The following is a 70269-nucleotide window of genomic DNA, read 5'->3' as shown; positions in this document are numbered from 1 at the left end:
TGCAGTCCCCATTCTGCCTGCACCAAGAGGGGCTGACCTTCAACACCCATGGCCACGAGAGCCAAGGGCCTCGTGACCCTCCACAAGGACAAGTCTGTTTCCTGACCCGTGTGCTTGGGAGCCATGTTTGCTAGAAGGGCTCCTGGAAGGGCTGTCTTGAGGTTAACAAAAACCTCTAGCCCGCTGCCCTGTTTCTGAGGCCGACTTTCTCAGCAAATCACCACTTTGAAATTCCCGAGTGGGTGAGTCACCCACTAGCCGCAGCTGGTGCACACTCCTGTGAGGTGCGGTGTGGAGCCGGGGCCCGATGGGCTTCCACTGCACGCTGAGGTTCAGATGGAGCTGAGCACTGCTGAAGTGACGAACAAAAGCAAGTGTGTTGGCACATACCCAGGCCGGCTGCCTGCGCTACCACTGTCACTCCCTGTGCCGTGTCACAGGAGGCAGGGGGAACACAGGCTGTGGGACTACATACCTGCGGCCAGCAGCATGGCCAGGGGAATAGAAAGCTGGGGGCAAAGGGGTGGGTGCTGACAGGCAAGGGTGTCAGAGGGGAGGAGCCAGGAGACCACTCAAAGTGTTCCTGGGACACAGACAGCAAAGGTGAGGGGTCTGCAAGTGCCTCCAGGCCAGCGGTACCCAAGCAGCAAGGGAAGTGGGTGAGAAGGCAGACGCAGCTTGTACCGCAGACTTGCCCCATGATCTGCCTCTCTGGGGATCAGCTGTCTACTCAAACTTACAACAACAGGAAGGGGCTGCCTGAACCCTAAGATAGAAGCCAGTTCAAGTAGCCTGGTGCAGGTCTGAAGGGCAGGGATAGTGGCGTGTGAGAACACGGTCTCTTGTCCACTATTAAAAGGTACAAGATGGGGCTGGCACTGCGGCACAGCGAGTTAAAACCCTGGCCTGAGCATCGGCATCCTATATGGGTGCTGGTTCTTGTCCCAGCTGCTCCTCTTCCTATCCAGCTCTCTGCTATGGCCTAGGGAAGCAGTAGAAGATGGCCCAAGTCCTTGGGCCTCTGTACCCACGTGGGAGACCTGGAAGAAGCTCCTGGCTCCTGGCTTCAGCTCAGCGAAGCTCCGGCCGTTGCGGCCACCTGGTGAGTGAACCAGTGGATGCAAGACCTCTCTCTGTAACTCTTTCAAATAAGTAAAATGAATCTTTAAAAAATAAAAAAGGTACAAAATGAGAATCTAGAAACACAGAACTCCCTGTATTTTCAAAAATTAAATTTTCCTGAATGGTTTTGTCACCATATCTCACCACCCAGCATTGCACACTTTTGAAGAGAGAGCAGTTTCTATTCTTACCTTCACAGCACATGGTGGCCGTGGCACTGACACTCACCTTTCAGGAAACGTTGGTTCAGGCCCTCACAAGTCCCTGCAGGCCACAAGGACTGCAACCCAAGGCGCGAAGCAGGGGCTCCTCTGCACGCCATAGGCAAGCTCCCCCCGCCCCTCCATTCCTTGGTGAGTGTGCTAAGGGCAGGCACCGCCACCCACGAGAGAGCAGGGTCTTCTCTACAGTCAGTTAACAATCAGACACAAGACTCTGTCCAGCACACCTGGCTCACTCGGCATTCTGGGGTCTTGCTCAAGAATCAGCCAGAATCCTAAGACTACAGGGGAGCCTCTTCGTTCTACACCCCCAGTGTTCAGAGAGCAGGATAAGCTATCCTCATGGACCTCTACAGTTTTTCAAGTGAAAACTTAAATCAAACACCCAGTCAACAAGCCCAGCAGTCACCACGCAAGCTCCTTTCCCACTTCCTGAGCAGCAGGGATGGGATGGGGTGGGGTCCCTCAGCTTCCCCCAGCCTTTCCACCCAGGTGCCCACAGGGCCATGTGGAATAGTACAAAGAGGTCTCACTCTGCTCCCTGAGAGCACCCAGGCTGACTGGTCCAGAGAGTCTCACGGGAGCTGGCGTTGTGGCACAGCAGGTTAAGCTACTGCCTGGGGCACCCGAATCCCTGCTGGAGTACCGGGACTGAGTTCTGACTCTCCTTCCCATCCAGCTTCCTGCTGCCGTGCACCCTGGGAAGCGCGAGGTTATGGCTCAAGTACTTGGGACCCTGTCACCCATGCCAGAAGACCTGGATGGGGGTCCTGGCTCCTGGGTTCAGCCTGTCCCAATCCGGCCAGCTGTTGGGGGCATTCGGGGAGTGAACCAAGGGTGGAAGAGCCTTTCTTTATGCTTTCCAAATAAATTAAATAGATAAAATTTAAAAATGATATCTAGATATGCAACACCTTCCAAAGAGTTACAGAATTTACAAGAACGACTTCATCAAGGAAGGCAGAAAGTGATTAATTCCACTTCTACAAAGTCCAAAAAGTGGGCACCATGGCCTCTCAGCCCACCCCCTCAACACTCCTGTGGCTGCACTGCTGCTCTGTGCAAGCGTCTTCTTTTGGTTGAAACTAGAAATCCGGATAAACTGAACTGAGAACCAGTCCTTAAAATTACCCTATCCCAAACCATCAACGTGCTCAAGAACATAAAGTATTTCCAAACACACTGCTCATTCCAGGACTTAAGAACCTGTTTGCAAGAGCCAAAGTAACAGGGTATCTTTAAGTGTTGCCTGTGTAACCTCCTTTCTGTGTAGTTTACGAGGGTTATGATAAGCTTATCTGACAGTATGCGTAGGTACACAAATACACACCACGTGGTGATTTAACAGCATGTGTTGGAGGAGTGTGTGCTCAGGAGAGATGCGTGCATCTGAGAGTTCGGAATCGCAGTCCTGCCTGAGCCACCTGCACCTCCAGGAGACGCTTGAGTGAGTCAGACATGTCTCCTCTCCGGGACCCTTCCCCAGCACTCCTGCCCCAGCACCCGTGGACTTGTCCACCTCCACACAACACTGCCCGCTCCCTCCCTCCCTCCCTCCCTCCCTCCGTCCTCAGTGCTCTCACTCCTCTGCACAGGACTGGCCACATCTGCTCTGACCACACTGAGCACCTTCTGCAAACTGTGCCTGGTAGCAACAGCTGCGGCCTGTTCTGTGGACTCCTGAGCAGTGAGCGGTAGATGGATTTTCTCAGGATGCTCTTCCATGGTTCCACATATGCCACATTGAGAAGCAAATCCCCAGTCACCTCATCCTAGCTCGATACCTGTGTCCCTCACCATCAAGACACAGTTTAATCAGTTTTTCTTTTTCAAAACAAAATTTAAAAATTGATTTACGTCCCAGAGCCAGCATTTCTGAGCAGGTTTCTTACAGCACCACCATCCAGGTTAAACCTGTGCCTGTGAGCTCTGGGATCCTGGTGCCTCCCACAGCCTCGACGCACCTCTACTTCCGCATCAGGTGACAGAGGGGTGTGATCACAGTGTACCTGGTGTGGCGGGTGGAAAAGCTCCATGCACACTGATGTCATCCAAGCTCGTGAAACGGCCGGGTACAACTGAGTGACAGGGCCACACACACCAGGCGCTCATGGCTGTCGGCTGGCTGCTTTCGGCACTCTGCCCGCCCTGGTTCACGGGGCGGCTGCTGCCACAGCAGGATGCAGGGAAACCACAGGGATCCCTGAGCGGGGGAAGGGAGGGGGAGGGCAGCTCCGGGGTCGGAGGCTGCAGTGACTCAGGGGCAGTGATTCACAGCACGGTGTTTCCGCACAGGTACAGGACGCACCCTCTTTGGGAGCCGAGGAAGGCTCACCGGAGGCTGGCAGAGTCTGACTTCAAACAGAAACTTCAAAAACCAGATCAGCTCTGTCCTGGGAGTAACTAACACAAGCAGAAGGAGTAGTGAGTCTCGTAAATGATGGCTTTACAGGGTGGTCCTGGGGACTCCAAAGCTGGCTGCAGAAAAGCCCGGCTCTGTCTACCTGGCCTGACCCTGGCCTGTCCCACCAGCTCTTGGCCTTCTGCCACAGCAGGAGGTGGAGGAGACTGGCAGCCCCCATCAACTGCAGGCAGAGGGCAACAGTCACAGGGGAAAGCCAGGGACAGGGCAGGGGCTATCACCACACCTCAGGGAAACCCAGGCAGCATTCCCCTCGCGCAGGGCTCCCCAGCGGGCTATCCCGGGCCACAGGTTTGCAACTGACCTTTTGTCATAAGCGTGTTGCCAGTTCCTACATGGGCTGCACAAGTTTAAGCATCTAACATTTAATGAAGTATTATGCAATAATCTACCCATCATTTCCTTAATGATTAATATTTATGGAATTTCCACATATTGCTACACTGTAAATACACAATAATTATTCCCTTTTTTTATTTGAAAGGTGGAGAGACAGAGAGGGAGACACAGGCAGAGAGAGAGAAACAGAGAGATCTTCCATAAGTCTCCTAAACGCCCAAAACTCCAGGGCTGGGCCAGGCTGAAGCCAGGAGCCAGGAGCTCCATTCTGGTCTCCCACGTGTGTGGCAGGAGCCCAAGTACTTAAGCCATCATCCGCTGCTCCCCACGAGGTGCATCAACAGGGAGATGGGCTGGAGGCAGAACTGGGACTTGAACCACGTGCTCCAAAGTGCAGCAACGTTAACACTGTGTCAAACACCTACCCATGTAACATATTACTTCTAAAAAAGCATTTTCTTAAGATGACTCTCAGAATGGAACTCATGAGTGAAGTCCTAAGAACGCTGCACATTCCAGGTTCTGAAGCACTGGATCACCACGTCTCATGGGCATGCGTGCAACACCTTCCACGGTACCCTCCCCAGCTCGCAGCCTCTCAGCTGACCCTGCTGCATGGGTGGCAGGAGACCATCCAGCACAGACCCTGGCTCACACAAGACACCAGACACCAGGTCCACCCGAACACCCAGTGTTCCCATTCGAGCGCCTTCTATCTCACGGAGAGTGGGCTGCAGAGCAGCGGGAGACGTGGCTCCAAGGTCAAGTCCACGAGGACCCAATGCGGAGGGGAAAGACTGACCTGCGCACTCCCTACAGCTCCTCTTATCTCTGTGTTGGCCACAGGACAAGTAAACCTGAGGGGATTTCTTCACACACAACTGCAACCCAGTCGCCGCTGGTCTTTGTCAGTGCAAAGAATGTTTAAAGATTACCCAAGCCCTCATTGCTTCATCAACAAGTGGATCAAATCCTCACCGCCCGCCAGCATGACCTAGGGAAGGTGCTAAAAGCAAGCATCTGGACCCTTTCCCAGGTCCTTCCACAGGGATTTGTGGGGTTCCCACCAACAGCCAGGACGGAGGCCCAAACAAGGCAACAGGAATGCGGGTCAGTTCTGAGGTTAGCTCTTCTGAACCCTCAATTTCAGCTGAAACAAACCTGGTTGGAGTTTTCCTCCTCCCTTCCCTCCTTCCACTTCGATGTGGAGAAGGCCCTGGGACGGAGCCCAGTCTGTACTGTGGCATGGTCCCTCACTGCCCTTGGGGCCAGCGTCCATTGTAGTCCCCCCAGGAAGCCCAGGGCCCTTCAGGTCATGAACCGCAGCAAGGCCCCTGGCTACAGAATCACCACAAGCTGCCAAGTCCTCCAGTGGAACCCAGGCCCCTCTCCATCCCTCAGTCCCTTTCCTGGCCTCCCTCACCCCCTCCACAAGCAGTCACCTTTTCCTCTCCCTCCCTGGAGCAGGTGCTGTGCAGAACAGGTGCACCTCCCCTGGGGCTGGCAGGGCACAGAGCCTACACCTACAGACATCAGCAGGCACCGCACACACAGCTCATCCCCTCCACTCTGCACCCCACACTGAGTGACGCCTTCTCCAGGAGTCATGCCCCCCGGGGGCACACCTGGAGTGGGACCCCACATTCCCCATGTGTAGGCAAGGGCAGAAGTGATTGCCAATGGCGTTCACTCCCTCAGATGCTCAGACAGGAGCATAAGAATAAGCAGGGACCCCCTTCTGCCTGCACACCCAGTTCTATACGATTGTTCCTATAAGCCCACAGCAGAGACGGTGGATCCTTCACCCAGCACACCTGTGGCATTGAGTGCTGGGGAAAGGACAGAACCGGGGAGATCTGATCCAGGTGGGAGCCCCTCCTCTTTCGCATTGCTTGCAAGAGTGAGATCTCAGGGTTTCAAACAGGATCACTGTGCCACTTAGGCTGGGCACTTAAGATTTCCCTAAAGCCCACGGCTGAAAAATCTCCAGGTTATCAGTGTTCCTGTCCAAGGAGAGAGGCCTCGGATTCGCTCTGTACCTGAGCCATGGAGCTGTTGCAGTGCCTGGTGCTGGCCCTTTCAGAACCTCACAAATCCAACTGGGACCTGAATGGAACCACAGCGGAAGTTGCTCCCAAATGGTTTTGCCTCCTGCACCACCCTGCATTCCACCACGCCCACCCAGACAGCTTCAGGACAGAGAGGGCACATTCCCTGGAGCCATCCTGCACAGCCTGGACATCACCGCGAGCCCCTCCTCTGAAGACCATGGATCCCAACCTGCTGGCCAACGCAGAGCGGGGGGTCCTGCCCCCCTCACGAGGCCCGACCTCAGCTGCCTGAGAAGCACTTCCAGGAAGTAGCCCAAGTTGCCCCGAGCCCCTCTCATCTGAAGCCACAAAACATTGACACAGGGCCTTTCCATGTCTCCCAGGAAGAAGACAGAGATGGGGACACCTGCAGGCACAGCGCCTAGCACAGAACAGCGGCTGAAGGTGGAGCTCCACAACTGACAGTGTTGTCTGTTCATCAAAGAATACAGGAAGAGGACCCGTCACCCGCAGGGAGCACAGCGGAGGCTCTGCAGAGGGGCGGACAGAATGCATTCCTGCTGCTCACAGGAGGGCACCTGGCTCGAGGAGAGCCAGGAGTCAGAGCTGCAAGTCCACACCTCACCCCTGAGTGCCCCAGGAAGTCAGCTGAGGCTGCAGACATCCTTTTCTGACCAGCAGAACAAAATGCTCGCAGAGTGATTATGAGAACGACACGACACGATAGACCCTGCCCACTATGAGCGTCTCCTGTCTGCCTCTGCCCACCAGGAGCCAAGCTCCACTTTGCCTCTTCGCCCCCTGTTATGAGCACAAGGCCTGACCTGCTGTGACAGCCAAAGCACTGGGAGACGATGTGAAAGAATCAAAAACTTCACAGGGAGGAAGACTACAACTGCTTTCCCCTACCGCTATCTTTTTACAAAAGAATGTTTTACTGATTCTTCGACACTAAACCCGTGCTATGTGTAGCCTAGGGTTTTGTGTCTGTTCTGAGTTGCATGTGTATGCGCATATGTAACCAACACAGGGTCTGCTGATTCAGTAAGTTACATACTTAACGACTGTTCAGGCATCAAAATCCAGCATAATCCTGTGTGAGACTTTGGCTGCCACTGAGGAAGAGGTGAGGGACAGGGACCTAGATGCTCAGTGTCAGTGTGCCAGTGTCCTGGTTTTTAATATTAGAAAAGACAGCACCAAAACCACAGAAGCCGACTGAATCAAGAGAACCGAGGGAGAGAGGCGCTGACGGGAATGAAACAGGCAGGGGCCTGCATTGTGGTGCAAGACAAGTGCCCAGTCCTTGCAGCTGCCCGCTCCCTTCCCCACTGCGAGGCCAGTGGGAGAGGCCTCACCGCAGCCTTTGGACCCCTGAGGCCTGCCCGAGTGGGAAGCTCGCATCACTTGGATCTGCCCCCAGACTCACTCTTTATCTCCCATGCAATACAGAGAATCCCTGATACCGGAAGTCTCCAGCTCCTGCCAGAGACAGGTGCAAACCATCACAGCCCCCAGGGAAAAGAAGAGCTCCCACAGCAGGTCCCAGACAGCACCCCAGGAGCCTGCAACAGCCCCAGTACACAGCAGGGAGTGACTACGAAAGTCAGCCTCAACTGAGGAGACCTGCACCCCCTCTACACTCTCATCTGGGACAAAAATAAACCAGAGCATGTGCCACTTGTGTTTAAAACCTTCTGGGCAGTTAACACTAAATGGGGAGAAACTGCCACAGTTTAGCCTTGCTTGGATGGCTGCATGCATCATGGAAAAGTGCCCAGGCTTGGAGTCCAAATGCCTGGAGTCCAGGTCCGGTGGCCACTTACAGGCTGTGTGATCCTGAGCCATTCACTGACCTCTCTGAGCCAGTCTCCTTGTTGGTTTTTAAAGGCTGTGTTTTGTTGTTTTTTACTTATTTGAAAGGCAGAGTGACAAAGAGAGAGAGGTGGGGGAGAGAGAGAGAGAGAAATCTTCCATCACTGCTTCATTCCCCAAATGGCCACAACAGCCAGGGCCAGTACAGGCCGAAGCAAGGACCCTGGAACTCTATCCAGGTCTCCCACGTGGATGCAGGGCCCCAAGCCCTTGGGCTATCGTCTGCTGCGTCCCAGGTGCATTAGCAGGGCGCTGGATCACAAGCGGAAAGGCTGGTACTCCATACAGGATGTCTATGTCGCAAGTGGTGGCTTAACCTGCTGCACCACAGCGCAAGCTCACAGCTCGTCACTCTGCAGTGTGAATGACAGCCCCAGACTCTGTGAGACAGGAAGGGGAGGAGCTGCCTGCAGTGACGAGCCCAGACCTGACCAGGGCGGCCACCATGTGCTCCCGCAGTTCTGTTCCCACTGGCTCCTGGCCTGCTGCCCGGCCCTCAGTTCTGTCCTCCGTGCTGTGTTTCCCTCCTTCCCTTCCCCCTCTGTTACCTCTGCTTACAGATTCAGTTAGTTCCCAGTCCACAGTGGTCAATCCAACATCTCTGGAAAGCAGCACGCTCAAGCCTTGAGCTTCTGGGGACAGACTCCCTCAGTCACAGGGAACTCCGCGTGTTCTGGAAACAGATGAGGACACACACGTCAGGGACACCCTCCCGATGCCCTTGACTTAGCCAGAGAGAAGAGGCACTCAGAAGGAGCCACTGAAAACTGCATGACAAGAGGCACCCCTTGGACTCGCTCCCACGCCAGTCAGCTGAAGACCCCACAGAAGGAAGATCTGATGAGAGAAACGAAATTCAATTGTAAAGCCATAAAACAATCCATCTTCAAACACACACATCAAAGCATTACTGTGATGTTTAATTGCTCACAACTCCACTAATAATTCAGGGAGAAAAATTCCTTCATACATTAATTGCCAGGCCCCTGTCTTGACGAAAATAGCCAGAGTGATCAAAATCTTGACTGCAAGCAGCGCTGTGCAGATACAGTGAGTGGGGTCACATGTACCACCACCAGGATGTCCTGCAAGTGAAGCTTAAATGCCACTGATGACATTGACTGAGTACCTTCTCTGCGTGCACTGCAGGGACATGGAGACAAGACCATAAGGGGTCCAAAGACTTTTAAAACTTATTTATTTGAGGCCGGCGCCGCGGCTCAACAGGCTAATCCTCCGCCTTGCGGCGCCGGCACCCCGGGTTCTAGTCCCGGTCGGGGCACCGATCCTGTCCCGGTTGCCCCTCTTCCAGGCCAGCTCTCTGCTGTGGCCTGGGAGTGCAGTGGAGTATGGTCCAAGTGCTTGGGCCCTGCATCCCATGGGAGACCAGGAGAAGCACCTGGCTCCTGCCATCGGAACAGCGCGGTGCGCCGGCAGCAGCGCGCCTACTGCAGCGGCCATTGGAGGGTGAACCAACGGCAAAGGAAGACCTTTCTCTCTGTCCCTCTCTCTCAATGTCCACTCTGCCTGTCAAAAAAAAAAAAAAAAAAACTTATTTATTTGAAAGACAGAGTGACATGCACACACACACAGGGAGAGACAGACAGACAGAGGTCTCCCATCCACTGGTTCACTCCCTAAATGGTCACAGTGCTGGGGCTGGGCCAGGCCGAAGCCTGCAGTCTGCAGCTCCATTCAGGTCTCCCACATGGGTGGCAGGAATCCAACAACTTGAGCCACCACCGCTGTCACTCAGGGTGTGCGCTGGCAGGAAGCTAGAGTCAGGAGCCAGAGCCAGGAAAGGAACCAGGGACCTGGAAGTGGGGCATGGAGTGCCCCCGACCTGCTCCCAGCCAAACACTTTTATACTCAATTCTGCAAAGTGCAAGCTCTGACAAGCAGAGGGAACATCTGATGCAGAGCTGGATTTAAAGTCAGAAGAGCAGGGCTTGAATTCTAGCACACACCCTTTGGGGAGAGAGACCTTGAACCAATCTTTCTCTCTCAGCCCTTAATTTTCCCAGCTATTGAAACTGAAATAAATATCATAGCACTAGTTGCTTCCAGAGGTTGGAATGCTTGAAGGGAAGGGCTGGCACTATGGTATAGGTTAAGCCTCCACCTGCAGCATCTACATCCCACATGGGCACTGGTTCATGTCCCAGCTGCTCTTCTTCCAATCCAGCTCTCTGCTTATGGCCTGGAAGAGCAGCAGAAGATGGCCCAAGTACTTGGGCCGCTGCACCCATGTGGAAGACCTAGAAGCAGCTCCAGGAACCTGGCTTCTGATCTGCTCAGCTTTGGCTGTTGCAGCTATTTGGGCAGTTAACCAGCAGATGGAAGATCTGTCTCTCAAATAAATAAATAAATCTTAAAAAGAAAGGAAGGGAGTGAGAGAGGCAAGGAGGTAGGAAGGAAGGAAGAAGGGAGGAGGGAGAGTGAGCACAGGAAAGAGTTTTAGAAAACCTCCTTATACAAACACAAAATCTTGGTGGGAGGTGTTGGGCTCCTGTGTCACTGGCAGACGGTATGCAAGGGCATTACCCTGCGGCCCATGTCATGTCCAATACTAGGTGCAGAAACACGTGGGTGTCTTCGGAATACAGAGGATGCTCTCAGCGGAAGCCACAGCTTCTGTGAGAGTCTCCAAAGGACCTCTGGCTCCTGTCTCCTTCCTCCTTCCCCAAGGGTGGAGCTCGGTCATTAGAAAACAGCTCGGTATCTTAGCTGAACTGCATATCACATCCACTTAGAATGTACAAGAGTTCAATTTCCACTTGGGGACGTTTTCATAAAGGCCTCGTGTGCACTGGTAAAATTTCAAGGCTAGAAAGAATCCTTGACTCTACACTGGTCGGCTGCAAGATGTCCAGGCAAACAGGAGTGGGATCAAGATTCTTTTTTTTTTTTTTTTTTTTTTTTTTTTTTGGACAGGAAGAGTTAGACAGTGAGAGAGAGAGACAGAGAGAAAGGTCTTCCTTCCCTTGGTTCACCTCTCAAATGGCCACCATGGCCGGCGCGCTGTGCCGATCCGAAGTCAGGAGCCAGGTACTTCCTCCTGGTCTCCCATGGGGTGCAGGGCCTGGGCCATCCTTCACTGCACTCCCGGGCCACAGAAGAGAGCTGGACTGGAAGAGTAGCAACCGGGACAGAATCCGGCATCCCAACCGGGACTAGAACCCGGGTGCCGGCGCCGCAGGCAGAGGATTAGCCAAGTGAGCAGCGGCACCAGCCAAAGGGATCAAGATTCTCTCTTTTTTTAAATTAATTTATTTATTTTTTAAATTTTTGACAGGCAGAGTGGACAGTGAGAGAGAGGGACAGAGAGAAAGGTCTTCCTTTGCCGTTGGTTCACCCTCCAATGGCCGCCGCGGCCGGCGCATCGTGCTGATCCGAAGCCAGGAGCCAGGTGCTTCTCCTGGTCTCCCATGGGGTGCAGGGCCCAAGCACTTGGGCCATCCTCCACTGCACTCCCAGGCCATAGCAGAGAGCTGGCCTGGAAGAGGGGCAACTGGGACAGAATCTGGCACCCCAACCAGGACTAGAACCCGGTGTGCCGGCGCCACAGGCGGAGGATTAGCCAAGTGAGCAGCGGCACCAGCCAAAGGGATCAAGATTCTTAAAGCCACTTCCCACTGTGAAGACATGGCAACCCACCCATGTTGTCACTCTAGAAGGGATCCTTGCAAACCCTTTAGAACTTTCTTGACCTTGATGAGGATATAATAAATGTTCTTTACTTAAGACTCACCACAGTATTGTCTACAACATCAAGATACTTGAAAAAACTCCAAGCATTCAACAATGACACTGCATCCTAGGATGGAATACTCTGACGCCTTCACAATACAAGAACATATCAGGGGGCTGGCGCTGTGGCTCACTAGGCTAATCCTCCGCCTGCGGCGCCGGCACACCAGGTTCTAGTTACGGTCGGGGCGCCGGATTCTGTCCCGGTGCTTCTCTTCCAGGCCAGCTCTCTGTTGTGGCCCGGGAAGGCAGTGGAGGATGGCCCAAGTGCTTCGGCCTTGCACCCCATGGGAGACCAGGAGAAGCACCTGGCTCCTGGCTTCAGATCAATGCGGTGCACCGGCCGCAGAGCACTGGCCGCAGCAGCCATTGGAGGGTGAACCAATGGCAAAGGAAGACCTTTCTCTCTGTCTCTCTCTCTCTCACTGTCCACTCTGCCTGTCAAAAAAAAAAAAAAAAAAAAAGAACATATCAGGGGTGGCAAAGCAAACTACTTATGAAACCATACATAAAGTATGATTGTCCTGCAAAATTACATGTAATGTATCCCTGTGTACAGACATACAGAGACTGTGGATTACATGTAGTGTACTTGTGTGTACATACAGAGACTGTGGATCACATGTAGTGTATCTGTGTGTACAGACGTACAGAGACTGTGGATTACATATAGTGTATCTGTGTGCATTGACGTAGAGACTGTGGATCACATGTAGTATATCTGTGTGTACAAACATACAGGAACTGTGGATTACATACAGTATATCTTTGTGTACAGAGACACAGAGACTGTGGATTACATATAGTGTATCTGTGTGCATTGACGTACAGAGACTGTGGATCACATGTAGTGTATCTGTGTGTACCAACACACAGGAACTGTGGATTGCATACAGGGTATCTTTGTGTACAGACATATAGAGGCTATGGATTACATGTACAGACATATAAACATTACATGTACAGACATACATGTAGTGTATCTGTGTGTAGATACATATAGAGACTTGGATTATATGTAGTGTATCTGTGTGTACATACAGAGACTGTGGATTACATGTAGTATATCTGTATACAGACACATAGAGACTGTGGATTACATGTATGTAGCTGTGTGTACAGACATATAGAGACTGCGGTATGTATTTCACATATTACATATTCTATTGGAAGTGGCCTGAAAGGATGTATGCCAAAATGTTAACAGTAGCTATCTCTAGAATTATCTATTTTTACTTCTATTATTGGTTTTCTCTTTTTCAGTTGTTGCTGTCATGTTTTTATTTTTGAAAAGAAAATGCATTTTTATCTCTGGTTATAAAAACTATAAAATATCTAGACAGTACAAAAAGATACCAACTAATAATACCACAGGGCCAGCGTTATGACATAAGCACATAAGGCTGCCACCTACATCAGCATCCCATATGGGCACAGGGTCATGTCCTGGCTGCTGTACTTAAAATACAGCTCCCCCCGGTTGCCCCTCTTCCAGGCCAGCTCTCTGCTGTGGCTAGGGAGTGCAGTGGAGGATGGCCCAAGTGCTTGGGTCCTGCACCCCATGGGAGACCAGGAGAAGCACCTGGCTCCTGCCATCGGATCAGCGCGGTGCGCCGGCCGCAGCGCGCCAACCGCGGCAGCCATTGGAGGGTGAACCAACGGCAAAAGGAAGACCTTTCTCTCTGTCTCTCTCTCACTGTCCACTCTGCCTGTCCAAAAAAAAAAAAAAAAAAAATACAGCTCCCTGTTACAGGCCTTAGCAAAGCAGAGGAAGACGACCCAAGTGTTTGGCCCTTGCCACCTGTATGGGAGACCCCAGTGAAGCTCCTGGCTTTGGCCTAGTGCTGCACTGGCCACTGCAGCCAACGGGGAGCGAACCAGCAGATAGGAGATCCCTCCCTCTAGCTCTCTAACTCTTTCAAAATTAATAAATCTTTATTTTTTTTTAACTTGTAAGGGTTTAGTTTAATAAATAATGCACAGCCATACCATGGAATGCTACATGGCGCTTTATAAAACTGTTTATGATTCATAAAATATCAATGATATATTAAGTTTAGGAAGTTTATATATATATATTCACCAAACAGTACATACCCACATACACAGGGTATTCCAAAGTTTGTGGAAAATGTGTATTATAAGGTAACTATGCACAGATTTCATAAAAATTTCGCAACAAAATTAATTACTCTTAATTCCATTATTCCACAAACTTTTTGAAGTACCCCGTATACCATTGTACAATATGTTGTTACGGTCCTAATTTTGTGTAATAAATAAATCTTTGGGTACAGCACTGTGGCACAACAGATAAAGTCGTCACCTGCAGCCAGCGTCCCATATGGGCTCCAGTTCGAGTCCCAGCTGTACCACTTCTGATCCAACTTTCTGCTATAGCCTGGGAAAGCATTGGAAGAGGACCCAAGTCATTGGGCCCCTGTACCAGCGTGGGAGACCCAGAGGAAGCTCCTAGTTCCTGGCTTCAGATTGGCACAGCTCTGGCCATTACAGCCACTGGGGAGTGAACCAACTGACAGAAGACACCTCTCTCTTTTGCGCTCTTGCGTGCTTGCTCGCGCTCTCTCTCTCTCTCTCTCTCTCTCCCCGCCTCTCTGTAACTCTGCCTTTCAAATAAATAATCTTTTTAAAAAACAAATAAATAGGGGCCAGTGCTGTGGCACAGCAGTTTAAAACCCCAGCCTACACCGCCACCATCCCATATGGGTGCTGGTTCTAGTCCCGGCTGCTCCACTTCTGATCCAACTCTCTGCTATGGCCTGGGAAAGCAGTAGAAGGTGGCCCAAGTCCTTGGGCTCCTAAACCCACATGGGAGACCCAGAGGAAGTTCCTGGCTCCTGGTGCTTTGGATCAGCTCAGCTCTGGCCATTGTGGTTATTTAGGGAGTGAACCATCAGAATGGAAGACCTCTCTCTGGCTCTACCCCCTCTCTAACTCTTTCAAATAAAAATAATTCTTTAAAAAAATAATAAATAAATCTTTAACTACACATACACACACATACATATTTCACAATCCCTTAATGGAAGACAATACTGTTAGCATTTTTACATAATCCTGCCAAATTTATTTCTACACTTTTCCTACACACACACACACACACACACTACAAAAAGAGGTTCAGAGATATTCTAGATAGTCTGTTTCCATAGAAACACTGGACAGACCTACAGAGACTTCCCACATACTGCTCTTTGCCCACTCCCTGTTTGTCCTACGACTGACATCCTGCTTTGGTGTAGTGTGCCTGTTACAGTGGAGGAACCCATACTGACACGTTTTTAGCAACTAAAATTTACTTTGGGATGCAACCTTCTATGGGTTTTGCCAAACGTGCAGTTGTGAGTCCACCTCGCATCACGCTGAGTAGTTTCACTATCTAACGGTCCAGGGAGTCTGCTGACTTATCCCTCCTTCCTCTCCCACCAACCCTAGCAGCCCCTGGTCCTTGCGCCATATGCACGAGTGTGCGTTCCAGGGCAGTCACACCAGGGGCACCTGCGCACTGTGCCCTGTCCTCCTTCCACTCAGGAGAAGCCCTGAGGCCCTCCAAGCCTTTTCTCTCTACTGCTAAGTAATGGCCTGCTGTGAGCATGCACAACAGTGTTCTTACCACTTGCCTGCTGAAGGACATCTTGGCTGCTTCCCGTTTCTGTCCATTACAAATAAAGCTTCCATAAGTATTGTGGGCTGGTTTTTGTGCAGACATAAGTTTCAGCTCATCTGGGGAAACATTAGCAGTGTAATTGCTGGGTCACATGCTCAGCTTGCTAAGAAACGGTCAGACCGTCTCCAAAAGGGCAGTGGCCATGAGCCTTCCAGTTCACACCCACACACGTCACCGCATGGCACTCTGTGGTCTGCAGACACCAAAGCTTACTTAACCATGCCCTTCGCACAGACAGCAAGGTCATTTCCAATTATTTGCTACTGCAAACAACACTCATATAGCCATAGTTGATTACTTTCGGTTACATAATTTTGGAGAAAAAGTTTTAAAAAGTAAAAGGTCCGAATATTATGAATTGTAACAAAGGTCATGGGAAGCCACGCTCCCCTCGGCAGTAAAGGAGGGTGCTACAGGCCCCTAGCCTCTCATAAGGCTCCACACCAAGTCTCTCAGCCAACTGGTCAACACTGCATCCAGTGTTGCCTCCAGGCACCTTCCCTTATCACCACCAAGTTCAGCGTCTGTTCATGGTGAGATACCTGCATTCCTTTCCTTGGGAACCATGTTGATATTCTGTTCCCTCTGCTATAGGAGTAGGCAAAAGAAATGTCTTTGCTTTCTTTTTTTAAGATTTTATCTTATTTATTAGAAAGGCAGACTGATAGAGGGAGAGACAGAGCAATCTTCCCTCCATCAGTTCACTCCCCAGATGGCCACAAAGGCCAGGGCTGAGCCAGGCAGAAGCCAGGAGCATGGAAACCCATCTGTATTTCCCAAGCGGGTGGCAGGGGCCCAAGTCTTTGGGCTGTCTTCCACTGTCTTCCCAGGCATAGTACCAGGGAGCTGGATCAGCAGCAGGGCCCCAGTGCTCAGCTGGAATGCCAGCAACACGGGCAGCACCTTAACCTGATGTGCCATAACACCTCCCCTGTTCCCGCGTTCCAAAGGTCCTTGTCAACCTTATCGTGCTGTCCAGCAGCAGTGAGTTAGACCACAGACAAGCAATACAGCAACTCTGATGAGCCAGGGGACAGAGACATTACCACACACAATGTGTATCCTCACTTCCTAAGGGACAAAAACGAGAGAAAACAAAGAGTATTCCTGTCACATATAGGGTTTCTTTCTCAAAAAAAAAAAAAAAAATTATGGGTGATGATTTTGACTTTCGATTTTGCTTATCTGTGCCATGTAAACATTAATGTGGTTGGGGCCAGTCCTGTGGCGTAGTAGGTTAAACCTACTTAACCTGTGATGCTGGCATCCTATATGGGCACCGGTTCTAGTCCCAGCTGCTCCTCTTTGGATACAGCTCTCTGTTACTGGCCTAAGAAAGCAGCAGGAGATGACCCAAGTGCCCAGGCCCCTGCACCCACATGGGAGATCCAGGAGAAGCTCCTGGCTCCTGGCTCTGGATCAGCCCAGCTCCAGCTGTTGTGGCCATTTGGGGAGTGAATCAGCAGATGGAAGACCTCTCTGTCTCTCTCTCTGTCTGTAACTCCGCCTCTCAAATAAATAAGTCTTAAACACACACACGTTAATGTGGTCAGATCAACATCATTGATTTTCCAGCTTTGTCTCATGCAGACAAAGGCCTTCTCTAATCAACAAATGTAAGTAAAAGTTACTTAAGTATTCTAGCAGTTTGATGTGTATTTCTAACGTGGAAATCCTCTGTGCATTGGTAATTTTTTTGTGTACAAGGTAAGATCCTAACTTACCATTTTTTCCCCCAACAGCTGGCAAGTTCTGTCAGCACCATTTATAAACAGCCCATTCGCTTCATCACAAGCTACATTTTCATATGTATTTAGGGCAATTTCTGAATTCAATGTCTTGTTCTATTTTCCTGTCTGGAGCTAAGACCACACTGTTTTAATTACTGTGGCTTTTAATATCCCCGATAAGCTCCTGACTCTCCCTGTGCTGGCCCCTGCTCAACTGTCACCTCCCCAGTTTCCTCCCCTGCACCCTCTGCACCGCCTCTGCCCCCATGTGCCCTGCGCCCCACCCCCCGAGCACATAGACCATCTGGCACCCTTTAGATCTTACTCGTCTATTTGTATGTCCTCCTTGACTCCAAACTAGATAGTAAGTCCCATGAGAAGAGGGATTGGGGAGGGCGTTTACCGACTTTCACCTCCCCAGTGCCTGGAACATGGCCAAGCACAGGTTTGTGAAGTGAATAATCGTGCAGTGGAGAAAAGTGTCCCCCACATGACCCCATCCTCCTTCTGGAACAGTCACAGCTCTTTCGACACAACCGCGCCTCCGTGGAGCTTAAATTCATCTGACAAGTTCAGAAAGCGTTCCGTGGGCGATGGCCAGGTGAACAGGAGAGTGTGCCAACGAGGGCAGAGGTGGGAGGGCGCCAGGTGGAAGGCTTGCACAGTCTCACTCCTCACGCTCAGGGCTTCCCAGTGCAGCACTGTTCCTCATACAGCACCTATGCGTTCCACTTATGGTGATCCCCAGACATCCTGTGGTGGCTGTTAGCGTGTGTTCATTCACTCAGCCACTGTTACCTGCTCCAGGGGCTGGCAATGCGAGCCCAGCGGTGCTGAGCACAAACGTGCTCTGCTCACCTGCAGGCTCCTTCTGCAGAGAGCTCAGCTTCCTTCTGTGTTTCTGAAAATGCCTCTGATCAACTGGCCCCAACTTTTGGATTTTTTAGAAATGTTTATTGATTTATTTGAAAGGCAGAATGAGAGCAAACTCCTATATGCCAGTACGCTCCCCAAATGCCCACGACAGCTGCGAATGCACAGGTCAGGCCACTCCAGGAGCCGGGAACTCCACCAGTGTCTCCCACATGAGCAGCAGAGGCTCAAGCATGGGGCGATCCTCTGCCACCTTCCCAGGCAGATTAGCAGGGAGCTGGATTCTAACTGGAGCAGCCAGGACTCGATATGGGCACTCTGATTTGGGATGCGGGCATGCCCAGCACTGGTTAACCCTGCACCCTAACATCCAGTCCCAGAAATGTGAATCTCACTGAATGGAAACATCTGATGGGGATACTACTGACAATAATCGCATGCAACTGGCACAAACGTCATTTTGAGAAAACAATTTTTTCTTTCTGGCCAGATTTTTGTATGTAAAAATTGTCAAAGAATTATACATGAACTTCAGGTTATGTCTAGGTTGCTGAGTGATTCACTGAATCAGTTATATCTGAACCTAAGGGAAAAAACAGAATAATGATTCTCACTGAAAGAAAATATTCATCTACTTTTTGATCACTTTCTAAATGCTGGTTTCCTGCTATACAGAAGGGTCTTTTCCAAGTGAATTTTTTGCCCAGAAAACGTCCTCAGTTGCTACCTTGGCATATAATGGGACTTCAAAAAGCTTGTGAAAAAATGGAATAAATATACAGGGTTATTAGGGACAGTACGGTGGCACAGTGGTTTAAGCTGCTGCCTACAACATCAGCATCCCATACGGTAAACAGTTGAAGTCCCAGCTGCTCTACTTCCAATCCAGCTCTCTGCTAATGCTCCTGGGAAAGCAGCAGAAGATGGCCCAAGTACCTGAGCTCTTGCCAGCCATGTGGGAGACTGGATGGAATTCCAGGTTCTTGGCTTCAGCCTGGCCCACCTTGGCCAGTACAGCCATTTGGGGAGTGAACCAGCAGACGGAAGGTGACTGTCTCTGTCTCTCCTTCTCCCTTTCCCTTTCTCTCTCTCTCTCTCTCTCTCTCTCTCTCTGCAACTTTGCCTTTCAAACAAATAAACAAACCTTTTTTTTTTTTTCCCAAAAAACTCATTAAGGTAATTTTGGTGCCAAAAATGTTTTAAATCCATGCATAGTTTCTTCATAATACACATTTTTTGTGACCTTTTTAAAGACCCCCTCAAATAGTTTTTGTAGGAAATTTCTTCCTGTAAAAATCACGGGTAGTTTTTGATTGCACAGTCCCTTGTACCTATAGGTTCAAATAACCAGGTTGAGGTAGAAAAGAGTAAATTCTCACAGCAGTCCTACATGTGAGCAGGTATAAGTGAGGAGCCTTCCATGATACAAATCAGCATGCAATTCACTTAAAAATAGGTGTTCCCATTCACAAGCACCCACAGCTCCAACTGAGCAGGAAGGAGTCTCTGAGTGGACGCGATAACAGCCGCGCCTGAACAGGAAGCGCCACAGCCCCTTTCAAGCTATTGAAAAGTCCCATGGAAAAACTGGGTAGACAGCAGGAAATTCCTGAGCGGCGGCGTCACCCTTCCTAAATGTGTTGGCAGACAAATGGTTTATGATTTTGCTTACGCCTGCTGCTTACTGCCCCTTAGATATGTCCCCGTGTAAAAACAACTGTTACAACTTCAACTTCACTCCACTTGTGATCTGACTGACGGACTGCAGGGTCACTCTCCTCAATACACTCCTGGCTTTTTGCCCAAGAGCGGGGCAAGGACAGGGACTGGAACACGAAAAGAATAGTGAGTGATGAAACCCCAGGAGAAGGGTTACACAAGTCCAGGACTCAGTGCAGTAATATCCTGACTGGTCCCTCGGGTACGTAAGGAGTTGAGCAGCGGCAATGTTAACGGGCATGGCACCACCACAGCTGCAGGACTGCAACCCCGGCACCAAGGATCGGAGCTGAAAATGAAAGGAAAGAGAGGCACTGATCGCCACAGTATGAAAATACTAACCCAATGTTTTATTGATACAATCTCACTTCATTTTGATAACAATTCTGTATAGCAAGTATTATGCTCATTCTGCAGATCAGAAGGCTGAGTCTCTACAAGATGAAGTCACAAAGCCCAGGCCCTCCCATTTCCTGGCTTCCCACTCTTTGCCAGAGCAGATCCAGGCATGTCCCTGGGCCTCTGCGAGCTCTCAGCTCCTGTGACAAAATGATGACACCTCACTCCTTGCAGTCATTACCTCACTGCCTGGAGTGCACTTAACAATGCAAACCACCAGAGCGAGAGTGTATATGGGATCATTAACACAACAGACAGCACCACTCAGAGAGAAAGTGACAGGGACAGATTTCCAGGTTGCTTCCTCAGACGCTGTTTCCAAACACTTGATGGTGCACCGGCAGCTCAGGCAAGGTCTTTGGAGTTCACTGTCAATGAATCATTTCCTTCTTACTCACACAAAACACAGGCCTGGGGAGTCAGGCTCCCCGTCACTTGACTGAAACGGTCTGTACATCGCAGGGAGCCAACAGTCCGTGCTGTTCCCCAGGACGCTGAGCCTCTCTGTCTGCAAATATCTCCAGCACAGACAGGGGTCTACGGACGGCAAGTGTAAGACAAGAGGCATGAAACATGACCCCGAGGCTTCCTGCTTTTCTTGTTAACTAAATTCAGTTTCCAAAGGGAATCTCACATTAATCTGCAACAATAAAAACCAGAGCAATATTCTATGAGAATATTTTGTCAGTTCCAATCTGTAATGTGTATTTATTAAAAGACTGATAACTGAGAACAATGTCCTCCACTCCAGGAAAGCAAATGCCTAAAACAGAAATTCAAGAAAAACAAGCTCAAATGTGCAAGACCATACTGGATGTCAATCTTCGTATTTGAATTCAGAACTCAGCTTAGTGGTGACAGGACAAATACCACTGCTGTGATTTACGATTCTGTGCATTGTGCAAAGAAAAGGGAACCCAGACACAGACTTGCAAGACATGGACTATGGAGAGGAGAAAGACCTCAAGATGCAGCGAAGGATGCTGGCAGGAAGTGAGCTGGAAATTGAACAGCGGAAGGAGTGAAGATTCTACAGCGGGGCCGACGCCAGGGCACAGCAGGTAAAGACTCCATCCGTGGTGCCAGCATCCCATATGGGTGCCAGTTCATGTCCTGGCTTCTCCTCTTCGGATCCAGCTCCCTGCTAATGTGCCTAGGAAAGCAGTGTAAGATGGCCCAAGTACTTGTGCCCCTGCACACATGTGGGAGACCCAGAAAAAGCTCCTGTCTTCTGGCTTCAGATCAGCCCTGTTCCAGCCATTGCTGCCATTTGGAGGAGTGAACCAAAGAATGGAAGATCTTTCTCTGTCTCTCCCTCCCTCTCTCTCCCTGTAACTCTAACTCTCAAATAAATGAAAAGAAAAAAAGATTCTGCAGTTATCTATGGTGATCGTGCAAAACATGGAGATTAGTAAACCATAAAAACTGTTTTAATAGTAAGTGTTGGTTGGCCGGCACCGCAGCTCACTAGACTAATCCTCTGCCTGCGGGGCTGGCACCCCAGGTTCTAGTCCCAGTTGGGGCGCCAGATTCTGTCCCAGTTGTTCCTCTTCCAGTCCAGCTCTCTGCTGTGGCCCGGGAGTGCAGTGGAGGATGGCCCAGGTCCTTGGGCTCTGCACCCACATGGGAAACCAGGAGGAAGCACCTGGCTCCTGGCTTCGGATCAGCACAGTGCACTGGCCGCAATGCGTCAGCCGTAGCAGCCACTTGGGAGGTGAACCAACGGAAAAAGGAAGACCTTTCTCTCTGTCTCTCTCTCTCTCTCACTGTCTAGCTCTGCCTGTCAAAAAAAAAAAAAAAAAAAAAAAAAGAAAAAGTAAGTGTTGGGGCCAGCGCTGTGATACAGTGGGTCAATGCCCTGGCTTCAAGTGCTGGCATCCCATTGGGCGGCGCCAGTTCGAAAGCTGGCTGCTCCACTTCTGATCCAGCTCTCTGCTATGGCCTGGGAAAGCAGTAGGAGATGGCCCAAGTGCTTGGGCCCCTGCACCCATGTGAGAGACTTGGAAGAAGCTCCTGGTTCTCGGCTTCAGATCGGCGCAGCTCCGGCCATTGCAGCCAACTGGGGAGTGAACCATTGGATGGAAGACCTCTCTCTCTCTCTCTCTCTGCCTCTCCTCTCTCTGTGTAACTCTTCCAAATAAATAAATAAATAAATCTTTAAAAAAGTGTTAAATAAACAATACCTAATGAAGTCACTTGCTTGAGTTAGCTTTTGGGGTCCTGATTTCATTAAATGACATAATTTTGTCACTTGTTTTATTTGAGAGACAGAAACAGAGCTCCTATCCACTGCTTCACACCTCAAACGCTGGCAATGGTGTCAGAGTTGAGCCAGGCCTAAGTCAATAGCCCAGAACTCGGGGCTGGCACTGTGGCATTGCAGGTAAAGCCACTACCTGTGACACTGGCATCCCATACGGGCACTGGTTCAAGTTCTGGCTCCTCTAATTCCGATCCAGCCCACAGCTAATGTGTCTCAAAAAGCAGCAGAAGATGGCCCAAGTGCTTGGGCCCTTGAACCCATGTGCAGGGAAGAAGCTCCTAGCTCCTGGCTTCAGATCGGCCCAGTTCTGGCTATTACAGCCATTTGGGGAGTAAAGCAGCAAATGGAAGATGTCTCTGTCTCTCCCTCTCTAACTCTACCTTTCAAATTATGAATAAATCTTAAAAAAAAAAAAAAAAAAAGGAACCCAGAATTCAATCCAGGTCTCCCAAGTGGGCAGCACGGATCCAACTACGTGAACCACCGCCTGCTGCCTCCCAAGGTCTGCTTTAGCAGGAAGCTGGAGTCAGCAGTGGAGCAGGGCATCAGACCTCGGCACTGTGATGTGGAATGGGGCATCTCAGCCACAGCTCCACCACTAGGTAGGAAGGTAGAGTAGACAAATTAGACTATTGTGTGACAGTAGCCAGAGGGAAAAAACGTGACTCTGACGTGTCTGGCATTTACACACCCCAGCCTCCCCACCAGACACCCCTGGGCAATCTTCCCAGGCCAGTGTGAATGGGACTACCGGGTCCAGTAACACTGAGCTCTTAAGATAAAGTCCCTGGAAGAATTCCACAGCCAGAAAGCCCTCCCAGCAATGTCACAGAAGGAGAAGAGGAGAGGGCAGGAGAAACAGTAGGAATAGGTGCCCTCCCCTCACACACACCCATAAAAGCCACAGTCTGAGTGCACACTGGGTGCCCATGGCCTGTCTGGTGCTCTCACAACATTGAAGCTTCCACACTTCCTCACTGCAGATCTCTGTCTCACAGCTGACATTCTCAAAGAAAGGGGAGAACCCCTGTTCCAGCGTGTTCAGTAACATACTCACTAAGCCAAATGCTTAAACTAAGCAGATAAACACAGTGCTCATACTAGGTTTTTAAAGGTTAATTTATATTATGCTTATACTCAATTTTGAAAAGTTGAAATACTGGCCGGCGCCGTGGCTCAACAGGCTAATCATCCGCCTTGCGGCGCCGGCACACCGGGTTCTAGTCCCGGTCGGGGCGCTGGATTCTATCCCAGTTGCCCCTCTTCCAGGCCAGCTCTCTGCTATGGCCCGGGAAGGCAGTGGAGGATGGTCCAAGTGCTTGGGCCCTGCACCCGCATGGGAGACCAGGAGAAACACCTGGCTCCTGACTTCAGATCAGCACGATGCGCCGGCCGCAGCGGCCATTGGAGGGTGAACCAACGGCAAAAAGGAAGACCTTTCTCTCTCTCTCTCACTATCCACTCTGTCCAAAAAAAAAAAAAAGTTGAAATATTAAAAGTTAGGACTGGGGCAGGCGCTGTGGTGTAGCGGGTAAAGCCACCACCTGCAGTGCTGGCATCCCATATAGGCGCCAGTTAGAGTCCCAGCTACTCCACTTCTGATCCAGCTCTCTGCTGTGGCCTGGGAAAGCAGAACAAGATGGCCCAAGTCCTTGGGCTCCTGCACCCATGTGGGAGACCTAGAAGAACATCCTGGCTCCTGGCTTTGCATCAGCACAGCTCTGGCCATTGCAGCCAGTTGGGGAGTGACCTGGCGGATGAAGACCTCTCTCTTTTTCTCTTTTTCTGCCTCTCCTTCTCTGTGTAACTCTTTCAAATAAATAAATAAGTCTTTAAAAAAAAAAAGGACCAAAACATTTTCACTACTTGTGCAGAACAGCTGTCCACGGGAACAAAGATCTCTAGGAGAAAGCAGACCTTGGAATGCTGAGCAAGCAGGAACAGCATGGACCTGGCCCAGGAGCGGTGGGCCGACCTCACACAGGGTTCTGGGTCCACGTGTGAGTCTGGAGCAGCCTACAGCGACCCCAAGGACCCTGGAGGCGTGCCCAAGTGGAGACTCACACACCCTCTGTTGGTAGACGGTGCTCGGAGCCAGGGTTCCCCTGGTGCTGAAAGGCATCTCCAGCTCTTCAGTGGCAAGTCAGATTAAGTCAGCACCCAGGCCGTGTTTGTGATACAGTCTTTAAAAAATAAAAAAAGATTTTATTTATTTGAGAGGTAGAGTTACATATAGTGAGACAGAGAGACAGAGAGAGAGACAGAGAGAGAGAGGTCCTCCATCCACTGGTTCACTCCCTAAATGGCTGCAATGGACAGAGCTGAGCCAATCTGAAGCCAGAAGCCAGGAGTTTCTTCCAGGTCTCCCGCTGGTATAGAGGCCCAAGGACTTGGGTTATCTTCTACTGCTTTCCCAGGCCATAGCAGACAGCTGGATCAGAAGTGCAGCAGCCAGGACTAGAGCTGGCACCCATATGGGATGCTGGCGTCACAGGTGGAGGATTAACCTACTGCACCACAGCACCAGGCCCTAAATCCAGTCTTAACAGCTACCTCTGGTCAGCCTCAAAAAAGAAGAACACTTTCCCATTTGCTACAACACAGGTGAACCAGGAGAACATCATGGTAAGTGCAAGAAGGCAGACACAGCGGGCCAAACAGTATATGAGGGGGTTGTCAGGGGCTGGGGGAGGCAAGGTCCATCATACAACACCACCCTGCTCTCAGTGGAACCACACTGTGCACTGAAAAACCAAGAGAGAGTTCATGTGAGACGTTCTGATCACAACAAAATTATTTTCAGAAGTCAAGGTCCCCCTCGGGTCCAGAATGTGAGTCTGGCTGCAGGAGAGAAGGCACAAGGGTACCCGGTGTAGGCTGTCTCCTGCTCTCCTTTGATTTTTCACTATTTTTGTTTTGTTAGGCAGTTGACTTCATATACACGAAATGCAATTATGCCACATCCCCACTGTATAAAATAAACAGGTGCAGTATCACATCCTCATAAACACTGACCTGCACTAGAACATATGGAGAGAGCCTCAAGAAACCAGCAGTGCCAGCCACTGCAGCCAAGAGGGACATGACCTGAAGAACTGGAGTGGATGGGTACTGCTGACTTTCACATCTTTGCGTGGTTAGGATCTTACCTTGTATAAGCATTACCTTGGGGGGGTGGGGGCACTGCAATGCGGCAGGCTAAGCCACCACTTGGGATGCCCACATGCTGTAGCAGAGTGCCTGGGATTAAGTCCCAACTCTGCTCCAATCCAGGTTCTTGCTAATGCACACCCTGGGAGGCAGCAGGTGACAGCTCAAGTACTCGGGTTCCTGCCACCCACATGGGAAACCCAAACTGAGTTCCTGGCCCCTGGCTTCAGCCTAACCAGATCTCTGTCTCTTTCTCATCAGTCTGCTTTTTAAGTAAATTGGAAAATAAATACAAAAATGCACAGGGGTAGCATTCAGTGGTTAGGATGGCTGTCTGCATCCTACAATGGAGAGCCTGGGATACACACCCAGCTCAGCATCCTGACTCCAGCTTTCCACTAATGCAGAGCAGGTGATGGCTCAAGAAATTCGGTTCCTGTCAACCACTCAGAGATCTGGAATGAATTCCAAGCTCCCAGCTGTAGTGGAAATTTGGTAAGTGAACCAACAGAGGGGAGTTTCCTCCCTCCCCCTCCCTCCCTCCCTCTCTCTCTCTTTTTCTCTCCCCCTCCCTCCCTCCCTCCCTCTCTCCTTCTTCCTCCCTCCCTCTCAAATTATTTTCAAGAGCCTTTATCATCTAAGAAGTCCAAATGCTCATGAAATCTAATGGCTTAAGAAAATTGAATTTTAAGTGTAGACTGAACACTTATTTGTCTCCTGCTAATATCAGCATCTTTTACCTTGGCTCCAATTCTTAACCTCCGGGACTTTGGAATTTTAGAAGCCTTTGAAAATTCGATAAAAACAAAAACCTGCTCCCTAACAAGAAATATAAAGAAACACATGCAGACCCATGAGACCCAGGAGCCCTAGGTTTGGAATCACTGGGCTACAACCTCTATCTGTAGGATACTTGCCACAAACGTTTAACCCAATTCATGAAGATGCAGTTGGCCGGGTACTACATCTGGGGTGTTCTTTAATACAACCTAAACTCTTCAAATCTGCAATGTCACGAAACAAAGCAAAACAAAAACTCAAATCCAAAGATGTTGAGAGACCCAATAAACCATACAATCCACGAACCTCGGTCAAATCATGAATCACACAGAGAAAAAAATCTATGAAAGGCACATTTGGGACAACTGAGAAAATCTGAATCAAGTTCTATATCAGATGACACTACAGAATTGATTATTTCATGGGTGTGAATGCAACTGCTCAAGTGTGAAAGGCCATGATGTCTGCCACACCTCTGTACAGTTCACAAAGTATATACAAAGGCAGAACACTGACAAGCACTGAAGCCACGCAGAGCAGGGATGCGTGTCACTGTGCTATTTTCTAACTTATCTGTAAGTCTGAAATGTTTCCAACCAAGAAGCAGAATCATCATCTTGCCTCTCGTGCAACTCTAACTCAGTGCCCACCACCAGCTCCCCTCCCTCCATTTCTCTCAGAGCCCCAACTCCCTCTTTCTCACCAAGACGGATTGCTGGCACTGCCCAGGACATCTCCTTTCTGAACTGTGAGGAAGTGAGGAACAAGGTCTCCAACGAAGTGAGGTTTCCTTTGTCTCGCTTGGCTCAGCTCCAAGCTTGGTAAGGTCAGGAACAGGTGTTCAGTCTCAGTAAGCAACAAACGTGGGTTGACCTCAAAGTGTTGGCCAAGTCGCCGTTCTTTGCTACCAAACCACCGAGCGAAGTCCTGGAGCTGCCGTGTTCCTGGCCTCAGAGCCTTGCTTGGGCCCAGTGCACCTGAGCCGGCGAGGGTGGTCGGGCACCGCGCCTGTGCAGCCTGCTGGCTCTGTCCCAGTCTCCTGCAGCGACAGCTTTCTCTCCGCAACACACGGCCGCCGCCGCCGGCCTGGGCAGTCAGTGGCATTGGGGCAGGCGGCCTGGAAACCAAGCTACACCAAGTGCCACAGACGGAACTCACCAGGGGTCCTGCTGCTGGCAGTGGGCAAGAGGACCGGCACAGCTCGCGGCGCACAGCCCCGGGGCTGCCTTTGGGGCTGGCATTCGCACCCAGCGCTGTGCACTCAACAAAGCGCAGGCTGCCCAGCCTGCCTGCTCAGGGCCCTTCTCTTCTGCTGGGAGGGGCCGGCGGGGTCGCACTCCCGAGGGACGGGACCCGAGGCGGCCTCTCCACTGCCGTCACGACGACTGCACGGGCAGCACTGCCCTCGGAGGACGCCGGGCAGGAGGCGGCCCCGGCCCCGGCCGCCTTCCTCGTCCTCCCACCCGTCAGAGGGGGAAGCCGTGTCTCCACACTCCTCACACTCGAGCTCGGCTGCCCGGCCCGGAGGCCGACGAACCGCCCAAGCAGCGAGCCCCCAGCCCACGACGCTTCCCCAGCTGACCGCGGCCCCAGCGCTGGGCCCGGCAGCTCCGAGGTGGGCCTTCGCGACTGCGCCGACGCGGGAAGTCCACGCGGCCGCCATGCTGACGCCGGAAGTGCGTGCGACGCCGGAAGTGCGTGTGACGCCGGAAGTGCGTGCTGCGAGATGGAGACTTTCTCGATGTCGTGTAAAGGAGTCTTCACCTTCGGACGGCGTCTCGTCGAGTCGGGGAGCGAGGGCCAGACAGCCAGCAGGGATTTGGGGTCAGGCTCCTCCCACTGCCTTCCCCTTCTCAGCTGCTCGAATCCCTGTGCGTCTTCATCCAGAAAACAGGGACAAAAGGAGGCGTGGAGAGCGGGCAAGCCCTCTGTGGGTGCTCTGCCTGCGCGGTCAGCAGACACTCCAGGCATCATCTAGAAGAAACTGCCGTTGGTTTTGGTTTTTGTAAGATTTATTTATCTGAAAGGCAGAGTTTACAGACTGCAACTGCCGGAACTAGACCAGTCCGCTGCTTTCTTGTGTGCGGGGGCCCAAGCACCTGGGTATTCCTCCACTGCTTTCCCAGGCACATTCGCAGGGAGCTGGCTAGGAAGTGGAACAGCAGGGACTTGAACCAGCAACTACCTGGGATGCAGGCACCACAAGCGAACGCTCTACCCTTCACCACAAGGCCGGTGCTGAAACTGCAGCTCTGCAAGGAGTTAGTAACTTCCCGAGGGTCTGAGAGGAGTTAGCCGATTAACCCAGGGCCTGGCCTCAGTGCTGGGCTTGTGGCCCTGATGCTCACGCCACCTGCACCTTCAATGTTGAGAAGGATGCTGCTTTTTGTTGCTTTTTCCGTCTTCCTGGGTGTTAGCGTTCTGGGTTCTGATACACACAGATTACCAACCTAGACCAGTGCCTGGTGCAATTTTGAGCTCCAAATAAATAACAAAAGTAAAACACCTTCCAGGTGTTTCAGCACTAAAAGTATACCCATTGAGGATGAAATGAGCAACCAAGAGGGAAGGACATGGATTCAGTGAACCGACCTAGACCTCCATGCTTATTTCCAGAAATTCAGGATGATAGACGTTCATGGCAATGCATAGCGTGAAAAAACTGCACACAGATTTCAATTTTTTTGCTGCAAGATCTTTTGATTCCATTTTTCCACAAACCTTCTGAAGCGCCTTCATACACATTACTCTTAAATCTCCTAGATTAAACTTAACGTTTCATATGCTGACTTTCGGACTATTTTGAACATTCAAACTTCATTTTTGTTCCCTTATCTTTGGCTTCATGTCTCATGATAATGAAATCTTATAGATGTGAAGCATGGGACACACTCTAGTGCCAATCACATAAAACATAAGAGTAGCATTCAGCACACACCTGAGATCTCCTGCCTAAAGCAAAAGTGCCCTTGTGCTTCAAGACTTCCTTGCTGCCAAATAACGCCCCCACTGTCCCCACCTGAGCTGTACACTCCCCTGGCACACTGTGCCCGTCACCATTTCAGGAGGAAGACAATGGCACCATTCACATGTTTGTGAAGTTCCGGCCATCCTGTAAGAGATGGCATAGATACGAAAAGCAATAAAGAATGACAAGGGCGCTTCTACACTAGAGCACTACCTGGGTAGAGAACTAAGTGTCACCCTCAGCATAAAGCACCCGGAGGCATCATTTAAGAGGCAGCAAAGGGAACAATTTCCTGTGGTGAATGTGGCAGCAGAGGCAGGTGCCGTCCTCCAGCGTGGCTGAGCCAGGCCCCAGCCCACACCCAGGGGTCCAGGCATCACTCACAACCCCGCATCTAAACTGTGGAGCACCAGGGCTTCCCAGGAGGGCATATCCTGGACAAGACTTCTAGAAGATTCTGACTTTCCCTATAGTGTTATTAGAAAACTAAAACAGTGCATCCTCTGGGGCTCTCAACTGGAGTTTAAATGTCACAGCTCCAGAGTGCTTCGCAACTCACAGTGCTACCCCCGACCCTGCACGTAACCCACCACACTGGAAACAGATGTCCCAGGACTCCTGTCCTGCTTCCGTGTTTCTGCACAGAACAAGATTGTGTCTTTCCCCTTTATCCTCTTAATTCCCTCTGTCATTCAAGGACAGAGGCACCCTTGAAAAGTCTTCCCCAAAAACAAGGAAGCCACCACACATCCCGGTAGCCCCATATGAAGCAGCTGGTGGTGGCCTCGGGCTCTCTCTGCCACACACTTACAGCCAGAACTCTGTGGTGCTGGGGGGAGGGGTGAGAAGAGGCTTGGGGCCAGCCCCTACCCGCAGCCTCTGCCCTGGTCCTGATCCTTCTCTCAATGGTGGCCTATCCAGGCAGCTGCGAGGCCAGGTCAGGAGGGTGATAGCAGCCCTCAGTGACGGTCCCTTCAGAAACGGAGGACTTTGTCCTAGATGATTTTCTTACCATGCAGGAGAGCCATGGCTTCCTCATGTTTGCTGTCAGCATCAAGTCCTATTCCAGCCTCTCTGGGCCATACTCTCCTGTGGGTAAAAGAGGACTGACAATATAGACGACCACTGTGAACACTCAGCAGATTAAAGCATGGAAGGTGGCTGGGGCAGCCCCTTGCACCTGGAGACACCTGGGACCCTAGCCAGTATTGGCGGGATGAAGATTACAGAAAGGGACTCTGGTAACCTGTGTCACCAGTGCCAGGGGCTCACAATGAGGCCCTCTGTCCCTGACCCCATGGCCAAAGTCTGTGCCAGGGACACACAGCAATGCCAGAGCCCAGACTCTCCAGGAGGTCCTCACTGCCTCCTGATTGGCACCTTTGTGTATGGAAAGTGTCCCTGCCTCCTAAGAGCCATGACTGTGCCAGCCACGTCACTGCGTGGATTAGCCCCACAACCAAGACGGTGAAGGCCGTGGACAATGGCCAGCCTGGAACTTTCCCCGGCTTTTCTTAGATGTGGACCTCTGTTGGGTGAGTTCATCCTCTAATAACATCTGTATTTTGAGTAACACTGTAGTGCGCTGACTGAATCGGGGCAACAATCAATGGTGGTGGGAAGACAGTGAATGCTGTGAAACGATCCCCAAAACCAAAGCTCTTCTCTCAGAAAGAGGTCAAGAGCTGGGGTCAGTGGCGGGGCCGCCTTGTGGCTTTGCCCTTGGTACCTAGTGATGTTCAGAACTGTGGTTTGAAATTGGGTTTAAGGTAGTAGAGTCCATCACTGAATTCTTTTTTGCCCACTGCTACGTTTGTCCCCTGGGTAGACTGGTCCAGAAGCAGCCATGTTCCCATCCCCTTTGAAGGGGCACAGACACATGGTAATGGAGGACATGTCCTGCCATTGTCTATGTGGGCACACCCCAAGCCCAGGAGACTGTACAACTCGTCCTTCACTCAAGTCCAGTGATGTCATGTGTCTCATCTGTGATGTAATACATCCTGTCAACATTCAATATGTGATGAGGGGTGGTGTTTTGGTGTAGCAGGTTAGGCCACTGCCTGTGATGCCAGCATCCCATATGGGCCCTGGTTCTTGTCCCAGCTGCTCCACTTCTGATCCAGCTCCCTGCTAATGTGCCTGGGAAAGCAGTGGAAGATGGCCCAAGTCCTTGGGTCAGGGCCACCCATGTAGGAGACCTGGATGAAGCTCCTGGATCCTGGCTTCAGCCTGGCCCAGTGCTGGCTTTTGTGGCCATCTGGGGAGTGAACCAGCAGATGGAAGATCTCTTTCCATCCCAGCTCCCCAACTGCCCTTCCATCTCCTCCCCTGTGTCATGAGGCCTCTGTCCTGGGAATCCCCATCTCTGTTGTCGTGGCCACCAGAAAGGGTTTTCATTTATCCCCACTGATAGCCCCACCTGGCCCTGCCACTGGGCAGGGAAGATCCCAGCCTCCCCTCCCATAAGCCCCTCTTACCTTCCACATCCTCAGCCACCCTCAACCATCCCCCTCCGGCCTGGGGAGGAGTTGCCTGGTGATGCCTCTCCCTATACCAGTTGGTGGCTTTGACCTCTGTGCCTCAGGCTTTGTGTCTCTTCAGGGCTTCTTAGGAACTTCGAAGGCTTCACATCTTTGTAAGATCTGCTAAAAATCCTGGGCCAGAATATGCACTCAGACTTTTCTGTACAACATCAGACCTTAGCATTTTAATCTCTTCCAGTGACACACACATGGTTACTATGCTGACTCTGTGTCTATGAACTCTTATCTCTGGCTGGGATGCTAGAAGTCTAGGACAGTTTGTATTGTGCATTTGTTTTCTAAATCCCTCTTTGTGTAGGGGTGGCCCTTTGGTGCAGTGGTTAAGACTCAGCTTGGGATGCCCATATCCCATATCAGAGTGCCTGGATTTGAGTCCCAGCTCTTCTTCCTATTCCAGTTCCTTTTAAGGTGTATCCTGAGAGGCAGTGGATAATGGCCCATGTAGTTGGGAGACTTGAATGGTGTTCTTGGCCCACCCCTAGCTATTGTGGGCATGTAGGGGGAGCCTCCACCCTCAGAGAGGAACTGGCAGGTGCACTGTACAAGCTTTAAAGTATAAGCCCAAATCCTTGACATCATGTGTGAACCTCTATGGATACTTGGATATTTCTGAGCCCAGAACTGTCCCTAGATTCTCTAAGGAATCCATTCAGGAGCCTCTGAATTAATATGTAAATACTGTTCTTGCTTCAGTTCTTAATATTGACCTTTATCATAAGACTTTTCCAGGTTGCCCAGATGTTCCTTTTTTGGCTTATAATTTGGGAATCACAACTTTAGTCACCTCTTTCCTCTTTTTTTTTTTTTAATTTACTTCTTTTCATTTTATTTGAAAGAAAGAGACAGAGCAAGCTCTTACACCTTTTTTTTTTTTTTTTTTTTTTTTTTTTGACAGGCAGAGTGGACAGTGAGAGAAAGACAGAGAGAAAGGTCTTCCTTTTGCCGTTGGTTCACCCTCCAATGGCCGCCGCAGTAGGCGCGCTGCGGCCGGCGCAGCGCGCCGATCCGATGGCAGGAGCCAGGTGCTTCTCCTGGTTTCCCATGGGGTGCAGGGCCCAAGCACTTGGGCCATCCTCCACTGCACTCCCTGGCCACAGCAGAGAGCTGGCCTGGAAGAGGGGCAACCGGGACAGGATCGGTGCCCCGACCGGGACTAGAACCCGGTGTGCCGGCGCCGCAAGGCGGAGGATTAGCCTAGTGAGCCACGGCGCCGGCCACTCTTACACCTTCTAGTACACTCTCCAAATGCCTGCAACAGCCAGGGCTGGATCAGGCTTAAGCCAGAGGTTCAGAATGCCATCTGGTACTGCACATGGGTAGCAGGGCACCAAGCACTTGAGCCATCACTTGATGCCTCCGAGGTGTATTAGCTGGATCAGAAGCAAGGGAGCCAGAACTTGAACCAGGCGCTCTCTCATTGGATGCCAGTTTGCCAAGTGGCATCTGAACCTCTGTGCCAAATACCTGCCCCTCCCTTTTCCCCTAGGTTTCACACTTTGCTCACACAACTATGCAAAAGTTCTTTTTAATTCCCTGACAACCAAAACCCTAAGGATCTCTACCACTTTATGTTCTTTGAAACTGCAGACATATCCTGGAACTTCCTGCCTTCTGTTATCACTAAATGTCTGTTAAATGAAGAGTAAACCTCTTTCAGCTCCTGCAGGAAGTTGTTCTACTGTCTAGGGCTGATTTAAAATGTGTTTTCTACTGTTAAGACTCCTAGCACTGAATGTGTACTTAATCTGAAATGTGTACGTCATAAAATCCTCGGGGAAAGGCATCCAGCTCTCCGTGCACTGGGCCCGTGCGTAACCCTCGCGCGTCCGTCTGCTCTGACGTTTGTGGCTATGCCTGTTGAGCTCTGTGTTGAGATGTTTTTGATGCATTTGTCTGCCTACCACATAAAGCAGCCATCGTTCCCATCCACGTGTGGAGGCCTGGGCCTCCCCGTGCGTGAAGTTCCACTGTTGACATTTGTGCTTTCCCAGCGTTTCTTCTTGTATCCTAGTCCTGCATCATAGCGGCTGTGGTGCTCACTGGAATTTAGATTCCATGAAAAACACAGGCCTCTAAAATGTTAGCACTTCCATCAGAATTCTACAAATGCTTTTAGCTGTGTTGTAAACCGAACGATCCAAAGCCCCTTGTGTCCAAAGCTCGTGAAGGTTCAACTCTAAATCCATTCTCAAATCGTTGCCAGAAGAACCAAGAAAAGGAGGATTGTGGTCTGTACCTTGGCATGGAATTTTACGTGCGGGGACAGGCACAGCTATGGTGTTGGAGCTGTCTGCAGGATTTATTGGCTCCCACCGGGCGGGGGCGGCCAGGTCTCCACACGAGCCAGTAGTTCATATGACTAACCCCAGCGTGTGCCCAGTCCACCACCCCCATCAGCACACACAGGGAATGCTAATGAGGCCTCGGAATGACTGATTCTCCCCACACCCAGGCCAGAGCCCTCCACAGGGAAACAGCCTGCAGGACAGGTGGCTGCAAAGGACGCTATCTGACTGGGAACCCTCGGAACCCTCTGGGGGGGGGTAGAGTTAAACACCTGCCCCTCCAAGGTGTTTTCTAGATGGCGCTGCTGATGAGCTGGGGGCGCATTGCTGTGATGGTTCCAAAACTTTGTTTCTTACTAGTTTTATTTATTTATTTGAGAGAGCTCCCATCTACTGGTTCTCTTCGCAAATACTCATAACAGCCGAGATGAGGCCAAGGCCGGATCCAGGAACCAGGAACTCAACCAGGGCTTCCCAGTGTGAGTGTCAGCAACCCAAGCACCAGAGCCATCACCACGGCCCCCCGGGGGCTGCATTCACAGAAGCCGGAGTCAAACATTTGGTAACATTTCGTAGATATCTATTCAAACACTCTACAGTTGTATTTTTTTTTTCTAAAGCTTCTTAACCTAAACTTTAACATTTAAGGCACGTTCACGTGACATCCAGTGTCTGATGACACTTGCTGCACCTCACTGCGATCAGGAGTTGGTGGACACAGCATGACAAGAGTGCGCAGAGACTGTACGCACCACACATGCCACAGAAAGCACCTGCCACGCTTCAGGTCCAGCTGACCTCAGAGAGTCACAAACACGGGGAAAGCCATCCTGCAGTGCCACAGCTGGACGCCGGAAGCCCCACTCGGCGGCCACAGTGAGGCAGCAACACCCCCGGAAGGGCCTGCGAAGCTGTCCTCAGGCTAACCCCGTGCACCCCATCTCTCAGAGCTCCTTCCAATATAGAACACAGCAGGGGCCCAGGCACTTGGGCCACCCTCCGCTGCTTTCCCAGGAGCATTAGCAGGGAGCTGGATGGGAAGTAGAACAGCCGGGTCTCAAACCAGCACTCATATGGTATGCCGGCATCACAGGCTTACCCTGCTGCACATCCATGGCCCAGACATTGATATTCTTTTTTTTTTTTTTTTTTTTTTTTGAACAGGTAGAGTTATAGACAGTGAGAGAGAGAGAGAGAAAGGTCTTCCTTCCATTGGTTCACTCCCCAAATGGCTGCTACGGCCAGCGCTGCGCTGATCTGAAGCCAGGAGCCGGGTGCTTCTTCCCAGTCTCCCATAGGGGTGCAGGGGCCCAAGCACTTGGGCCATCCTCCACTGCCTTCCCGGGCCACAGCAGAGAGCTTGACTGGAAGAGGAGCAGCTGGGACTAGAACCCGGCGCCCATATGGGATGCCAACACCGCAGGCGGAGGATTAACCAAGTGAGCCATGGCGCCGGCTCCGACATTGATATTCTTAAAGCAGCTCAAAATTAGCCTGTCAGACACTCTGAAAAGAAGTTAGAAAAAGTGAAAATGTCAGATTAGTTGGGGCACATTATAGATGAAGCAAAGCTGAAGTCCAAGTCTCTGATTTCTCTGAAAGGCTGCAGATTTGCTCACTACTCTGATTTTTGCCTAAAGGTTGTTAATTATTTTCTGTGTATGTGTGTGTGTGTGGCAGGGATGGGTGTCCTAGCCTGAACTGAAAACTCTAAGAATTTTATATCATTCCAAAAGATTATCTTACCTAAGTAGGGTCAAATGCTCCTTCCTCAGTTTAGGCCATACCACAAGTACTATGCACTAAACATAATTAAATGAGAGAAGGATGTTGTAATATTTTGGTACTGGTTAACTCCATGAAAAATGTGGGAACAAATCTTTCTAATGTTGATTCATTATTTATTTTCTCATTTACTTTAAACAGGAGAGAGAGATAGGGAGAGGGAGAGGGAGACAGAGAAAGAGATAGAGAGAAAAAGAGAGAGAGAGAGAATCTTCCGTCCTCTGGTTCACTCCCAAATGCCCTTAGCAGCCAGGGCTGGCCAGAGGAAGCCAGGAGCCAAGAACTCCATCTAGGAGCCCAAGCACTTGGGTCATCCTCCACTGCCTCCCAGGCCACAGCAGAGAGCTAGACTGGAAGAGGAGCAATCGGGACTAGAACTCGGCACCCATGTGGGATGCCAGCACTGCAAGCGGAGGATTAACCAAGTGAGCCATGGCACCAGCCCCGTGAAACCTTCTTAAAAAAATTTTTTTATTTATTTATTTTAAACGCAGAGTTAGAGTAGAAGAGACAGAGAGATATTCTTCCCACTGGTTTACTCCCCAGATGGCCACAATACCCAGGGCTGGGCGGATCTGAAGCTTCTTCCTGGTCTCCCACATGGGTGGCAGGCACCCAAGCACTTGGGCCGGCTTCTGCTGCTTTCCCAGGCCCCTAGCAAGGAGCTGGATTGGATGTGGAGAGCTGGGACTCGAACCAGCACCCATATGGAATGCCAGCATAAAAGGCAGTGGCTTTGCCTGCTGTGCCACACATTGGCCCTGACACAGTTATGTTCCCACAGATTTGTAATTTGATGAAATTACTATAATTTTTTCTTTGGGACATACAAATGAGTTTTTCATAGGATTTTGTTTATTATGAACTTTTAAGACTATTATCTTAAAACAAAGGTATTTAACATTATTATATAGGTATTCAACATTATTATTTAAGCATTATTCAAGGAATAAATGGTCTTACATATTGCCGACTGCATCTATCAAAGATAAAATTTGATAGCAAATCTAACAGCTGATTCTGTTGGTTTTTCATGTGTTTCTAAGAGCTTATGCTTTCTATACGTAAATAAGGAACAATCTAATGAATAACAAGCAGTTGGATATTTATTTTATACATATTTTTGTTATGATTCTCATGGTTCTATTTAATGCTTATCTGATATTAATTCTGTTAAGCTGCTGTGCCACAGCGCCAGCCCCCAAAACCATGTTCTGAGTGTGACCTACAGGTGGCATTCACTGTGCAGGTGGGAAACTGCCCGACTGCCATCGTCCCAAGGCTGGGGCCTGAAATGCAGCAGGAGGATCTCGGGAGGAAATGACAAAGAACCCAGACTGCTGTGTTTGGATGAAGTGCAAACTTGAATGTGGTTTTAACTTACTGCACACCCAGGGAGGAATTTGTGCTAATATTGAAAAGGAGCACTGGATGAGAAACGAGAGGCCAAAACCAACAGATGTGAGGAAGGCACTGTGACATGATTCTGTGTCAATAGACTGACAGGGGTCAGCAGGGGCCGTGCGAGCGCTCCGTCTTTCAGGCGCAGCTCGCAAACCGCAGGGAATAAAAGGCACTGCCGTAAATCATGAGAGCACGTGGAAAAACGGTAGGAAATGGCATTGCAGACATACGCTGCATAGCTCAAAGGGTCTATTCTGCTGCCTTTCTCCCTGCTTTCAGCCTCAAGTGACGTACTGTAACCTCTGATAGCAAGATGTCTGTGGATCATCTCAATAATCAGAGTCAACCGTCAGGTTCAATGACAAGTCTGAGCCGTCTCTGCCCCCAGATCCGCTATGTCTCAGTGGAAGGAACCACGACAACCCTCCTGGGCGGAAGCGCAGGGATTAAATTCAGCCTTCATGGGGGCTGCTGCACTGCACGGGCAGAGGGTGTGAAGGCTGCCTCAGCCACGTGGAGCAGCCTCTGCTAAGCAAGTCTGAAGCTCCAACAGCACAAGGCAACCAGCTGTCACAAAATGGCTGCAGACTGATGAGCCATGGCCCAGAGATGCTCCAAGGGACTTAGGGAAAAATGGCTTTTTTCTCTACAAACAAAGCTCTTTCCACTGTGAAGCTGCAGGTGCTCGACAGTCTATACACAGACCCCATGGGTCTGTGGACCCAGCTCCTGTAGGCAGTGACACCAGGGTCCTCTCGCCAACGCAAGGCCCAGGCCCAGCCCTTGTCAGTGGCACTGGCTCTCCGCCATGCCATCCGTCCTTACCTGCTTGTCTTCCAGCAGGGGACCCAGCCTGATGGGAGTACCAGGACTTTCCCACAAGAGAGGACTTTTTAACTCTAACTACTTAAGCATTACTCAAGCTGTCACTTGATGGCATGGCAGAGATGAGATGTGAGATTCTGTATCTAAGCTAACATGCGTAGTGCTCAGTGCATGCCAGGCATGGCCTTGACTGCTCTCTGGACAAGTATGGGCTCATTAAGTCCCCATAAGTCCCTGTTCACAGTGCAGAAGCAAAGGGAAGAGGCAGGGCCGGGCCAGGCAGTGCAGGCCCAGAGCCCAGTGCACAGAGACTATTTGTTCAGGGTGCAGCCTGGATCTGAGGAACACATTTCCCAAAGGCCCCGTCAAGTGCACAGTGCCCAGGTCACAGGCTTCGGCAAACAAATGCCAGAGATAACATCTGAGCTTTCAATCGTCTGTTTTATACCTTACCCAAAGAGGATCTAGGGTAGGTAAAGGACCAGCTGAGGTTCCACAGATTTCTGCAGACAACATGAAATACATGAAAGCAAAAGCAAATGCTCACTTGCAGGCCCCACCTACAGCACCAAGTAACACTAAAACCACGAACTCTGGATAACCGTCCGTGCTACCAGAGACGGCGTCTTCGCCTTTCCCTTCAGCTGCCTCTGTAAATCCACACTTCCGAGCTTACAAGTGCATGGTTTCAGATCTGGCTTACAAGCACAGGAAGCCCCTGCTCACCCACGGAACCCTCGGAGGCAGGGGCACACAATCTTCACTCAAAACCCATGGTGCCTCACATGTCCTCCTAACCCTCCTAGTGACATCCAGCACCCAAGCTGAGCTTCCCATCCCTGCCAAAGGTGCATGCATGTGACGCATAGGACTTCCTGGCGATCCTCACCATCCTCCACCTTGAAGCCCCCTGCAAATGAGAGTCAACTCAGAGTCAACTTCAGGAAGTAGCCAGGACTCAGTCATCAGTCAGCTAACTTCTGGCACTGGAATCGCGCCTGAGGGGTTAATGACGTAGGCAGGATGTCCCGGCTGACAGCACATCTGGCATGGCCTGGTCCTGGGACTGTTGGATAATGAGGTGCTAACAGAGCCAGCTACAGCTGCCCCCCGCAGAAACTGTGTGTGTCCTGCACTTAGCCCCCTCGCTACAGCAAGTGCAAATTCCAGAACAGCCCATGCAGGGGTCGTGCTAGCAGGAATGTGCTTATCTTGAGAACCTGTGGACCAAAATGTAGTCATCCCTGGGAAAGGCAGAGCAGAGAAGGGTCTGGCGGGGGGGCATTCTCATAGGCCCAGGACCCTGGCTCCCTCTTCTCATGCCCATTTCCCTAAGCACTGCCTGTGAAACACAAAGCTATAGGCAGGATGTAGTAACTAATCCCAGAAAAGAAGCAAAGGGCCCCAGCCTGTGAACTCGCCACAGGTGGACTGAATTGCTGAGTGATTGCCGCATGGACTAGTTGCCGGGACATCACCTGAGCAGAGTGAGGCAGGAGACCAGGTTCTACCTGCAGCCCTGCCACTACCACCCACCACTGCAGCCAGCGCAGCCGTCTTCCTGCCTGGCTCAGATCTGTCCACGCATAACCTAGGGAGGTCAGTCAGGTAACCTCTGAGTCCCTTTCCAGTTTAAAATCTGTCCTGTGACTCAGACTGAACCTCAGAGTGTGTGTGTGTTGTGTGTGTGTGTAGAAAGAGACAGACAGCTGCTGGGGCCTGGGATGAATCCAGACAGACTGCAGAGGGTTGGACCAGGCATGAAAATCCAGACACTTCTGGCTCCTTCTTCATGCAGGCCATGTGGGTGCTCACAGGGAGACCTGTGTTCTCCCCATTCCCTCTCCCCTTCCTAACATCTGCCATACACAAGAGGAACAGCGTAGTGCAGACAAGGCAGAGCTAAAACAATGCCGTTCTCCATCGTTTCTGAGAGACACAGCTCTTTCCATTGTAATGTGCCATGCCTGAGTTATTCTTTAACAAATTTACTATTCTTAAATTCCTCAGTTCTGGGGGGTTAGTGCTGTGGCACAGTGGGTTAAGCCACCCTCTGCAGCACCAGCTTCCCATATGGATGCTGATTTGAGTCCCAGCTGCTCCATTTCTGATCCAGCTTCCTGCTAATGTGCCTGGAAAAGCAGCAGAGGATGGCCCAAGTCCTTGGGCTCCTGCACCCACGTGGGAGACCGGATGAAGTTCGTATCTCCTGGCTTCAGTCTGGCCCCGCCCTGGGCATTGTGGCCACTTGGGGAATGAAGCAGCAGATAGAAGACCTCTGTCTCTCCCTCTTTCTCTCCGTAATTCTAATTTTCAAATAAATAAATCTAAGATAAAAAATTTAAATTTCTCAGTCTTAATTTCTAATATGGTAAATATTGATCAGTAAAACCTATCTAAACAAAACTCTGGGTTCCTCAGTCATTTTTTTTTTTTTTAAGATTTATTTATTTACTTTGAAAAAGTTACAGAGAGAGGAGAGGCAGAAAGAGAGGTCGGTCGGTCTTCCATGCGATGGTTCACTCCCCAATTGGCCGCAATGGCCAGAGCTGCGCCATTCCGAAGCCAGGAGACAGGAGCTTCCTCTGGGTCTCCCACGTGGGTGCAGAGGCCTAAGAACTTGGGCCATCTTCTACTGCTTTCCCAGGCCACAGCAGAGAGCTGGATTGGAAGTGGAGCAGCCGGGTCTCAAACTGGTGCCCTTATGGGATGCCAGCACTGTAGACAGCAGCTTTACCCGCTACACTACAGCACCGCACCCACCCACCCCCAGTCATTTCTAACAGTGCATGGGGTCCTGAGACTGGAACGTTCATCCATAGCTCCTGCAGGGGTCCAGGAGATGTCCTAGGAGCTGCTTGACACTGGGAAAGGATGCTCTTGCCTCCTTGGGGACAGTGGTTCCCACCTCACAGGGCTATCACCAGACTCAGAGTTGACACAGGTGCCTCCCCCCAGTGACACCATCCATCCACTGTAATCCTATGTCCTTTCCTTCCCCCCTTCCCACATGTACCCTCTCATCTCCTCTCCCTCTTGGTGGGTCTGCCATTGCTTGGCCTGGTCTAGCAAGTGTTGCCTTTGACTAGCAGATAGCCGTGGCCGGTGCTGCTCTAGGGGCTGAACACGAAGCTGCCCTGTGCGGTGTGACCCCCAGACCCTACCCCCACTCATCGGCCACCGCGCTGTGTGCCAGCTGCACTTTGAATGTGCCCCTCACAGAAGCCCCATCAGCAAACGACAACAGGAAAATCAAAGTAAGTGAGGCTGTATTTCTAAAAACATGCTTTGTCAGATGGAATGCAGAGCAAACAGTAGCCCCCGGGAATAGTCAATGCAACAGAAGAAGGAAGTTGAGAGAAAATGCAAGCAATGACCCTCACTCCTCAAAGGAAAAGGTGGCGTTTGTCCAGCTCTTGTCAGTGTGCACTGTGTTCTGCCACAGCATCCAGCTCCCCTGTGAGCACCCTTGTGCCACTACCTGCTTTAAATACAGAATGTGATGGGCCAGAGTCCCACCCCGTGCCCGCGACAGGGCCACTTAACCTGGGGGAGGTGCTTTGTGAATATTTGTAAACATATGTTTTGCATTCATATTAGTTTTCTACTTTCATTTTCATTTTATTTGAGAGAGAAAGATTGATTCTCCATCTGCTAGTTCACCTCCCAAATGCCAGAGCTGGGTCAGCCAAAGCCAGGACCCCAGGCAGATCTCCCACGTGAGTGGTGGGAAACCAACTACTTGAGCCTCCCAGGATGCACATTAGCAGGTAGCTGGATGGGAAGCAGAGTGTTCAGGCCTTGAACCAGGCACTCCAACAGGGACGTATGTGTCCAAGTGGCACCGTAACTCCTGCACCAAACCTCAGCTCTATTAGGTCTCTAATCTGTGTTTGCATGTAAATTTTTCCTTCATCTCAACACTCGACATGTTGCTGTACCTACTTTATAATTTAGGAAACTGGAGGCCAGAGAAAGCAGCAAACTTGCCCAAAGCCCCAGAACACTGATTTGACTGAACTAAAACTGGAACACCAACAAAACGGGAGGATTTAAAGGCTGGAGGGTGGGGGATGTACAGCAAGGGGACAAGCAAAGGGAGGGACTGGGTTATTTTTGTCTGCGGGGTTGCCACTTAGGCAAATCTGCTCTTCTGTGGAAACACAGCCGCTTCACTGCCCAGAGACTCATGCTGTACGTCCTCCAGGAACGCCAAGACTAACTTCTCCACCGACTTTTACTTACTGATTTGTTTGTTTACACACTGGCCACCTGGGCAGTCCTGTTCCAAGTGGGATTTTACCGAAGGTCTGCCCAGGCTGTTTTCTATTTGGGCTCCTCCTGAATAGAGGGTTTGTAAGTTGAGAACTGTCTGTATTGCCTGAGTGATGTCATTAAATATATATTTGGTCAGTCCAAAACTATCTGGCATCTGTCCTCTACCAACATTACTGAGTACTTGAGTTTCCCAATCACGCAGGCTTAGAAAGCACAGCCAAATCGAATGACGGTCAAGCTTGTGCAGTGGCTCCAGTGGATCCCTCCCTCTCCTTCTCAACAGAAAAAACCTAAGCTCACAGAAGATTCACTGTAAAGGAATGCAAAGAGAGACCCTTTGAGCCACCAGCTTTTCTGAGTCTGTATATTTAAATACACACTGGACTCAACTATTAAGAAAAAAATGCTAGCCTGCATGACATAGCAGCCACCTAAGCTAGGACAAGCTGTTCTTTGTTTGCAGGGTGCCCCGGGGACGCAAGCTGAAATGATTTTTAGTGACAGTGACAGAGTTAAGCTAATAAACTATGCTCTTTCGCCTTTTTGTTTATTTACTTATTGGTAACTTAACAGCTCTTCCTACTAGAACTCTCTGCGAGAATGGAAACATCTCTATCCGTACAGTCCAACACAGCAGCCACTAATCACACGTGACCATCAGGCTCTTAAATGTTGCTAATGCTACTGAAGAACTTAATTGTTCATTGTATTTCCTTTACTCGATCTAAATAGCTGGTGTCACCACATGGGAGACATCTTTGAACAGGTTGTGCAAAATGCTTACTGGGGAAAAAAAAAATCTATGCATGGGTTGCAAAAATTTTCGCACCAAAATAAATTCACAGTAACTTGTCACAACATGTCTGAACCTAGTCTGAGGCACTAAGAAGTTTAAGACCTCAGAGCTAAACTTGCAGCATGAAAAAGATCCAAATTGTGGGGAAGGTTGGATGGAAGGATACTGAAAGCACTGATGTGTCACCAAAAGGTTACGGGGACAATGCCCAAAGAAATCGATAGTTCACCAATGTGTAACTCGTTATAAGAGTGGACAAGACAACACTGACCTGAAGCCTGGGGCAGCAGATTATCCACATCAGTCCTTGGAGGAAAAAGTTCATCTTGCTCCTGCCCTAATGGAAGAGGACCAATGATGAACAGCAGCAACAGCAGCAAGCACCCAGAAACCTCAATGGGCTCAGCTTACACAATCCTGACAAGGAAAGCAGAGCAAACTTTCTGCTTAATGGGTGCTGAAACCGTTGTGCCCAGATCAGCTCCAGACAAGCTGCAGAGCTTCCACTGTAGGGTCAAGATCCTGAAGCATTTCTTGGAAGAATCAGAGCAGGAAGGACACATGACTTTACCAGCACAATCCTGAGACAAAGCACAATCAAAGCAAAGACTACCATGGAAATAAAGTGGCCCAGTCAGTGTAAAAGGGGACCAGTCAAGGGGCCACCACTGTGGTGCGTGAGGTTAAGTGACGCTTGCGATGCAAGCTTCCCATGTGGAAGTGCTGGTTTGTGTCCCAGCTGCTCTGCTTCCAATCCAGCTCTAATGTGCTATGTTCCAGGGAAAGCAGCAGATGGCACGTGCTTGAGCCCCTGCCACCTGCACTGGACACCCAGATGGAGGTCTAGGCTCCTGGCTTTGGTGTGACCTGGCCCCTAACCCTTGAAGTCATCTGGGGAGTGAACCAGCAGATGGAAGATCAGTCTATTTGTCTCTCTCTGACACAGCGCCTTTCGGAAGAAGACGTTAAAGAGCAAAGCTTATGGCAAGAGTTTCTTGGTTTTCCACGTTGACTTTCTGGAGGGCCAAAGAATGATAACACCAGTGCTGTTTGTGTCTCGAGAAAATTAGCCAAAGTCTTCGCAGTAGAACACGTGGAAAAGCTTCTCCACCATGGAAATGCCCTTGCTCACTCCTCTCATCCAGCAAGGTCAGTTTTGCAAGAGCTCTGATGGAAAATCATGAGGCATCCACCTTACAATCGTGGTTCGGCTCCTTTTGATGTTTGCTTCTTAATTTTTTTTTTTTTGTAAACTTTTACTTATTTATTTGAAACGTGGAGTTACAGAGGCAGAGACAGAGAGAGAGAGAGACAGATAGTCTTCCATCCGCTGGTTCACTCCCCAAATGGCTGCAATGGGTCGAACAGGGCCAATCCGAAGCCAGGAGGCAGGAGCTTCATTTGGGTCTCCCACGCAGGTGCAGGGACCCAAGGAGTTGGGCCATCTTCTACTGTTTTCACAGGCCATAGCAGAGAGCTGAATCGGAAGTGGAGCAGCCGGGTCTTGAACTGGCACCCATATGGGATGCCGGCACTGCAGACAGCGGCTTTACCTGTTACGTCACAGCACCGGCCCCATACTTCTTAATCTTTAAAAAAAAAATTTAAAGGACACCCATTTTTCTCCAGTTAATAGAAAACGGACTGCTTTGACCTGGCTGAATTGAGAACCCCAATTCTTTGGAGATGGACTTAATGCTGGTATCACTGCTTACAAGTGTTTGAAACTTCACAGAGCTTATGCCCAGCACCGTGGTACAGTGGGTTAAGCCACCACCTGCAACCTCAGCATCCTATGTGAGTGCCAGTTCAAGTCTCAAAGGCTTCCCTTCTGATCTAGCTCCCTGCTAACACACCTAGGAGAAGCAGCAGCAGATGGCCCAACTACTCAAACCCCATTACCCACGGGGGAGATGAAGATGGAGTTCCACACTCCTGGCTCAGCCTGGCCAGCCCTTGCTGTTGCAGCCATTTGGAGAGTGAACTAGCAGATGGAAGACCTCCCCCTGCAAATAAATTAATATTTTTAAAATACAATTTTTATCTTTTAATTCCATTTTTCCATAAAACTTTTGAAGTCCTCTTGGAGAGAGCGGTTACAAGTTCTTCAGCAATCAAAAAAAAGAAAAGAAAAGAAAGAAAAAAAAAATCCTTTGAGTCTATCATTTTAAAGATGCCCCAGATCATGAAGCTGGGGTTAAGGCTGTAGTTGTTCAATCTCTAACCATTACTTAGATGTTTAAATAAACTTAGCTAAATGATCACAAATTTTTCATAAGTTTTATTCCTACTTAATAAACACCAAAAAGCTATTACATGCAAAACAACAAGTGGGACTCTACAGACTGAAAACCTACATCTGCTGTGTGCAGTTCATATCTGCGGGTACGAGATTAAGAGGGAATCCAAGGAAATGTGAGAGGAGAGAAGGGGCTGTGCTCCCGGGGCGGGTGCTGGCTCCTGCACTCTCGTAAGTCCCAATTCAAGACAGCCATGGGACTACTCTGGAGTTGACGTCCGAGTTACACCAACCAGGACAGAAATCATTATTTTAGCCACCAGGACACAGAATGTGCTCGGTGAGAAAGGCCGGCGAATCCGGGAACTGACTGCCGTCGTTCAGAAGAGGTTTGGCTTCCCAGAGGGCAGCGTAGAACTTTATGCTGAACAGGTGGCCGCGAGGGGTCTATGTGCCATTGCCCAGGCAGAGTCTCTGCGTTACAAACTCCTAGGAGGGCTCGCTGTACGGAGGGCCTGCTATGGTGTGCTGCGGTTCATCATGGAGAGTGGAGCTAAGGGCTGCAAGGTCGTGGTGTCTGGGAAGCTGCGAGGACAGAGGGCTAAGTCCATGAAGTTTGTGGACGGCCTGATGATCCACAGTGGGGACCCTGTTAACTACTGTGTTGACACCGCTGTGCGCCATGTGCTGCTCAGACAGGGTGTGCTGGGCACCAAGGTGAAGATCATGCTGCCCTGGGACCCAAGTGGTAAGACTGGCCCCAAGAAGCCCCTGCCCGACCACGTGAGCATTGTGGAACCCAAAGATGAGATCCTGCCCACCACCCCCATCTCGGAACAGAAGGGTGGGAAGCCAGAGCCGCCTGCCGTGCCCCAGCCAGTCCCCACAGCATAACAGGGTCTCCCTGGCAGCTGTAAAATCTTGTACAAAGACAAAAAAAAAAAAAAAGACAGCCATGGGAATGTGTCCTTTCAGCTCCCAGCTCCTGTGCTACGCTTGGGAACACAGAAGACAGAATGCCTGTCCAAATCTGGGAGTACAGCCAGGCCACAGACAAGGGCAGCGCCGGGGTGCCACGAGCCTTTGGGACGCTCCTCACCAGCCATGCGGGTCAAAGAAGGTTCCAGAAAGAACAGCACCTTCCTGCGATGGCTGGCCACTCTCTCCGTGTCTCTCCAAGCTCCCTTTCCTTGGCGTCGCGCCAGGGACTCTCAGGGTGCGCACTCCCGAGTCCCGTTCGATTGACCGATCCGTGATCGACCCGTGCTGGGCACACAGCGACACGGAAGCGCCCCGGTGTGCTAGCGCCGCAGGCAGGCCCGAGGACCGAGTTCTGCGGCTGCTACCTGGGCCCCGCAGCCGTGCCGCCCCGGAGCGCGGCGTGCTGACCCGCCAACACCCACGGCGCCTCCAGAACACGCCGGAGGGAAGCCAGTCAAGGCGAGGGGGAAGTCCTGCAGAGGGGCCGCCTCACACAGCGCCCACCCGGCCCCGCGCGACGGCGACCAACCGCGGCCGGGCGGCCAGGGGAGCGGCCGCCTCGGGGCCTCTGCCCAGCCCAGCCCGGCCGCCCTGGGGGCGCACGCCCGCCCCGGCCCAGGGCCCGGCCCGACGCGGGGCCACGTGGCGGCCCGCCTCCCCTCCCCCGCCCTCCCCACACTTCCCTCTCCCCTCCCCCCCGTCCCCGTCCCAGTCCGCGCGCGGGCTCGGTGAGTCACGGGTCACGTGATCGGGCGAGTCGGGCGCGCCGAGCCTCAGTGGAAATTTCCGGAGGCCCTGCTGCGCCTGCGCGCGGAGGCCCCGCCCCGCCCGCTGCGGCCGCGCGCTGGCCCCGCCCGCTCCCCTTCGCGCCCTTTCGCCGCCGCCCCTGGGCCGCGAGCGGGGCTTCGGCGCCTTGGTGGCTGCCGCCCAGAGGCCCCCGCCTGCCCCAGGCTCGGGAAGAGGCTCCACCGTGACCTAACCGTGCGAAAGCGGACTCGTCCCCACCCCGCGGCACCTTTCCCTAGCTCTCCCCGACCCAAGGGTTTATTCCTGAGGAGGCGCCCTTCGGCAGCCTGGTGGCCCGGCCACGGGTGACCGTGGGACCTGAGGCAGGCGCAGCCCCGGGTCGCCGGGCGGTGGGCCGGGTGCACGAGGTGCCAAAGGCTGCAGCCAAAACAGTGGGAGTTGTGCTGGAGCCTGTATGCTAAGCACTTCCCGTTTAAGAACCGGAATCGCAGGTATGTTCATTTTAATAAATCCTTAGTTCAGTATCTTAGCCCTGGGCAGAGCAGCAGCCAGGAGCTGACCGCAGGCCAGGGAGGCGGGTCCACTGTGGCCCCAGAGGTCTTAGGTAGAATACAGTGACACACTCCAGTGGAAAAGCAGAGGCATTCCGAAGGCAGCCTGGTGTGCAAATCTGTGAGAGTCTGGAATTTCTAACTTCAAGACAATGAGGGTCAGCACACAGCTCAGGGAAACATGGGCCTCGCTCTGCACATCTACACACGTTTTCTGACTGACTTCCTGATGCAGCCTGGGGCATTCTGAGTCCCTCAGGACTTTGCTCCCACATATCCTGTGCAAGCTAATTAGCAGGTGTCTGTTTACACAAAGAACCAGCACGTCCTTAATCTCATTAGGAAATGCCACACCTAGGGAAGTGGACCCTTGCAGGGTCACACGGAAAGGCCAGCCTCAGTAAAGACCGTTGGGAAGGACATCCTTGCCCGCCTTGGTTTGCAGAGGATATAGAAAAGAGCACTGATAGCAGCCCCCGGAACATTCTTCTATTTTGATAGAATTGAATTTGTTTATGCAATAGCTGTAAAACCATCTAAGTTTTTTCCAAGAATTTTTTTTAAATGCTTTGTTCCCCACTTGTAATTTCAAGTTCTCATTTACTTGAAAGGCAGAGAGAGAGCTGCTGGTTGGTTCACTCCCCAAATATTTGCAACAGCCTGGCCTGGGCCAGAATGAAGCCAAAAACCTCGAACTCCATCCAGGTTTCCCATGTGGGCGGCAGGAACCCAAGTACTTGAGCCATGGCCTGCTGCCTCCTGGGGTATGCATTAACAGGAAGCTGCAATCAGAAGTGGAACAGGGATTCGAACCGTGGCACTAGAATGTGGGATGCAGCTGTCCCAAGTGGCATTTTCACTTGGCCATAGTTGTCCAATCTCTAACCATTACTTAGATGTTAAAATAAACTTAGTTAAATGAAAAAAAAAATTTCAGAAGTTTTATTCCTACTCAATGAACACCAAAAAACTACATGCAAAAGTCCTCCCTTTCACACTTTCACACCATGCCCTGCAGGCCTGAGTAGTTGGGTCATCTGCTGCTGCACCAGGTGCCCACTGCTGTAAGATATATTTAAGGTTGGCCAGAGCACTGGCTCAACAGGCTAATCCTCCGCCTAGCGGCGCCGGCACACCGGGTTCTAGTCCTGGTCGGGGCACCAGATTCTGTCCCGGTGCTTCTCTTCCAGGCCAGCTCTCTGCTGTGGCCCAGGAGTGTAGTGGAGGATGGCCCAAGTGCTTGGGCCCTGCACCCACATGGGAGACCAGGAGAAGCACCTGACTCCTGCCATTGCTGGCCGCGGCGGCCATTGGAGGGTGAACCAACGGTAAACGAAGACCTTTCTCTCTCTCTCTCTCTCTCTCTCTCTCTCTCACTGTCCACTCTGCCTCTCAAAAAAAAAAAAAAAAAAAAAAAAAGATATATTTAAGGCTGAGTTTCAGGAGAACCGTAACTTTCTCACTGAAAAATGAGCACCATAAGCACAAATCACAGGTTGTGCACACATACGGACTCACAACAAAATGTGTGTTTCTATGCATGGCTGTTATCCCCAGCCCCGGCCCATGGGATCTAAGGCATCGACAGCAGCACGCTCAACTGACACTCGTTTGTTCCCCAGTGGATGTGGCCCTGGCTGCCTGTGACTCCTGAACCACTGAAGCCACCCTGTGACCAGGGCGGGAGACCTCCCAGCATGGTGACAGCGTGGGAGTAAAAGAATAACTGGCACTTAGTCTCCACGACCAGTTCCTGGTCTTCAAGAGATGATCAATTATTGTTGGTTTTAGCTGCTGATTTTGGGAATAATTGCTGTGTAGCAGTTGGTACCTAATGAAGTAAGCTTCAAAACCAGAAAAACATGGCAAAGCCAGCAAAACGTTCCCAGAGTCAGCACTCTTGATTGTGGCCGGGACCTCCTGACAAAGATTAGACACAACCCTTCACTTACTGAGCACTCTGAAGATGATCCAGGCATAAGATACACAAAATGATAAGAAGAAAAAGAGTTGAGAGAGGGATTTGCTAAGGGATATGGGAGAGACTACTCTGAAAAGATAGGGAATGTGACGACATGGGTAAACCTGCAGGGCAGGATGTGAAAGGAAGGAAACCAGGCACAGGACACGAGCACTGAAGGAACCCAGCAAGACTGAGCTCTCGGAAGCATAGGGCAGGGGGACTGGGGAGAGGCTCGTCAGAGGATACGAGATCTGTTAGATGGAGAGAGTAAGTTAAAGAGATCACTTGCACACCATAGCAACTGTGGTTAACAAAATATTGTATTTTTTTAAAAGACTGACTCATTTGAAAGGCAGAGCAACAGAGAGGGAGAGACAGAAAGAAAGAAATCTTCATCCACTGGTCTAGTCCCCAAATGGCTGCAACATCCAGGTCTGGACCGGACAGGAGCCAGGAGTTCTGGGTCTCCCAGATGGGTGGCAGGGGTGCAAGCACTAGGTCCCCTGCAGGCAAATTGGCAGGGATCTGGATCTGAAGCACAGCAGCAAGGACTCGAACAGGCACTGCAGTATGGGATGCCAGAATTGCAAGCAGTGGCTTAATGCACTGTGCCACAACACCAGCCCTGGTACCGTTGTGAAGATTGCCAAGAGTAGATTTCGAAGTTTTCTTACTGCAAAAAGTGTATGAGATCATGCATATAGCTAATTAGCTCAACTGACCCATTTCACAATATACATGTATTTTTAAACATCATGTACGTGGTAAATAAATATGTAACTTGTCAATTAAAAACCAGTAAAAGAAAATATGGAAGTCATTAAAGCAAGGAGAAGGGTGTGGTTTGACAGGAGATGGAAGGAAGAGCAATTTTATTCTTCTCCACGATGCCAGTGTTCATCCTTGAACCTGGGACAAGGGAATCAGGCTGTGCACACAGCGCGGGGTCCTTTAACTGAGTGAAACAGAGACACCAGAAGGAAGTCTTGGAGTCCATTCTCACGCTTGTGGCTTCCAGAAGACTGGCTCCAAGAAGAGTTTATTATGGTAAGGTGCTGAAGGGGCAAGTTTTAAATGTGTTAATTCAGCAATTCAGCATGCCGGTTATCAAACTTTCTGAGCACTGCAGAGCCCCAGGTGAGCCACGGTCTTTGCTTTCTGAAGGGACAGCTGTGGCTGTAGCCATCAAGGAAGTCTGAGGCAGTGACGCTGAATCTGAGCTCTACAGGACAACAGGCAACCCCAGGAAGGCCCAGGAAAAGAGGTTCTGGACCGGAGCAGCAGGGACAGAGGGTGCAGGGGTGAGCAGGCCCCCAAGGGCCCTGCCAGGAAAGGCCTTTTGCAGGGAGGGGGACGCAGATTTTACTCTCAATGCAATGACAAGTCCTTGGAGGGCTCTGAGAAGCAGTGAGACATTGGGGTCAGGCGTGGGGCCTGAGCTTCCTCAGGAGTCACTGGACGGTCAAGGAGAAGGCAAGGCAGCGGCTGGACAAAGAGTCACTTGGGCAGTAAGGGGTGAGACAGATGCCCACCAGACTTGGCAGACCACGGGTCTCTCCTGGGAACTGCTGACTGCTGCATCTAGTCACTCACAGCACCTGTCCTGGGTGCCTGCCCGTGACAGGAGCAGATCAGGCCCTCCAGGCTGCGATTCCAGTGACAGAGACGATCAACAGCAAGTAAACACACAAACGTCACCTAAGTTCGGGTGGTGACAGGCGCCGTAACAGAGAAAGTATTTGATTCATGCATATGCACATTTTTTTTTTACAAGTGGCGTGGTCAGGTGTGACCACATGCCCTGAAAAGTCAGAAACAAAAAATGTCACCTACAGACAACAGAAAAAGCAGTGTCGCGAGAAGATAGGCACAAAGCACCAAGCTGAAACAGAGTGAGATTGGTGTTCTGAGTCGGAGGGTACGACAGAGAAGCACTCGCAGTGTGCATTCTAGCTGGGCCTGAAAGCAAAGGCAGAATTTGAACAGACTGGGGGAGGAAAGAGCACGCAGGAAGTGTTGCCGGCGAGGACGGCTGTTCACCTGAGGATGGCCTGTGGCAGGAACACTGAGCAAAAGCGCCAGACGAAGGAGGGACATGTTAGCTGCCTGTTGCTGAGAAATAACATGTGCCAGACTTAGCAGTTCAAACCATAGCTGTCTGTTATCACTTATTTGTATGGGTCAGGAGTCCAGGCTGGCCTACCAAGGACCTCCGGCAAAGGGACTGGCTGGGGCTGTCCTCGTGGTCCAGCTGGGCAGAATCTGCTTCTGAGTTTGCTGCTGGGACTGTTGGCAGCTGCACGACCTCCCGGGTCATGGCCAGGGACCACTGCTCCTTGCCATGTGTGCCTCGCCATAGCATAGTTCACAAGATGGCGGCTGGCTTCCCACAAAGCAAATGAGGGCTGGGGAGCCCAAGCCCTTCCATCCCCTGGTGTGTCGCAAGGGGGCATGCCGCACTAGGCTTGGTTCATGGTTCAGGAGAGGGTTCCCCACTAGAAGATTAGAAGTGCCTGCCCCAGCAACAATGGGAGACCAGGTCGGAAACAGGTGGGCTGTATCACGGGGAGCCATGGGAGCCACCTAAGAGTGAACCTGTTCAGGTGAAAACCAAGCAGGAGAGATGCAAGTGTGACAGCCGAGTTCCACGACAGGCAAAGTGGAGTGGGGGATAAACAGAATTTTGAGGGCCCCCCAGAGATCGCCTGTGGAACAAGCCAGGAAGATCAGTGATGGCTCTGAGGAAGCAAAACCACTGTATTTTAATAATCAGGCAGTAATGGTCAGATAATTCCACGGAAGACAGCCCTCTGCTCTCACTGGAACCCATCAGCCTACCTTGACAATGCACTCCTGAAAACCCAGAGTTGACAACTGATGTTTGTGACTGCTTTTCCCAGAACCGATGATGAGGTTTGCTTTTGGCCTGCTCAAGCCCCAACCTACAGCGTGAAAAACGTTTGTTTTGCATCTCAAGATGCACACACAGGTGTATGTAATTGAGAGTCTTACAGAGAACACTTAACGTGACCATACAGGGCATCCCTGTTCTAGTGCCCTCAAGAAATGAAAAACCAGACGGTGATCGCAGAGTTCACACTGTCCACACCGACCGGTTACAGTTAGAAAATTACTGCTGTTGTGAGACCCTACGTTAGAAATCAAAATCGCACCACTCCGGGGGGCCAGCACGGTGGTACAGTGGGTTAGGGTGACGCCTGTGACAACAGCATCCCAAACTGGAGTGCCGGTTCAAGTCCTGGCTGCTGTGCTTCTGATCTGGCTCCCCGCTAATGCTCCTGGGGAGGCACAGGTGATGGCCACCCCCTGGCTTCATCCTGGTTCAGACCTGGCTGTTGTCATTTGGGGAGTGAACCAGCAGATGGAATATCTCTGTCTCTCCCTGTCACTCTGCCTTTCAGAGAAATCCTTTAGAACAAAATGACAGCACTTGGCCCAGCAGGAATTTGGTGGTCTGGTTCCCCTTCTAGCACAGCACAAAGCACCTGCGGCCAGGCTTGAAGCAGCAGCTGGCCTCAGATGGACCTCAGATGAACCCAAGGCAAGTGTGGGGTGCTCCTCTTCTTTTTAAAAATTTTATTTATTTGAGAGGCACAGTAACAAAATCTTCCATGTGCTGCTTCACTCCCCAAATGGCCTAACAGCCAGAGCTGAGCCAACCCGAAGCCAGGAGCCAGAAACTTATTCCAGGTCTCCCACAGCAGTGCAGGGGCCTAAGGACTTGGGCCATCTTCCACTGCTTTCTCAGGCCATAGCAGAGAGCTGGATCGGAAGAGGAGCAGCTGGGACATGAACCGGTGACCATATGGGATGCTGGCACCGCGGGCGGAGGCTTAGCCCATTACGCCACAGCGCTAGCCCCTCCCCTCCCTTTTGGTCATTTCCTGTCCAGGTTCTGATCCTAGGCCAACAGATCCAGATGACAGCCCTGAGACACACCCCCGCACACCCAGCTGCACAGCCTCCCACTTCTCCCAAGTGCGCACGGCGTGACCACCACCAAGTGAAGCGCGGAGGTCCAGTGGCCAGTGCAGACTGCTGGCCATCCCCGCCCACCCCCCAGCGTTCCTAAGCTCCTCTCCCGAGCCTGGGGGACGACCCCAGAGTCGCCTGCCAATCAGCAGAAAGCCGAAATGAAGGCCCTTTCCAGGCTAAGGCAGCAGTTCTCACAGGAGGGGTGATGTGTCACAGTGCACGCCAGCCCCCTGGAGCGCCCAGGGGACCCCGGGGAGAAAGACCTCCAGCCTGGACAACACAGCAAGTTCTGAAACAGCCCCACAGTCCCCGCCACAGGCCTGGGTCTGAGTCCCAGCCGCGGGCTAAGGACCCTGGGGGTGGGGGGAGTAGGTGCTGGCCCCCCAGCCACCCACCAGGAAGACCTGGATTGAGTTCCTGGCTCCCGGTCCATCCTTGACCATTTTGGGCATCTGATTTCTCAAATACACTTTAAAAACAATTAAGCCTGTGACCACCGAGAGGGGCGTCCGCGGGGGTCAGGCCCAGCCCCGCCGAAGGTGAGGGCAGCGGGCAGAGAAGGCTCGGGGTGGGGCTCCGGGAGCCGCGGAAGGGGCGCCCGGGCCGCCTCGCTCCCCCAGGGCCGCGGCGCAGGCCGAGGCGCCGGAGGCTCCGGTTCCGCGGAAGCGGGCAGTGCGCCGCCTTCCTCAGGAAGGCACTGGCCGCGGGGGCAGCGCGGCGAGGGGCCGAGGCGGAGTTCAGCGGCAGGCCAGGAGGCGTGGGGGCAGGGCCGCGCTGTCCCGCGGCCGCCCAGCGGCCTTTGTTTCCGGCCGGGCCGGCCCCGCACGGCCGCCGCCCTCGGCGCGGACACGCAGCGACCCCCGGCCCCGCGTCGCGACGGGCGGCTCGGCCAGCGGGGGGCGGGGCCGGGGGCGGGGCCGGGGGCGGGGCGGCGCGGGCGGGCGCGGCCAGGTGCGGGTACACACAGCGCGCCCCGCCCCCTGACGCGTCCCGGCGCCGCTATAACCGCGCGCCCCGCCGGCGCCGCCGCCCCGCGCCCGCTGACCACGCCGGAGTGGCCGTCCGCTCGCCCTGCCCCGCGCCTCCCCAGCCGTCTCTGCTGCCTTCTGTCGGACCCGAGCGCCGGGAGTGTCGTGGTCGCCGTCACCGCGAAGCGCGTGTGCGACAAAGCCACCGGGGACGCACGCTTGAGCTGTGAGGGACCACCGCGGGGACCACCGAGGTAGCGCGCGGGGCCGGCCGGGCGGGGGGCGCGGGCCTGGACTCCCGGGGCCCGGCGGCGGGGGTCTGCGGCGGCCGGGCGGGGCCGGCCGGGCGGGTTTGACAACCGGCGGGCCCGGTTGCATCAGCTCCCGCCGGGCTGGGGGAGGGGGCCCCGGCGCGCGCTCCCGGGGGCCGCGGCTGCCGCAGAGGCGCGCGGCCGGGGGGGTGGGGGGTCCGGGCGCCCCGCGAGCCCGGCGCGGGGTGAGGGAGGCCCGGAAGGCGGCGGGCGGGCGCATCCCCGCGCGGTACTTTTCCGCGCCCCGCGCGCCCCGCCCGCCGCGCCTGGTACTTTTCCACTCGGGCCGTCACGTGAGCGCGCGCCGGGGCTGACGCCGCCTCCACCTTCCAGGCGGCCGGGCCGGTGCAGCGCCAAGGACAAAGGGAGCGCGCGCAGCATGAGGAAGGCCGAGATGGGCAGGTTCAACATCTCCCCGGACGAGGACAGCAGCAGCTACAGCTCCAACAGCGACTTCAACTACTCGTACCCCACCAAGCAGGCGGCCATGAAGAGGTGCGCGGGCGCGCGCCCCGGGGGCGGCCGCGGGCCCGCCTGACAGGACCGCGTACACACCGGGGGTCGTTCTTTCCTTTTGTGTTTCCGCAGCCATTACGCGGACGCAGATCCCGAAAACCAGAACTTTTTACTGGAGTCGAATTTGGGCAAGAAGAAATACGAAACTGACTTTGTAAGTTGCGGCTGACGATGGGCGTGTGTGTCTGTGGCTGTTCACGCAGTCATTCAAATCTGACTTGCCCGACGCTGGTTTCCCCCGTTTAATTCTTGTCATATGTTTGGTTATCGTTTTCCCTCTGTGTAGCATCCAGGTACTACTTCCTTTGGAATGTCAGTATTTAATCTGAGCAATGCGATTGTGGGCAGTGGAATCCTTGGGCTTTCTTATGCCATGGCTAATACTGGAATTGCTCTGTTTATGTAAGTATGTGTAAGCAGTGAGTGTGCGGTGCAGGGCCGTTCGTAGCATGATAAGAACGTGTTTTGGCTCCAGAAACTGAATTTACCGTCAAAGTAGTTGGCTTAAGAATCCTGTACTCAAAAGTGTGAGAAGCCCCCAGGTCTCTGTGCTTCTACATACTGCGCGGTGTCAAGAATGCCGGTTATGCAGGGGGGGGAACAGAAACAGGCCAGCACCGAGAACTGGCAAAGGCAGAATCGCAACGCGTGTGCCGGTGAACTGTTGAGAAGTCCAGGGGAACTGTCTGTATTGTGGGGGCAAATGCACAAGGGAAAAATGTAAGGACAGTGTCTCCACTTCTGTTTGGTAAAAACAAAAAGTCTCCCCGAGGACCTCTGGCCCCTCACATGCATAAGAGAAAGAAAATTCTTCCAAACAAGGTACAAGGTGTGGTGGTATTTACCTAGTCTGGAACGTTCCTCCTAAGACCAGTGAGTCACAATTTTCTGAGTGCTGGAGAGCAATCCGTGTTGTTTTTTTTCTCCCCCAGTGTTTGTCATTTTCAGATACGTAAGATTGCCGCATGTTGTGGCCAAAACTGAATATTTTAATTAGTACCAGTTAGTGCTTGTGTTTAAAAGCACCCCTTGACCTCCTTGCATAAATTATTCTTGACTTTCCAGTGTGACTACCTGGGTAGAATGATAGAATTTGGAGGTGAAAGACCCTTGGGATCACTAACCCGTGGAAACTGATGAAAAATAGATACTGAACAAAATGCAGATGTGAGCGTGTCTTTCAGTGGTGTTCCTGCCAGAACTGTGCAGGTTTATTGTGGGTAGCCTCCTGGCAGGAGGGGTCGGTCCCTTCCAGTAGCCTGGAGTGGCTGCTTTGCCACAGATGTGTTGCATTAGCTGACTGGTGCCTTCTCAAGTCGCCTTCTCCAGGGCCAGGGAATATTCCTGAAAGAAAAGTAGAGTTTGCAAAGCCCTGCTTTGTGACATTGCACCCTGAGCCACGCCTTCCTTAGGGTCCTGGAAGGGAGGAGCCACCTGGGCTCCTTTTATTAGCATATTTTTTTCAGACCTCCCACTAAGATTGGTGCCCAGGAATTTACATAGGAAGAATCCTAAAGTGTTAGTGGGAAACTTGAATGGTGTCCTGTTAGATACTGGAAGCCCTTGCTGGCTCTTGGTGTAAAAACTGGAGGCAGTTTTTTAAATGCTACTGGAGTGGCTACAGTGCACATATAAAGGAGATAAGATGGCAACTGTTTGCTAAGTGAAGTTCTGTGGGTCTTGGCGCTGCTGAAACCACCTGTGCTTCCATAAGTGCTTCTGTGTTGGGTCAGCCATTTGAGTCAGTGGATAAGTGCTATGAAGGTGGCTAACGTGAGTTTCCATTCATCAGTGTCCGCCGTGTGTCCAGAAGTGCACAGGTGAATGGGTTTCCACACCAGCCTCGGCAGCTCCCAGCTAACCCTTTTCTGTGGCTGCCCTGTCCAGCTCACACGTGACTCAAAGCTCAGGGACTCCCTCTGTCCCTCAGGGTCGTTGTGGAGAGACTTGCTGAGTGTGTTTTCACCAAGGCAGCATCTCTCCAGGCAGAGGTGCCCCAGGCCGTGGTGGAGTAGACCGCACCGGGCACTGTGGGAGCAGGCCTTGGTTCCCTGGGCAGCCCCTTCGGTAACCCTGCATGTGGATTGCTCACGCGGAGTCGAGAGTCACACGACTGTCTTGTTCGCAGAATGTGGATTTTATTCCTTTTTTTTTAAAAAAACAGTCTCCGTTTCTCCTGGCTTTCCTGGCTGGCAGGAACCCAGAGCTGGAGTGAGGGGCACCTGTGCCCTACAGGGAAGCTGAGGGGCACGAGGCTTCCTGGAGTCCCTTCCTGTTGCACCATTGTTTTTCCCCCAGTCAGCCCGGGTAAAAGTTGGGGAGAGTTGGCTCCCACAGTGGGCTGATGGTGGCCTGCTCGTTCTAGCGCAGGCACTGTTGCACTTGTGACAAGGTTGGGCCTGGGTCTTCATGGGGGGCTATGGAGAAGTGCATCCCCACAGTGGCGCCTTCTCGGGTTTTTGCCCAGCTGCTAGGAAAGTTTGTAGTGGCTGGTGCTTGCAGTGGGAGGGGTGCGCTGCCTCCTTATCAGTGCAGTCCATGTGGTCCTGAGACCTTTCCTGAACCGATCTGAGTTGAATGTCACAAGACCCTTGTGGGCTGGCTTCAGTGGGCGGGTGTTAACCAACACGTTGAAGGCAGAAGTGGCAAGCAGTAGCTAGTGACGGTGCTGATATCCTCGCTCCCCCACTGGGATTAGTTTGGCCCAGATGGGTAGATCCTAGCTGTAGCCAGCGCTGTGGGACTGTTACCTGAGACACTGCCAGGCAGGAGAAGACACTTGAGCCAGCAGGAGAGGGCACACCTGTTCCTGGGGGCATTTGGGCACAAATAAGACAAATTCCATGCTTAATGTTATTTCAGCTGCCAAGAGCTGTGCTTGTTTCTAACCCTGTGCCTTTGCTTTCCCCATCAGAATTCTGTTGACATTTGTGTCAATATTTTCCCTGTATTCTGTTCATCTTCTTCTGAAGACTGCCAATGAAGGAGGTAGGAGACATTCCTGGTGTCCTCACTTTACGCTCATCATGGTGTCTTGCCTCTTACAAAACGTCTGCCTGGCTCTCTGTGCTCTTTGCTTCGCAGGGTCTTTGCTGTACGAGCAGTTGGGACACAAGGCGTTCGGACTGGTGGGGAAGCTCGCCGCCTCCGGGTCCATCACCATGCAGAACATCGGTGGTAAGCACCTGGGGAGGCTTTGCTCGTGGTGTAGCGCAGAGTGGTGACACGAGTTTGAGTGTCCTGTGGCACATCTTGCACTTGTAATGGTATAATTTTGTTTTCCTCCAGCGATGTCAAGCTACCTCTTCATAGTGAAATATGAGTTACCTTTGGTGATCCAGGCATTAATGAACATTGAAGATACAACTGGGTAGGTGCTAAGTAAGGTTATTCATAAGAAACCATTATAGTCTCTCATGGTCAGATACATTAAATCCTAGCCAGATACAGAGTAAGTTATCCATACGTATTCCTGTGGAAACCAACCAGAGAGTCCCCTGAAACTTGAGGATGAAGAGGCCAGAGGTAGTAGCTCACCTGTGACACTCTGGTTATCTGCTCTCTAACCTGTATGTGAAAACGAATTTTCTAGCACTCACTGTCTCTTGGAGTTAGTTACGATGTGAACTCCAACCTGAGTTAGGTTTGAGGCTGCAAATTTACCTCAAAAGATCATTCAATGCCTGTCTGGCTTTTGGTTAGGTTCGAAGCTCTTAAATTTTTTTTTTTTTTAAGATTTATTTATTTATTTGAAAGAATTACACAGAGAAGGAGAGGCAGAGAGAGAAGTCTTCCACTGGTTTACTCCCTAAGTGACCACGATGGCCAGAGCTGAGCTGATCCAAAGCCTGGAGCCAGGAGCTTCTTCGGGTCTCCCACACGGGTGCAGAGGCCCAAAGACTTGGGCCATCTTCTACTGCTTTCCCAGGCCATAGCAGAGAGCTGGATTGGAAGTGGAGCAGCTGAAACTCAAACTGGTGCCCATATGGGATGCTGGCACTGTAGGCAGTGACCTCACCCGCTATACCACAGCACCAGTCCCTGCTCTTAAAATTTAATCTCTGCTTTCTGTGGAACAGTCTCCCTCTCCCAGCAGAGTTGTTGCTCCTGGTGGACAGCTAGCTTTCCAGCTAAGTAAACAGAGCAGGGCCCACTTGCTTGGATGCAGCTTATCCACTCACCACGGAGGAGGCTGTTCATCTTTGCTTTGGCTTTAGGCACAGAATTGGGTAAGTCAGTCTTCAGTGAAGTGAGTGGAATTCACAGAGCAGTTGCAGTTTGAAAGGAGAGGTCTAACTGCAGGGCCAGAACCCTCAGGGACAGCCTAGTTCTCTGACTTTTTGGAGGAAAGCTGGGTGAAGGTGTCACGAAATAGCTGACAACCTGGAGTAAGTCCTGCTTTGCGGATTGTTTGTCTTTTTGGTTTCACCTGTGCCTTTTAACTAAGCGTGAAAGAATTGTTGAAGTGTTTAATAAGTATGTTTGCTAACAAATGGGCTGGGGGGACAAAAGACTTTTTAAAAAATTTCCTTGTTTGTAGCATTAGACTTTGCAAGCTAAAAGTTGTAACCAAGTTAGTATACAGTTTTCTCCAAGTGCTTAAAGATAAGATTCCTGGCTTAACAAAGCAGCCTTGTTGGCTGCATGAGCACCAAGCCTTTAAGGAGCATTTTATGTTAGGAGTCAACTGGCAGCCTTCCCAGAGTAAACAGAGGGACAGAAGTTACACTGTCTCCTGCCTCATTTCTAACCTGGGTGAATATTCCTCTAGCCCACAAAGTTAAAAAGTGACTGCTGTCTTGAATAAGGGATGTTTTTCCCAAACCTGTCTTTTTCTGTTTGTTTGTTCTCATGATATTTCTCTAGAATGAGGGTTTTTGTGGCTGTTTTTGACCTTGCCTCTCCTTTCTTCAACCCAGATTGTGGTACCTGAACGGCGACTACCTGGTCCTGCTGGTGTCGCTGGTGCTCATTCTCCCTCTGTCACTGCTGAGGAACTTAGGTGAGCAAACCCCCCAGTACGAGTCCGTGAGAGTGGAAGGCACAGGCAGCTCGCGGGAGGGCTTGAGGGGCCCACATGGCCTGGGCTTCACAGTGACTCAGAATGAGACTTCTGTCTGATTTGGTTGTGACGAGTATGCTGCGAGCTGTGAGATAGTGTGTGAGAATTGGAAACGGCGGTGATGGGGCATCTGCCGTGCCTGAGCCCACTTCACCGGTCGTTCGTGTTTTCTCCTCTTCCAGGGTATCTGGGATACACCAGTGGCCTTTCTTTGTTGTGCATGATGTTCTTCCTAATTGTGGCAAGTATCATTTTCCTCCAGAAAATATTGCTTAAAAGCCCTTTCGAGGCTGTTCAGTTCAACAAGTACAGAGTCCTGTGTTTTCAGGTGATCTGCAAGAAATTCCAGATTCCTTGTCCGGTGGAGATTGCGTTGATGCTGAACGAGACTGTGAATGGCACCTTAATGCAGCCGGCAGCCTTTGCAGGTGACTCGGCGCTCAACGAGACTCTCCACGACTCCTGCAAGCCACGTTACTTCATCTTCAACTCCCAGGTAGCTTTAGGGAAGAAAACAGGGAAGTTATCCTCTGGAAGTTTTAAAATACTTCTCGGGGTCAAGTGAGGAGGACTAGTAGGTACTTTCTAGAACACATGTGATTAGTTCATTACTGAGGAGTGCGCAGAGGTTTGTGTGTTAAAAGAGGTTGAGAATGAAGTAATACTCTTGCAGTAGTTGACGCATTCGCAAGTGATATTGATACTGATGAGCACATTGGAAGAGTGGAAGCTAATTATGCGAAAGAGACTCCTTAGGCTTAGAGTCTAAGATTGTCGACGTAAAGTAGAAGCTGTGAAACCGTTGTGACAGTGTGTTACACAGGGTGCTAAGTGGACTTCTGTGTTTTTTCCAGACTGTCTATGCCGTGCCAATCCTGACCTTTTCATTCGTCTGTCACCCTGCTGTTCTCCCCATCTACGAGGAACTGAAAGGGTGAGTGTTTCTATCACGTGACTGGGGAAATACTGGACTCCCGTTCTAACCACCGCTGAAACACACAATTGTTTTTTCTTCTGAATTTGCACAGCCGTAGCCGTAGGAGGATGATGAACGTGTCCAAGATCTCGTTTTTCGCCATGTTTCTCATGTACCTGCTTGCTGCTCTCTTTGGATACCTGACATTTTATGGTAATTTTGCAATGCCTAGTTTATTCAAACACATAGACACACATTGTTACTGAGATGAAACTAATACTTGTCCATGTGTACTTCCAGCCCTTTGAAAATTTCACTTGTTTTGTGTTCACATTTATGAGAAAACATTGAGTTTAGGATTCAGAATTTCTCAGTGTGTTTTTGATCAATAATGTTTAAAATCCATGTTAAAACCACACCCTTAGACAGTGGCATATTTGCCTCCGAGTTCCCTTTGCCTCACTCTTCTCCTATTTCCTCAGCCTGTATCACACAGACTGAGGCCTCGCTCTTCTCCTGTCTCCTCAGACTGTGTCACACACAGACCGAGGCCTCGCTCTCCTGTCTCCTCAGACTGTGTCACACTCAGACTGAGGCCTCGCTCTTCTCCTGTCTCCTCAGACTGTGTCACACACAGACTGAGGCTCATTCTCCTGTCTCCTCAGACTGTGTCACACATAGACTGAGGCTTGCTCTTCTCCTGTCTCCTCAGACTGTATCACACAGAGATTGGGCCTCGTTCTCCTGTCTCCTCAGACTGTATCACACAGAGATTGGGGCCTCACTCTCCTGTCTCCTCAGACTGTGTCACACACACACTGAGGCCTCGCTCTCCTGTCTCCTCAGACTGTGTCACACTCAGACTGAGGCCTCGCTCTTCTCCTGTCTCCACAGACTGTGTCACACACAGACTGAGGCCTCGCTCTTTGTCTCCTCAGACTGTGTCACACACAGACTGAGGCCTCGCTCTTCTCCTGTCTCCTCAGACTGTGTCACACACAGACTGAGGCCTCGCTCTTCTCCTGTCTCCTCAGACTGTGTCACACACAGACTGAGGCCTCGCTCTCCTGTCTCCTCAGACTGTGTCACACACAGACCGAGGCTTGTTCTCCTGTCTCCTCAGACTGTGTCACACACAGACCGAGGCTTGTTCTCCTGTCTCCTCAGACTGTGTCACACACAGACTGAGGCCTCGCTCTTCTCCTGTCTCCTCAGACTGTGTCACACACAGACCGAGGCTTGTTCTCCTGTCTCCTCAGACTGTGTCACACACAGACTGAGGCCTCGCTCTTCTCCTGTCTCCTCAGACTGTGTCACACACAGACTGAGGCCTCACTCTTCTCCTGTCTCCTCAGACTGTGTCACACACAGACTGAGGCCTCGCTCTTCTCCTGTCTCCTCAGACTGTGTCACACACAGACTGAGGCCTCGCTCTTCTCCTGTCTCCTCAGACTGTGTCACACACAGACTGAGGCCTCGCTCTTCTCCTGTCTCCTCAGACTGTGTCACACACAGACCGAGGCTTGTTCTCCTGTCTCCTCAGACTGTGTCACACACAGACTGAGGCCTCGCTCTTCTCCTGTCTCCTCAGACTGTGTCACACACAGACCGAGGCTCATTCTCCTGTCTCCTCAGACTGTGTCACACATAGACTGAGGCTTGCTCTTCTCCTGTCTCCTCAGACTGTATCACACAGAGATTGGGCCTCGTTCTCCTGTCTCCTCAGACTGTATCACACAGAGATTGGGGCCTCACTCTCCTGTCTCCTCAGACTGTGTCACACACACACTGAGGCCTTGCTCTCCTCCCTCTCCCTCAGACCATCAGACACTCTGACTGAGGCCTGCCTCTTCTCCTGTCTCCCTCAGACTGTGTCACACACAGAGAAACTGAGCCAAACCACGGGATTTAGAGTTTTAGCTCCCGTTGTTTTTAATGGGGGTCATGTGGCTAAATCTCTACTTGGTATTTAGAAAAAATTTTCTTCAATGTTATTTTAATTGCATTAACCATAATTCCAAATTAATCTTATTAACTTCTTAGTTTGTGGTCATTTTGTGAGTAGCTAATAAGCTTGGAACAGAGTTGGCCATGGGTTGGATTTTGTGCCTGACCTCCAGAACACTCACGGCCGTCTTGGTCTCTCGGTAGAACACGTGGAGTCGGAGCTGCTTCACACCTACTCCACTGTCATGGAGACCGACGTGCTGCTGCTCATCGTCCGACTGGCTGTGCTGGTAGCTGTAACCCTCACCGTGCCAGTGGTCATCTTCCCGGTAAGCAACTGCCTGTACTGCTTTTGGTAGGAGTGAGTTTTTAAAGACGGGAGGATTTGCTGAGAGATGGAAAATCTAGAAAAAAAGAAATCAAGTCTGTGGTTTTGAAGAGACTTTTAAAAATATGTAGATTTTTCTAAATCCATGGGGCATTTTTTCCACGCTGTATCTACAGAATGCGTCTTGTAAGTGATCAGGCAGTCAGAAAGGTGGTAACAAGAGGGAGCATGGTGTCGCTTCAGTAGGTGCTATTGCAGACACAGCCCCTGTTACCTGGAGAGGGACAGCTGCATTGTGAAAATGTTCTGTTGCTCCTTTTGCAGATCCGGAGTTCCATAACCCACTTGTTGTGTGCAGCCAAAGATTTCAGTTGGTGGCGTCACAGTCTCATCACCGTGTCTATCTTGGCATTTACCAATTTGCTGGTCATCTTTGTCCCAACAATTAGGGATATCTTTGGTTTCATTGGTAAGTGGTACTAAGTGCCCAAGCTGATTGAAATACTGGGAATTGCAAAGTTTTTAAAAATAGTGAGTGACGGCTGGCGCCGTGGCTCAATAGGCTAATCCTCCACCTGCGGTGCCGGCACACCTGGTTCTAGTCCCGGTCGGGGCGCCGGATTCTGTCCGGTTGCCTCTCTTCCAGGCCAGCTCTCTGCTGTGGCCCAGGAGTGCAGTGGAGGTTGGCCCAAATGCTTGGGCCCTGCACCCCATGGGAGACCAGGATAAGCACCTGGCTCCTGGCTTCGGATCAGCGCAGCGCGCCGGCCATGGCAGCCATTGGAGGGTGAACCAACGGCAAAAGGAAGACCTTTCTCTCTGTCTTTCTCTCTCACTGTCCACTCTGCCTGTCAAAAAAAAATAGTGAGTGACCTCCTGAATTCTCAGACGCAGTGGATGGTCCCTTGCAGGTGCATCTGCAGCTGCCATGTTGATCTTCATCCTCCCGTCTGCCTTCTACATCAAGTTAGTGAAGAAAGAGCCAATGGCATCTGTGCAGAAGATTGGGGTGAGTGACGAGAGTCGGTGACCAGAAACTCGTGTGCCTGGTACTGGATTTAGTATCTCAGCCCAGGCACTTGTGCTTTGCTCTGAAGTGTATGTGAACATCACAGGTGGAGGCAGGGCAGGGAAAGGCATCGTCCATGCATTCAGCTCTTGGATTGGTTGGCGGAGATGGGAATAGCTGTGCAGAGCCCTGGAACCAGTGCGTGTCAGGCTCCGCCTGCCGTGTGCCAGACACTCAGCAGGCATCAGGCGAATGCTAGAGAAAGGTGTGTGACGTGTCTGAGCGAATGAGACCCTCCCGAAAGAGGAGCCTCGTGCTGGTGGCTTTTTGTGCCTGTCCTGCAGAGCCCTCGGGGCTGCATCCCAGCTGTGGCGTTCCACTGCCACTGTGGTCTGTTACAGTACTGGGCTGTCCATCTCCACCAGAGGTAGGGGTTGGCAGTCCCTGAAGGGTAGGGTTGGGGCTGACTGAAGCCGCGTCTCCCCTTGACGCATCCTGTGTAGTCGAGTGAGTTGGGTTTGAGTTCGTGACTGAAGCTTTGCTCTAAGAGATGGCAGAAACCCATGTGCGGTCGTAAGTGGTGTAGCTTGCTCACGAGAAGCCTGCCTGCTGCTTGGAGTGGGGGCTCGGTTGTTTGGGGCAGGGGCAGCCCCTTGGCCGGGGAAGCAGGTCATCAGAAGCGAGGTGTGACTGTCCGCGGGAGGCCCTCGCTCACGGCTGTTCTGTGCCCTGTGCAGGCGCTGCTCTTCCTGCTGAGCGGCGTGGTGGTGATGGCGGGCAGCATGGCGCTCATCGTCCTGGACTGGGTGGACAACGCCTCCACGGGGGGCCACTAGTGACACCGCGCCCTCCGAGCCCCGAGCCCCGACGCCAGTGTTGAGTCTTCTCAACTGCGAAGTCTCACTGATGTGTTCAGTTTCACTTCCTTCGAAGTGCAGATTCCTCTCGCGTTCTTCTGAGTGCAGAATAAGTGAACTTTTTTTTTTTTTTTAAAGGAAACTTATCTGTGTGTTAGAAATGGATATTAACAGCAAAACCACGAGTCTCGGGTTAAGGGAAGTGACAATTTTATTCCATTCCAGAGAATGGACAAACTCTTAACTTTTATCAAGCCACATGTTTGGCTGTGTCATTGTTTTAACTTGGATATTTTATGCTTTTACTTGAATGTGCCTAATGGAATCATTCGATGTGAGAAACAATTCTTAATTTACTGAAAAGTATTGGAATAACCATTGAGGAAAAACACTATTATTTTTTTGTACCAAAAATACTTAAAGACCTCAGAAGCACTATTTTATTTTCAAGAAATTGCTTTTCTTGGACTTTATCCAGAAACGGTTGTCAGTGAACTCCGGACAAAACAATTTCACTGATATTTAAAACAAATAGTGATATTATGAAATGATTTGCCTTTTTGTAGGCATAATAAGCCAAATGCTTTTTTACCCAAATTAACTTTGAGAGATGATGCAATGAAAGATTGCACCGCGATTAGGAGGGTGGTGTCCTCCCACTGAAGCCTCACCTGACTTGGAGGGCGATGGGTCGGCTCCTGCTGCGCCGACTCCGGTGAACTGCCATGTTCATCGCTTCTCTGTCCCCAAACAATTTGGCTCATTGACTCTGAAGTGTTCAGTTCTTCAACCTCTATTTGAATGGGAGCTAATGCAGATATTCCTATGAAAAATAGTAATGTTGTGTTGCAGATCATACAGGTGGGTCAGACAGGGTTGATTCAGCCGCATCTGATGGCAGCGCTGTGCTGACAGCCCTGGGTCCTGGCTTTGGGCCCGCCCCTTTTGGACATTGCTTCCAGCAGTGAAGAGTGGGCATTTGGTGGCACGAAGCCAGAGCACAGCTTTGTGAAATGCTCGTCTCCTGGAAGTGCGATGACTTGACAATGTATGGCTTGGTTCTGTTCATGTTCTGTCTGGTAGAGGTCTCTTCCACAGGTCACCCCGATACTGGTGTAATAGAGTTCTCTTTGTGGAGGCCACTGGCTTTCTCATGCCGTAAGCTTCTTAAAAACCTCCTTTGCACTGGATTGTCATCTCATTCTTGTACAACGTGGAATTCCCTGTTTACATCCAGCGAGTGGTCAGCGAGGGGAGCAGTGGGCATGGGCGTGCACCGATGTGGTCCGGCCGCGCGCCCACCCTGCTGTGTAGCCCCTTTAGAGGTGAAAGCGTCACTCTGAAACTCGGCGTTAAGAGCACACTCATTGTACGTTGCGGTGTATGGTGACTGTATTATTAAGTAACGTGGTACTCTGCTCATCAGGCATAATGTCTAACATGCATAATTCCATCCAGTGGTTGAGGGAAACAAATAAGGAATGGATTCTTCAGTTGGTCATCTGGCTCCAAGGTTTTCTCTTGAACTAAGCATTTTTGGCTTTAGGCCAGGGCCAGAAAGGGCAGACATGGTTTTGTTACACATTTTTTGATTTTCTGTACTCTGACTGAGTGTACAGGCCAGGTGCGTCTGTAATTAGAACCCTCACAGAGCTGGGAGACACCGTGTAGTGCTGTGTTGAGGGAAACGGTGGTCCAGTGTTGTCTGTTTCTGTGAAGACCCAATCAGCAGGCACAGGCTGGAAACAGCGCTGCTGTCGTTAACCGGTCCGATCCACACCTCCCACCTGCTCAGGCTGAGATGGGCACTTCTGCTTGAGCTGCTGATTCTGTGACTGAGGACCTGAGCTGTTCTGTGTGGGAGGAAGCACCCTGGCACCCAGCAGGGAAAAGGAATCCGGGCTGTTGCAGCTGGGAGTCGCCTGCCTGGGGACATGGCGCTGCGTCACTTCTCCGAGCGCGCTCCTCCGCCTTGAGGCCCTAACAGTGCATCCCGTGAATGAGCAGTCTTCAGTATTAGAACCACTGTCTCATCACCTCATTTTGCATTACTGTCTTCCGTGGGTGTTTCAGTTATAACTGTAATGTTATTTATAGAACAGCATTAATCCGTGAAAGCTAACCTATTTTTCAATATTTATGATATCTGTACATACATTGTCTGTCCATATGTATTTGTAAATAGGCTGTATATAATGTCAGGTGGGGTCTTGGGTTCAAGTGTATATAGTCCTGTACGTTTCTTAACTGCATTTTGATGGATTCCCATTATATATATCTGTAAGAATTGTCCCTGTAGAACATGTACAGAGAATTCAGTATAAAAGCGGGCAAACTGTGTGCAGACCCCAAACGTTGAAGATACTTGTTTAAATTGTATTTGCAGTAAACTGGCTGGCCATCAAATCTTAAATTAAAATCTGGTGCAAGTTCAGGCCCCTTATTTGAATTTTAAATAAGGTCTAAATCTTCAAAATGCAGCAGTTCTACAATGTGATCTAGCGCAGTGAAACCAAATGTGACCTCGCGTGATGCAGGCCTTCGAGCACCTGGGTGTGCTGACTGCGTGTACATAGTGTAAATATGCCCCTGTGCGTCAGGCTGGCAGTTCCAGAGCGGCTGGTTGGCCGGGAGTGCTGCACCGTTTCAATGAAACAATGGGTGTTTGTTGTAACTGAACTAAAATAAACACGTGCTTACTCCTGAGTGGCAGTGTTCCGTTTGTTTTGAAGTCGTGCGGCTGGTGAGGTCACACCTGACGTATTTTGTGTCATCGTCTGGCACCTGGCCTTAATGGTGAGGGGAGCGGTGTCTGCCAGAGAGCTTTGTGGAGGCTCAGCTCTCTGGAAGGCCACCAGACCTGGTCTAACAGGCAAGGGTCTGGCTCCAGGACACCCCACCGCACCTGTGATGCAGATGCACAGAGCATTTCAGGAGCGCTCGGGCAGACTGGAGAACTGGACAGGGAAGGAGAGGAATGGTGCACCAGCCAACAGGCACCTGAGTGACCGGCTGGACGGGCAGCTCACATCCTCCTGAGACTGTGGCTCAAAACGGAAGGTGCTGTGGGTGCCTGGGGTGGGGGTGGGGGTCCCTGGGTGCCATGATGACACCCCAGGACTGGCAGCAAGCCTGGGCGGAAGCTGGGGTGGTGTCCCGGTGTTCAGCGTCCAGCAAGCCTGTGGGAAGGGGTTGGTGTCACAGGTTCTCCCAGGGCCTGCGTACATAGGATGATGCTAGTATGAGGAAGACTGGCTGGTGTGGCGCATTAGGTTAAGCTGCTGCTCACGACAGCCAGGTGCTGCTTTGAGTCCCAGCTTCTCTGGATCCCGCTCTCTGCCGATGCCCCTGGGGAAGCAGTGGATGATGGCCCAGTTGCTTGGGACCCTGTCACCCACATGGCAGATGCAGGTGGAGTTTCTGGTTCCCAGCTGTGGCCTGACCCAGCCCTGGCTATTGTGGGCATTTGAGGAATGAGCTTGTGAATAGAAGACAGAGCTTGCTCTTTCTGCCTTTTGAATTAATAAATGATAAATCTTAAAAAAAAAAAAAAAAAAGCCAAATGAACCAGAATGCCAGCTTATTAACCGGAAACCAGAGTAGGCTTGGAAGGTGGGTGGGTCTGCTCGAGCTTGGGACTGCTGCAGCTGGGAGCGGCAGCCAGCTACCCCTGGAAGTTGGCTTTCCCTGAGGACGGTTCCAGGAGCACTGCAGAGGGAGAGCTGCTGTCACCTCGGGGAGAGATGAGTTAAGTTTCTGGAAACAAAACCCATTTGCATTAGCTTAAGGAAAAATAGCAGGTGGAAGGAAGTTAATGGAAGCAGAGTGAAATGTCTCAGAGGATTAACAACAGTGGGCTCCAAAAATCGAATGTAGATTTGTGTTGTGATCTGGACAGCAGTGTGTGAAATGTCACAGCTCCACCTTTGTTCATTGCACGTCTGAGTGACAGCTGCCAGGCCCCACCCCTCTGGCTGGGAGGAGAGTCCAGAGGCGATGCCATGGTCCTACGCTGGAAATAGGGCCACCAGCTATCCCAGCTTAGCCCTGAGAATCTTGCACCCTGGCACATCCTGCAACCCAGGCCAGCTGGGATGGTCTGACCCTGAGCCAGAGAGGCACAGCCCAGTTGCCCATAAACTCACTTTCGGTGGCTTTCCCCATCCCAGACTTCCATGCAGGACGTCAGCCTTGTCTGCGATTTGGTGGATTGTAGCTCCTTCAAATCACACATTTTCTGCTTTTCTGCACCAGGGCCCTTTGCAGGAGTTCCAGGCTTCCTAGAGCACAAATCTGTCTCTTCCTGAATTTACTCTACTCTGTGTCCAGCGAACAAACGCAGAGACGCCATGCACTTATTGAAGGAATAATTACGCCTCCTAGTACTGTGTGGAGGGGTTAACCCAGCAAGTTGGGCTGCTTACCTGTGTGTCTTCCAGGAGCCGTGCGTGAGCCCGGGCCGCTGCCTGGGAGTGCCCTTCAGGACGGCAGCCGTGGTGCTGGGCTTTCCTCCTGTGCCGCACGGCGCTCTCCAGGATGGTGCTGGATCCTGGCTACTCAGCCCCTGAAGCTCTCGGCCAGCACAGGAGCGCTGCTGTGTGGCCTGGCG

At 51.3% G+C, this 70269-nt stretch overlaps 2 protein-coding genes across 2 annotated transcripts; both read left to right on the top strand.

Moving 5' to 3' along the window:
* Window positions 1–21127: 21127 nt before the first annotated feature.
* Window positions 21128–46418, top strand: LOC133762226 (small ribosomal subunit protein uS3-like). The gene is made up of 3 exons (XM_062195238.1): window positions 21128–21182; window positions 27780–28206; window positions 45757–46418. Exons 1-3 carry the CDS (start codon window positions 21128–21130, stop codon window positions 46400–46402), a joined length of 1128 nt encoding a protein of 375 aa, XP_062051222.1. The 3' UTR covers window positions 46403–46418.
* An 8369-nt stretch (window positions 46419–54787) lies between these two features.
* On the top strand, window positions 54788–68366 carry SLC38A2 (solute carrier family 38 member 2). The gene is made up of 16 exons (XM_062195120.1): window positions 54788–54968; window positions 55359–55520; window positions 55614–55695; window positions 55828–55943; window positions 58456–58529; window positions 58626–58718; window positions 58830–58911; window positions 60461–60543; window positions 60786–60844; window positions 60932–61099; window positions 61458–61537; window positions 61632–61732; window positions 63671–63795; window positions 64119–64263; window positions 64706–64803; window positions 65541–68366. Exons 2-16 carry the CDS (start codon window positions 55405–55407, stop codon window positions 65637–65639), a joined length of 1521 nt encoding a protein of 506 aa, XP_062051104.1. The 5' UTR covers window positions 54788–54968; window positions 55359–55404; the 3' UTR covers window positions 65640–68366.
* Window positions 68367–70269: the final 1903 nt, after the last annotated feature.

This window comes from Lepus europaeus, chromosome 6, assembly GCF_033115175.1.
Source record: "Lepus europaeus isolate LE1 chromosome 6, mLepTim1.pri, whole genome shotgun sequence".
NCBI classification, from domain to species: Eukaryota; Metazoa; Chordata; class Mammalia; order Lagomorpha; family Leporidae; genus Lepus; species Lepus europaeus.
This window is presented reverse-complemented; position numbering and strand designations above follow the sequence as displayed.

Bases quoted from the DNA above. Each gene is read 5' to 3' on its own strand.
- SLC38A2 (XM_062195120.1), top strand. From the start codon at position 55,405: ATGAGGAAGGCCGAGATGGGCAGGTTCAACATCTCCCCGGACGAGGAC. The intron at 61,538-61,631 runs GTGAGTGTTTCT...GAATTTGCACAG, and splicing joins ATCTACGAGGAACTGAAAGG to CCGTAGCCGTAGGAGGATGA. The intron at 64,804-65,540 runs GTGAGTGACGAG...TGCCCTGTGCAG, and splicing joins CATCTGTGCAGAAGATTGGG to GCGCTGCTCTTCCTGCTGAG.
- LOC133762226 (XM_062195238.1), top strand. From the start codon at position 21,128: ATGGACTATGGAGAGGAGAAAGACCTCAAGATGCAGCGAAGGATGCTG. The intron at 21,183-27,779 runs GTGAGCTGGAAA...CTGCACGGGCAG, and splicing joins GCGAAGGATGCTGGCAGGAA to CACTGCCCTCGGAGGACGCC. The intron at 28,207-45,756 runs GTCAGGCTCCTC...TCCCAATTCAAG, and splicing joins ACAGCCAGCAGGGATTTGGG to ACAGCCATGGGACTACTCTG.